The sequence below is a fragment of the Nelumbo lutea genome, chromosome 1 (genome assembly GCF_056320005.1).
Source record: "Nelumbo lutea isolate HS-2025 chromosome 1, American lotus-T2T, whole genome shotgun sequence".
NCBI classification, from domain to species: Eukaryota; Viridiplantae; Streptophyta; class Magnoliopsida; order Proteales; family Nelumbonaceae; genus Nelumbo; species Nelumbo lutea.
Genome location: NC_142684.1, coordinates 29,944,212 through 30,016,300, shown reverse-complemented (window position 1 = coordinate 30,016,300; position 72,089 = coordinate 29,944,212). Strand labels below are relative to the sequence as shown.

Genomic DNA, 72,089 nt, shown 5'->3' with positions numbered 1-72,089 from the left:
TTCAACTAGATTTCTAATTTTTGGTAGATATTATAAATCCTATTGACATTCTTTCCTAATGAAGTTGGAACCAAATGAAGTTGAGTAAGATGTTACCTTACTTTCTTCAATTAGCGGACGTGAATCACCATTTTCTTTGATAATGCCTTCGGGTGGATGCTTCTCTTTTTCTTGTCTTTGTCTTTTCCTTTAGTCACCTACCTATTTTGAAAAGATTTCAAAATTCTTTGTAACAAGTCTTCTCATTAAGTTCTAGTTGATTCAGCATATTTGTAAAGCGCATAACCATGTTAGTACCAAATTTGATTGATTCTTCTTTTGATACCTTATGTGACATGGTTGAGTCCTCAAAGTCAACTTCCAAGGCTTTCTAGATATCTTGATCAATTTCATATGCTAATATCCTATCAAACACATTTCTATCCATTTCATTATGCGACATGGTTGAGTCCTCAAAGTCAACTTCCAAGGCTTTCTAGATATCTTGATCTATTCCATTACGAGGAATCTTTCTTTATCAGTCTCTATTTTTTACTCTTTTCTGGATTTGTAGGGTGTAGTACTCTCTACAACTTTTCAAAGATCATATTGTAGGAAAATGAAATAGACTTTCATTGATTAATATTTATTCATTAATTTAATATATTTTCAGTAAAAAGTTGTCTACTCTTATATGTTTCTATTGTTTGATGTTTCACTTTCACTTAACAAAGCACGTGCACCACATGAATCCCCACTAGTTCTTCTATTAAGAAAAAAAAAATATATATATATATATATATATATAAAGTGCTTAGAGCCTATCAACACTATAAGAAGTATGACCTTTATCTACAGACAAATCCATGGCTAAAGGTCATAAAAACCATAGCTAGAGACCTATGTATGCATGGCTATAGCCTATAGCTATGGTTCAATTAATATGTGGCCATAGTCCATCTATAGCTACGATATCTATCTGTAGCTAAAGGATGGATGCAAACCATATAAGTATTTTATCGATTGACTAAAATGTAGCTACAAGATGCATATAGCTATGGTTTTTAAATTATCTGTAGCTATTTATCCAAATCTAAAACCATGGATTTTCACAAAACTGTAGCTATAGTTTTCTATAAAACCAATGCTAAATACATCAACCTATAACTACCTTTTTAACAAATCATGGCTAAAACTAAAATCTATAACCACAACTTCTTGCAAAACCGTAGCTAATTTCTTTAATCTATAGCTACGAGTTTGTGAAAAATCGTGGCTATATTCCAATTAAAGTGGTAAAAGAATAGCGACAATTGGGACTGCCACTTTAAAGTAATACATGTTTCATTCATACATCATATGGAAATTATATAATAATTTCTAGCAAATGGTTATATTCTTGAAATAAGAAATTACAAGCCATGTATAATTTGAATACATCCATTGTTTAAAATGTATTACAAATTTCAAAATTCCATTAATACATATAAAAGTCTACATGACCTTAGAAAAAGAGAGAGAATTTCTAAATATAAAAAAAAAAATTGTCCATTATCTTCAGCCACACTTTAAGAGTCGCTCATTGCATGTTTAACCTGCAAACAAAAACAAGAAAAAAATAGAACAATGATTGCTTTGATAATCTAATTAAATGTTCAATATACAATGAAAACGTGTGAAGGAAGCTAAGTAACAAAACCCAATATATAATGAAAAAATGCAAGATAAATATTGAATTGTTAATTAAATAGGTTTTCGACTTTGAAAATTTTGTGGACATGGAAATCCAGGTTGAGAATGAAGAAGAAAGGAGGGAAGGGAGGGGAGTCAGTGGTAAGTGGAACTAAAGAGGTTTTAGGGGAAATAACACTGAGATGAGGAAAGTCTCTCGGTATTTTTCTGTTTTTTTTTTTTTTATTTGAGAGGGGGATGGGTGGTGAAGAAGGCAATTAAATACTTAGAAAAAGAAATAGAAGGGAAGAATATAACAAAAGAAAGCAGTTTAGGGAAGGGTATGAGGTTTGGGGGGAAAAGGGAGGGAAGAAGATAATTTTAATGGAGTAAAGGGAGGTTCCTGAAGAATTTTCAAGAAGGGGGGTGTTAGCTTCTTAATTAAGTCTAAAACCTACTTTCATCTTGCGTCTCTTCAGGGTGAGAGGCTTTATGGAAAAGAGAGATTCTCTCTTCTTCATATTCCTATTTTTCTTCCTACATTTCCTTCATCTCAACCTATTAATATTATATTTCATCCTCCTAAACAAGCTAAGGAATAAGTTGGTAAAAGCTCTTTAGGCTCAATTAAATAACCACGTAAGGAGATCAATAGTAGATAAATATTACCATGCATTTGTGTCATATTTCTCGTCTTCTTTCTATAATTTTGTTTTATCTATTTCTTTTGCTTCAATGCCTCACAATCTTGAAAAGGCAATTCCATATATACTTCGTGTTAGAAGCGATAGAAGAATAATGTATAAAACTTACGCTCTTGAAAAGAACAAGACTTGGGATGATCATAGATTTATTATCCAAAATGAAACATATTGAATGTACTATCAGATACAAGGCTAATGAATGCATGGAAAAATCCAAGCTAAATTGGAAGCAAGGAGGTAGATGCAGACACATATATATCAATTATATGAAGGCATTTTCACTAGTGGATAAAATGAATATTCTATTCAAATTCTATATCTTAGCTAAAGATATTTATGACCAGCTACCACAACTAAATATCACGAAGTGATTCTCCATAGTGACCTACAATAAGAAATATGCATGTGTTGTTAGATAGGCTAGAGAAGGTATTTCTATTGAAAAAGACAATAGAAGGCTTGAAACAATGAATTGATTTCAATTGAAAGCTGAATAATTTTAGCTAAAGCTAGCTAGTAGAGGAACCTATTTATTAAGAAGAGTCAAGCCATTGTGGCAACGATTGTAGATGTATCCTATTTTGCTACTAATGTCATATGTGGGTAGGATAAGGTAGAGTTTTTTCTTAGGAGAATGACGATTCAGCCCAGTGTCAGAATTCATAGGCTCAAAGTACAGTTGGGTAAGTGTCAGCTTGAAATTGATGCCAATTCACAGGTGGGCATTGATGCATAAAGTAGTGGTAATGTGGGGGTAATTTACCTTTTGAAATGTTATAGATTTACAGTAGAAATCAGAATTCTATATTGGGCCTGTTCGTACTTCTCTGTTTTTTTTGGGGCCCGGGTTTCATGTATCTCCTTCCTCTTATTTATCTACTCTACCTAATCTTTCTGGCTCGATTTTGGTAGTGTGAGGCAAAATGTCAAATGTATATCGTCTCCGTGCCTGGTTTTCGGTGATATCTAGTTTTGTACTTCTCTTTTTTGGGGATTTCACACTTCTTTTCCTCCTCTAATTCGGGACTGAAATTTTAGTCCTTGTCATTGTTTCTTGTTCTCCTGTTTGCTTTTCTTATTTTTTTAATTCAGCTAATTAAACAAGGTATATAATGGACTATCACACCCAATGATCAGAAGTAAACATGTCGGCAATTTATGCTCCTAATATGTAACAGCAAGTGATGACATGTTCACTCCTAATTGGATGTCGTAGCCTATTCTACAATTCATTTATTTGTGTTGTATTTTATAGTTGTTATATCACCTGTTTTCCACTATGTGCGAACATTTATATGCATGGTATAAAGATGAATGACTAAAAACTACAAAAGATATTGGAGTGATGGGATTTTCGTTTGATACTATAAGTTGAAAAAACGAAGTTCATTAGCGATTCGATGGTTTGAATCCCCCTATTAATAATGTTGCCACAAATGAAGTACTAGATCTAGGTGTGCGAGTGTAGCTCGTGCCGTGCTTCAATCGTTGTTTCTCTTCCAGAAAAATTATGATTTAATTGGAACCATGCATACAGAGAAAAGCAAGATTTGTCATACCTCAAGAACGGATTCAAAAGTTCAAAATCAGTAGGAACTTTACTTCATGACCTATTCATCTGCTGATCTCTCCAATCTTCTAGTGAACGGGAGTTGTTAATTTCCGCAAAGTCGAGCCATACGAGCTTTGGAAGTTCAGTTAGCATGGCGCAATTGGTAATTATAAGCTTCTGAAGCCTAGGAAAGTCACCCTCCTGTACACCATTCCACGTCTTGAACTTGCACATGTCAACAAATTGTAGTGTCGTTAGAGATGGGAAACCCATTCCTGGGTGCTGTATTCCACAAAACCCATTATCCACCTTCTCCACATTCCCCATTTTATTTATACTGAGAGATTCGAGGGACGGGAGCTGTCCTAGCGGAGGAAGGACTGTGCAATTATTGAAGTTGCATAAGGAAACGTTCACCAGATTGGAGAAACTTGACCCGCCCAGCCATTGTGGAAACCTGTTGCCACTATACCCAGATATATGCAGCTTCTTGAGGTTTTCATGAGGTTTAAGGCTCCTTAGGACGTCTACAACGTCTAAATTGGGATTTAATAACTGTTGCGAGTTCCACTTCAATGTCAATTCCTCAAGATACTGTTTATTATTCAGTGCTGCTTCCGTAGCCTCTTGTGCATTACTGACACTCTCAAGCTTTAAAATACACAATGATCCTCGAAGATTCGTCATGTTTTTCATCCCTTCAATCTTTTGTCCATCCCCCGTTCCCATAAAGAAGTGAGAAAGCGTCTCCAAGCTGGTTAATTGACTAATTCCTTCTGGCATGGAACATATCTGAAGCTTTTCGTCTAGATGAAAGTGTCTTAGGCTAGATAATTTCTTCATCCTCGGCAAATAAGTAATGCTTCCACAATTTTTGAGCTTCAATCTATGTAATCTGGGAAGTCTAGAAATAGTTTTGCAGAGTTTCTTGATTGGAGTATTTGAGAGGTCAATGTGCCGGAGTTGCTTCGCACTACCAATAGACTGTGGCAATTCTTCGATCTGAGCACCACTTAAGTCTAACACGCGTAACTTTCTGAACTCTGTACCCAGAGAGTAAGGGATACTATGAATGTTATTATGATGACCACCACATTGCAGTAGGATTGTTCTTATTCTCTCGCAGAAACTGACCTCCTCAAGAACTTTTGGCGATGTACTTTTGCAAAGTATTGACAAATGGCGTACGCCTGAATCAACGACAAGCCTGTCCGAAGAGTCTGAGTCTTCAATTCTCAAACATTCCGTAAGAAAGAGCCAGTGTGCAAATTCATGGATTAGATCATGCATTCCATAGGCGCCATTGTTTGTGTTTTGAAAGAAGGACCTAGAAAACAAATCATTGAAGTAACCATTTCCTATATTTTCTATTATTCTCTCTCCTTGCGGCAAAATAAACCCTTCCGCCATCCATAAGTGGACTAGTTTATCCTTGTCAAACGCAGAACCTTTAGGAATTATGGAACCATATGTAAAGCATAGCTTTACCTGTGTAGAAAGGGCTAGATAGCTTTCCCACAGAGCCCTAAAAATCTCATTGTTGTCTTCAAGCAGGTCCCATAATTCACTGTTCAAGATATCTGTCCAGTCTTCCTCCTCGGTAATTTTGGAATTCAAGAAACGCCCGAGGACCTTCGCTACCAGGGGGAGACCAGCACACTTGGTTTCAACTTTCTTACGCAAGGTCGAGCCTATCTTTGCACATGTCCTTTCGTTTGCAAACGCCTCTTGAAACAATGACCAACAAGCATCATGAGGTAATGCTTTCAATAAAATGGTACTATTACCATCCGTGATCATCGTCGCTACTTTCTGACTCTGAGTGGTTACTAGAATTTTGGTTTCACTGGTTCCGTCTTTCAATGAAGCTATTAATGGATCCCAATCTTCAGGTTTTATATTCAACACATCGTCTAGAACAAGAAAAAACTTCTGATTTTTCATCACTTCCCTAAGTTTTAGTAGTAATGCCTGTGTATCCATTGTGGCATCAACTGAAAACTTAGTGGCAGTTACTTCTTTCTGGGAGCCATTATCAGACACTCCCGTCGAAACTGTAGAAGTGGCAGTCATTTCCCTTTGAGAAGAAGGGCAAAACTCTGTTGAGTGTAAGATCGATTTGATGTGTCTATCTAAATTAAAATCTTTGCCGACAGAAACCCATGCTTTACTTGTAAAATGGTGCTCTAGATTTTCGTCATTGTAGATGTGCTGGGAAAGGGTTGTCTTCCCTAGACCCACCATACCTACTAATGATATTACGGAAACATTTCCCTTACTTGAGTCGCCAGATAACAACCACTCTACTATGTCCCTTTTAACATCCTCTCTACAAGGAACAAGGGATTCACCAGTAAAGGAGCTTGTTTGTGACCTCCGGTTCGCTTTATGATGATCTCCGCTGTTTTCCGGCTGATTGTTTATTTGTTTTGAAATCTCATCTAGTTTCCTCACAATACGTTCTAGGGTTTCTCTGTAAGTAGGACCTTTGCGTACCTTTTCTACGGTGCTTTTGATTTTGCCGCTGAAAGAATTTTTGCATACATGTGACGACAATTCTTCAAGGAGGTCACTCGTGTCATAGGCTGCGCTCTTAAGGTCTCTCAGCCAAGATCTCCCCTCTTTTCGATATATTTGCCAGCCATCTATCTTTTCCGTCAAGCTCTGTATACGAGTCATCGTCTCCATCAGCGACTTGAGCATGTCCTTCTCGTTGTCATCTAATTTGATCTCACGATGCAGCAGGAAAGAGGCCAATCTTTCACATACCACATGTGTTATCGGAGCTAGAGTAGCCAGCACAAATGTTGATCTCAACACCCACCACCTACTTTCGGCACGCGCTTTGAATCTCTGATCAATAGAATGGAGATATGCCAAGAAAGAGTAAAGTGCCATGAACAGTAGAGTGGGTGACTACTCCAAGTTGTACCGAGTTGACATCGTTTTCTGTCCCTACCAATAATAATCAATCAGTCTTTCTTTTTTGTAAATTTCAAAATTAACGGAGTACGTTAACGGCAGCTCGACTCCAAAATTTATCAGTTTTGTTTTAACCGCCTTTTTGAGATTCCACTTTCCTAGTTTCTCCTCTCCATTTTCCTTCTACTTTCATAGTCCAGACCTTAACGCTAGCCCTCAGCCCCGCCAACTCCTACCGGGCCGATCCCTCGGAATCCGACAGTAGCCGATGCACCAGCCAGCCGCCGAGAACCTCCAAACCCCCAAACCAAAGCGGGGAAGAATTAGCGCAATCTTGCAACAATCGTCGAGACCTCGAACAACATCACCGTCGTCGAAGAGAGATCTCCCGGGACAAAGGCGGGTGCTCTGGCCACCACAGCCCCCGCTCGAGGATCGAGTGCCAATGCCACGCCTCTTCGAGACCTCTTGAACAACCAATGGGCTAGAAGGAATAGATGTGGCCCTACATCCGAATACTCAGGGGTCCGGGCTGACACCCAACGAGTCCGTGAAGATCGGGATGGGACATAGGCCCCCCCTCAACCTGCAAGCCCAATTCAGAGCTATCAAAGACGAGCTCCATCAAGTCAGAGAAAGCTGAGCTGAGGTCTCGACCAGCCAGAACAATCTATATAGAAGGATGGATGCCTTCACCTCGGACATCATCTCCAAGCCTCTCCCCCCGCACTTCAAAGTATCAGCATTGGAAATATGTGATGCGACGACTGACTCGGATGACCACATGGAAAGCTTCAAGAAGCTCATGCTTTTTTACGGATACTCTGACGCCCTGACGTGCCGAACTTTCCAAGTGACCTTCAATGGGGGCATCCCGATGCTGATTCTCTGGCCTCCGTCCTTACTCCATTGGTTAATGGGAGCAATTCGCCAACCTTTTCCTTCCTTGCCCATTTCATCAATATCAGGTGGTGCCAAAAGAGCGTCGCCTCTTTGATGTTCGTCAAGCAAAAGCACGGCGAGAGCCTATGGTCCTACATCGACTGCTTCAAGAAAGAAGAACTTGAAGTCTGAGACCTTGACCCTATGGTCTTCATGTACGCTTCCATCAATGGCCTCCTCCCTTGTTCAACCCTCAAATGCTTGGTTGCCAAGACCTCGCCGAAGTCCAAGGAAAAATTCCTCAAGAAGGCATAGAAGTACATCGTGACCGAGGAGGCCTCTGTCGGCGATCGTTAGGAGGGAGAGGCTGACCGCCCACACGGAGGCCCAGAGCAGAAGAGAAGGAACAAAGACCACCACCACCACCACAACAACAACAAGGACAAGAAGCCACTAGCCTCGGGCCTAGCTTATAGTCAATACACACCACTCAACTCCACCCGGACACGGATCCTAATGTAGGTCGGGAAGGAAGAATACGTGAAGTAGCCAGAGAAGATGAAGAGGAATCCCAAGAGGAGAAACTTGAACAAGTACTACAAGTACCACCATGGCACCGACCACAACACCGATGACTGCTACGAGTTAAAGAACAAGATAGAGTCCCTCATCTGCTGTCGCCACCTCAACCAGTACGCCAGAGACAAGGTCGGGGCCTCGTCCTCCTACCAGCAACAACAACAACAGTAGCACCAACAACTAGTCGACGTCATATTCGAGGGCTCGACCTTGGGTGGAGCCTCGGCCTCAGCCCACAAGGCTTACGCCAAGCAATTGAACATCCAAGTGTCGACTCCCAAAAAGTCGAAGCAACAAGAAGCCCTGACCTTCATGGATGAGGACTTAAAGGGGGTTACTGTCCCCCATGACGATGCACTCGTGATCTCGGTTGTCGTAGAGAACTTTATGGTGAAGAGGATACTAGTTGATAGAGGCTCTTTAGCCAATATCATCTTCTATGAGGCATTCAAGAAGATGAAGTTGGCACCCAAGCGCCTTCAGCCGGCCGATGTTCCACTCGTCGGCTTCTCCGACAATGTAGTTCGGCTGGAAGGAAGAATTACCCTACTTGTCACGGTAGGAACAGAGCCTCGATAAGTGACAAGGATGAATGAGTTCCTGGTCGTGAAGTTCAACTCCTCCTACAATGTCATCATCGGGAGGCCAACCCTCCACGCACTCAAGACAGCTATCTCCTCTTACCACCTCGCCCTCAAATTCCTCACTGAGCACAGCGTCGGAGTCATTTGGGGGGACCTACAAGCAGCATGCTAGTGCTATGTGGCAACACTAAAGGGAAAGAACAAAGAAACACTGCCACTTGAGGGCTTTGACTTCAGGGAGGAGCTAGCGAGTTGAGGCCAACTGGCCAAGGACCTTGTCTCGATCCCCCTAAACGAGGCCAAGCCCGAAAAGACAATTCACATCGGGTCTAACCTTCCCCCGAAGATCCTATCGAACTGGTAAGTTTCCTTAAAACCAATGCCAACGCCTTTGCTTGGTCTACTATTGACATGTCCGGAATTGACCCTTCGGTCATTACTCATAGGTTGAGCGTGGATGCGAGCTCTAGGCCAGTTCAACAAAGAAAAACACGGCGGAGCTGGTGCAAAAATGCGACAAGTGCCAAAAACACTCAAACATATGTCATCGGCCGGCCACAACCCTATCGGCTCTCAACAGCCCTTAGCCCTTCGCGAAGTGGAGCATGGGCCTCCTCTGGACATGAGTGCTGACTTGAAGTCTTCTCAATCAAAATTCAATCTTGATCATCACTCTAAGGGAAAAGTCAAAATTGTCCCTTTGTAAAGTGTGGACAATGGACTCAATTGGCACCACAGAACATGTAGGGTCTTTCATTTACCTACTCTAGACAGTGCTGACCTTGAATTCTTCTCAGAATTCAATCTTGATCATAACTCTAAGGGAAAATTCAAAATTGTCCCTTTTTGAAGTATGGGCAGTGGACTCAACAGGCACCACAAAACATGCAGGGTCTAGTTGGTTAGACTCATTTTTCATATTACTGACAAAGAGAGAACCTTTTTTTTCTTGTTTGGGGACAAACAGTGTCGCGCCATCATGTATATTGTCTGGTTAGTTAAGCTCGGTCTTCTTAAAAGACTTCATTTAAGAACCCTTGTACAGGTTAAAACGTTTAATCCTATCAATGAAAATCAACTTTTATGCATTGGTTTCTAATTAATACATTCTTAAGGAACTAAAACAATGCATCTATTGCTGCTAATAAAAATGAACTTGACCACTTTGCTATGGCTCATGGCAGGAGCTTTCCTTGACCAATATCCGAGCTTGGTTCGATGATCATAGACATACAAATCAATCAGATCTCAATGGATAGAAAGTTATGGTGGTGTCAACTATAATGTGAATTGGTTATGTGGTCAGATTTATTAGATCGTGTCAAGTTTTATACACAAACTCTAATTGAAAAATACCAGTAAATGACAGATTGGTTTTCTGGACTGGATTTAGATTCAGAAGTGACATCTTAGGAGGAACCAACCACAATTATTCATAACTTGCGGCCCTCTCTCTCTACCACATGCATCATGTGAAGTGTGATTTTTCTGTTAGTTGCATTAGTTTCAACATCCTCTTTCCTTCTGGGAACTTGCGCTGAACTGATCAGATGGAGAAAATGAATAAAGGTTAAGCTGGTCTCAGATTGTAATTGGCATACAAACATGAAACAGTTAAATGATCTGACGTGAAAACAGTCAGCAAAGAGAAACTTCAGAAGAAATCATACATCTGATATGGGTGAAGATGCATGGTGTTTGACACTGTTAATTTTGTCTAAATATTTAGCCAATTGGTTTGTGTTCAACCTTGATTGATTGGAGAGTGGTTTTCACCAAGAGTCACTCTGATGGTCCGAAAGGATATTATCTGTCGACCCCATCAGCCCATCTTTTCCTCGTCACCATAAAACCCTACCCATGGAAGATAAAAGCTGGCAAATTTTGAGACCAGAACCCTAGAGTGCTAGGAGGAAGACAGCATGCCCATAAAGTCAGAGTGAATGAGCCTACTGCAAACGTAGAAATGTTGCATTGCTTCAACTATGAGAATTAGGGGTGGGCCCTTTTTTTAATCGAACCGATATTTTTGGTTCATGGAAAATCGATAACCCACACCGAACCGAAACCAATCGGTTAACTGATTAACCGGTTCGGTTAACCGTTAGTTTATTTTATCACTTTTTTTATTTTTTAATTTTTAAAATATATATTATAAAAATATGTGTAAACATATATAATATATAAATATATATCTAAAGTATATATAACATATAGAAATATATGTATATCGGTCAGTTTGGTTAATTGTCGATTTTCTATATTGGTTAACTGAAATCAAACCAATACTTTTGGTTTTTAAAAATATCAAACCAATCGGTTCAATTAATCATTTTTTCAATTCGATTTCGGTCAGTTTATTGGTTTTTTGTTTTTTTTGTTTTTTTGCTCACCCCTAATGAGAATTACATTGTATTTATAGAATAAGTAGGATAACAAATTGAACCTTATCTCAACTCCCTAACACACCCTCAAACACAGATGGGGTTAAAAGATCTTCATGTGCTTGATCAAAGACTTTACAAGATTATGTGTCCAAATCTCTAAGCCTGTTGTGATGATAACGTTGTAAATTAATGATGGCACAGCCATGATGATGATGATGAAAATCTAATGCTATTTCAAGAGAGAACCTTCATGGGCTGATGGCAAAAATTTTCAATGGGCCAAATGGGCCAAACTGAAATAAAGCCAAAATAGGCTAAAATAGGCCAACAAAAGACCTCAATAGGTCAACCTAAATGCCTCCGTGGTTGATTTTTTTTAAAGCTAATATGATAATGAACCGCATGGGGGCCAATGCAAAGTAGGCCAACAAGAGCCAACAACAACCACCATGGGTCAATAAAGAGTTTTAATAGCCAAAATTGAAGATGGGCCACTATGGGCCAAACGAAAATGCTTCAGTGGGCTATTTGTTTTTTTTTTATGAAATGACAAAGTGGGCCTCAACGGGCCAGATTGGCAAATTATGTCAATGTGCACAAATGAAAAGGAATAGACGTCTAGACGACAAGGGATAAAACTATGGATCGATAAATGGTTGTGACACATCTTTAATTGTTAAGGACTCACCGGCATAAATTTCCACTACATAGAGTGTGAGTTGAGTTGAACACACTAAAATCCAAACTTTAACTGATAATATGACTAGTGCCATTCTAACAGTTGACATCATGCCATCAATGAAGGGAGAAACAGGGCAAACAAAATTGGAAACCAAACCCACTGATTCATGCTTGGCTACGCAGGAGATGGGATGTGAAGACCATAGTGAAGAAGGTAAACAACGTACGGGTTGCTAAATGGTGATACCATGAGAACAGGGGTATTGACTGAGAGAAATCTCTCTTCATGAAGATGATAGCAGCAACAAGGTTAATGAACAAGTGCGACGAGAGAGAACATGAGTGTGGTCCATGGTGATAAAGATGAATTGAAGCTACGAAAATGATAAGTGAGAGAATGATTACAAGAAAATTAAAGGAATTAAAACTAACATAAAATAAACACAGCTCTTTGTACTATTATAAAAATATTGATGCATTTTATATTCTTGGTGGTTCAACCATGACTTCCTGGTGGTAGCTATAGTGTTGCCCTACAATATAATACTGGGTCATCTAGTCCTGCATGTATTAAGAGCAGTGGCATCTACATACCACCATGCGATGGAGTTCCCAACCGAATTCAGAATGGAAGTTGTGCATGGAGACGAGTTGGAGTCTTGCAAATCTTATGTGGCAACCCTAAAAGGCAAAGGAAAGTAGAATGTGGTGGTAGACCTAGAGCCACTTCTGGAGACTAGAGAGGAAAGAGCTCACCCTGTAGAGGACATCATCCAAGTGTCGGTCTCAGATACTGATCCCAGAAGATGGTGTAGATTGGCTCATGGCTCAATGAACCATTGCGCTTCGAACTGGTAAGTTTTTTACTTTCAAATTTAGATATTTTTTCCCGGTTAGCTATCGATATTCCTGACATGAACCCCTCTTTTATTACTTATAAGCTTAATATTCACCCCCTGGTTAGACCATTTAGACATAGGATAAGGGACTTCACCTAGGAGAGGTGGAGAATAATTGACAAGGAGGTTAGGAAGCTCCTTGTAGCAGACTTCATTAAGGAGGTTGAACACCTGATCTAGATTGCGAATGCAATGCTCGTAAAGAAGGCTAATGGGAAATGGCGCATGTTTGTCAATTACACCGACCTAAATAGAGCCTACACAAAGGACAACTTCTTATTCCCTAAGATAGATCGGCTGGTAGACGTGACCTTGGGGTTCGAGTTGTTGAGCTTTATGGATGACTATTCTGGTTACAACTATATCCAAATGAATCATGTCGACCATGAAAAAACTGCTTTTATAACCAAAATAGGTTTACATTGTTATAAGATCATGCCCTTCGACCTAAAGAATGCTAGGGTGACCTACCAAGGAATTGTAAATAATTTTTTTCAATTTGATTGGTAATAAAATCAAAGTTTATGTTGATGATATGATAGCAAAAAGCAAGTCTTCAAAGTCTCTAATCATTGGTTTAACTGATGTGTTTGCTATACTAAGAAAATTTTATTTGAAGCTCAACCCGAATAAGTGTATCTTTGGTGTCAAATCGAGCAAATTCCTTGGTTACATAGTAAACTGACATGGCATCAAGGTTAACCTCGAGAAAATCCAGGCCGTCCTAGATATGTAACCTCCCATGTCTATAAAAGAGATCCAAAGGCTAATGGGTCAGATAGTCGCCCTGAACTGATTTATGTCCAATTCGGATGGGCAATGCCTTCCATTACTTAAGGATATTAAAAAGCCCAAGACTTCGAATGGACTGAAGAGTGTTAGCTTGCTTTCGACAAGCTCAAGAAATACCTTAGTTCCTTACCCTTGCTAACTAGGCCAGAACCTGGAGACGAGCTCAAGCTCTACCTCTCTATGAGTGGTGAGGTGGTCAGCTTGGTCCTAATCTAAAAAGTGGATAAGGTACAAAGACCAGTTTACTACGTAAGTAAAGTGCTACACGCTGTTGAGAGTAGATACCCTAACATTGAAAAATTAGCTTTCTCATTGGTTATAGAAGCCTACAAGTTGCACCCATGCTTCTAGTCTCATACGACAGTTGTCCTTACCAACAAGCCTCTACAACAAGTCTTATAGAAACCCGAGGTGTCATCCAGTGATCAAGGCATGGGTCTTGGCTGACTTCGTCACTGAGTGCATGTTCAGCACATCGATCCTTGGGATAAATATCCTTGGGTCCTCCATGTTCATGGTTCGTCGAATCAGAGAGGAAGTGGGGGCTAGATTGATTGTCCTTGGACCTAGTGAGGTCAAGTTAGAATACATTTTTTTATTCGAGTTCCATGCACCAAATAACAAAGCGAACTATGAAGCACTCATCGTGGGTTTATCTTTAGCCAAAGAGGTAGGCTCAAGGCACATCGTTATCTGTAGTAACTCTCAATTGGTAGTCAACCAAGTAAATGGGTAGTATGAAGCCCAAGAACCTTCTATGTTGGCATATTTGACCAAAGTAAGAGAGCTACTCCCGAATTTTTGTTTGTGGCACATCCATCAAATCCCGAGGTCCGAGAACGCCGAGGCCAACACACTTTCTAAACTAACCAGTGCAACGGACAGGATGTGAAGGACTGTATACATAGAAGACCTACCATGCCTGAGCACTGAGAAGGTGGCAAAGGAGGTCACTTTCATCCTAGTAGAAGAATTGAGCTGGATTGACCCACTTGTTGATTATCTATGCCACTGGACCCTACTAGCAAATCGCAATGTGACAAGGAGGGCAGAGCAATAGTCGGCCCACTATATACTCATAAGCTAGCTACTATACCAAAGATCGTTCATGCTCCCCTACCTGCAGTGCTTATGGCCTAGCGAGGCGAATCAAGTGCTACGGGAGATCGACGAAGGTCTTTTCGGCAGACACTTGGGGGGGGGGGTAGGGTGCTGGTCCAAAAGGCCCTACAATAACTATTTGCTGACAATGAAGGCCAACGATAAGGTACCTAACCAACTCGTGGCCATTCGCATAATGGGGGATTGATATACTTAGCCCCTTCCCATCGATAACTGAGCAGAGAAGGTTCTTGGTCATAGCAGTGGACTACTTCACCAAGTGGGTAGAGGCTGAGTTGTTGGTATCCATCACAATTCAAAATGTATAGGGCAGAGAAGGTTCCTTGTATATTGATCTTCGACAATGGAAAGTAGTTCGAAGATATCAAATTCCAAAATTGGTGTGCCAAGATGGGGATCCAATAGAATTTCATCGCGGTAACTCATCCTCAAGTGAACGGGCAGGCCGAAGTGACTAACCAAGATATTTCGTGATGTCTCAATGGTTGATTATCCCGAGCTAAGAGTTTGTAGGTGGATGAGTTACCTAATGTCTTATGGACATCGCACGATGGTTAGAACGATGATCGGTGACTCTGTTAAACTTGACATATGGTACCTAGGTTGCCATTCCCACTGAGACTAATGTACCTACATTGCATTCTAAAGCATGTGAAGAAGAAGTGAATGAAGATGAATTGTGAACAAACCTCAACTTGGTAGAGGAGGTTCAACACTTGGCGTATATTCAGACCATGGCATACCAACAAAGAGTGGCTTGGTACTATAATGCTTGAGTCAAGAGATGCCAATTCTAAGCTAACAACCTAGTACTTAAGAAGGTTATGGTACCTGAGCCCAGTTCAAGGAAACTAGGTCCTAACTAGGAAGGCCCTTACATGGTAAACAAGCTGATTGGATCCAAAAAAAGGTGAGAGTTGCAAAGATATTATGTCTAAGAGCATTGCAATTCCGACCTATGTATGCTCATGTGCAGAAAAAGGTGAGAGTTTCTAAGTGTGGGATGACACCTTGGCAAACAAGCTATTCAAAACTTGACCACCCACTTTGGCAACCCGGTCAAACTGACCCACGCTATGAGCACTTTGGCTAAAAACTAAGAAAGGGTAGCACTAAGGTACCCTTAAGCCAACCTATCCAAAACACGTTGGCAACATGTGATCGGCCTGCACCATACGCAGCTCGGCACATTGAAACACTTAGGCGACATAGCGAGTAAAGCCAAATTTATAATATGCGGATATGCTATAGAACTTTGTCTTGTAAGCACCCCAACACCTTAACAAACGTTTTTGACTTAGCCAAATTTCTAACTTAGAAAATTAAAAGTCAAAAGGGGGAATAACACATTGGCATAAACGGATTTTCATTAATAAATAGAATGAAAGTACATTGAAAAAAAGGAGAGAAAAGAAATATTATTGAGTACACAGGCTCAAAATACATCAAAGAAAAAAAACTCAAACTAAGGCTACTACTCCTCTTGACATCTTCTTCGTTGTCTCCACCATTAGTATCAATCTCATCGCCCTCCTCGTTTGTTTTGTCCTCCTCCGTATTGGGCTCAGTGTTGACCTCGTTGGCCACCTCATTAGAAATTGCCTTGAGGGACACTACACGGAAGTCAAATTTTGGGTGAAGCGACTTGAGAAAGTGGTGGCATATTTTGAAGCCCTTCTTAAGGGTAGTCACAACAAGCTCCTCTTGCTCCCATTCATACTTTGGCAAGTAGTGGAATTCATCAATAGCGACCTCCTTTTCTCGGCAAATGTCCTCGGAGTATTTACTTCACCTCTCTTTAGCTGACGGGCTTGTTGCTACACCTTGGCATTCATGTTGGTGACATTTCCCCTAGCTTCTTCCAACTAGCATGTCAGGCTACTAGACATGTTGATGAAATCACTAGCGATCTTCTTCAGCCTCGAGTTGAACACCCTTTAGCTAAGACAGAAGGGATGCCACGTCTAACTTCATTTGGTTGGTGTTTCACTCTGAGGGATGGCTTGGTGGAATAGAACTTGGGCCATAGAATTGGCCTACAAAAAATATTGAAGATAGAGCGTTTACTACAGAAAAGAGACATACGAACAAGCATATGAGGTAGAGACAATCATCAAAAGGATGTGACGAATCATCTTTAGACTAATCTCGGCAGTGCCTTTCTCGTTGTAAGGTTTAGAATCCTTAGGAAGAAGAATTCCTCTACTCACTTCAAGCACAACGCAAGGGTCCCATATCCAGTCTATGGTGGGACTTTCCAATTCAGAATGTAGATGGAGCCACGTGAACTAGAACTGTTGGGATGGAGTCATGAGTTGACCCTTGAGGTGTCTCAGGTGGGGTGAACTGGTCTGGCACATTATGCGAGGCAGGACCGACATACACCAGATCAGTGCCTCATCGTCAAGGTTAACTATGTCATGCTCCCTCTTAGCCAACCTCCCCTTTGCCTACGCATGTGAAGACTCAATAATCATTTTCCTTCTTTTTATAGGCCCTCTTGGTAACACTCTAGATTGAAAAGGCAGTAGACATGTCAGCCACAAAAACAAGGGACATCAATTAAGGAAGAAAAGCATGCAAAAACAATGAAAAATCTAAGTACAACAAGGGGGACCTACCTAAAGTTCTTAGACCAGCTCGGACAAGCATCGGTTCGACTAAGAATTCATTGGCTAGTGATTGCCTCACTACGAGGAGCTGAACCTTGTCTACTAGTGCCTCGTTGAACTCGACCTCCAGGACCTTTTTTATGTTTGCTCTTCAGGCCGCGTGATGAGTGCACAATTTACACATAATTTATGAGGTCTTATGCATGATTTTTATGCTAGTTTGTGTGAGTTTCACCCCAATTTAGTTTAATTACAAGAAATCTTCAAGGAAAACCAATTTATGAAAAAGAAAGAATAAAACAAGGAAAATGGAGCTAAATTGAAGGTAATTTAGACCAACTGGAACAAAAGCCCAGCTGAGAGGTCAAGAGAGGGTCATTCGACCCATGCAACCCATGTTGCACTCTTTGAAAAAGCCCCAAGAGAGAGCCTAGCCACAGCCTTCTGAGGGAGCCTATTCGGCCTAGCAAGGAGGAGACCCATTTGTAGCTCAAGAGTAGCCCAAGAGAAGATAGGGGCAGCAATTTCTAGAAAGTTCAAGAGAAGCTAGGGGCGGCAACTGTTAGAAAAGCCAAGATAAGCTAACACCAACAACTTCTAGAAGGTTCAAAAGAGGTTAAGGGTGGCAACTTCTAGAATTCTTGGAGAGTTGAAGGAAAAACTATATAAGGAGGTTTCTTGGAGGGAAAAGGGGGTTCGAATACCTGATTTCAAACTCTCCTTAACTTCTTGCAAAATTGAGTTTGAATTCTTGGAGGGAGAAGAGAAGAGAGAAGAAGAAAGGAGATTCAAGCAACTTCAAGAGGAGAATAAGCTGAATTCGAAAGGAGAAGAGGCCATTGAAGATGTTTTTCTTCTTTGATTTTTGCACATTTGGTAATTGAAATTAGCTAGGTTTCAATTTGTTTTCTCCATTAATTTTTCTTTCTTGTTGTAATTGAAGCATGAATTCTATAATTTCAGATATGTAATTAGCTTTCTATGTAAATTCGAATAGAGTAGATGCAATCTTGATGTTTCTTGATTAGGAATTTGACTATAGAACTGTTAGCCGAACTGCTATTTTGCAATTTCAGATCTTGATTTGATAATGTTTGAATTGCTTGAGAAAGAATTCAGGCAACAATAATTCTGTTTGGTCGAATTGTTCTTGGTTCTTGGAAGTTCTAGAGTGCTTGAGAAAGACTCTAGAATTTTGGATCTGCTAATCAAAAACCGAATTGAGTGCAAGGTTAGAGAATAACTTGCACAATTTGGTTGGTGTTCATTTAGCTGAAATGATGTTCATTCAACTGAAATGATGCCCTAGAATTGGTAGATCTTAATGCATACATGGGGATTAGATTCTTGATAGAGACATAAGAATCATCTCTCATGCATAGGTTGAACATGCGCTTAAAAGAGGTTGTTCATTGCCTTGGGGTTTTACCAAACCAAGGCTGAATCCTAATCTACTCGAATGACCTAGAGAACTAATTGTTGAATCAATTTTTGTGCATATTTAGCTTATCTTCTCAACATGCATGCAAGGTGTTTGATCTGATTTCTTAGAGATAGTTTGTTAGTTAGTATTTCAAATTTGAATTAAATATACATTTCGGCTAATCAGATAATAGAAGGCTGATATATTACTAGTAGTTGCTACATAAGTCATTGTGGGAAACGATACTCCATTCATCACTCTATTACTTGTGCAGCTAGTGCACTTGCTAGTGTAAAAAATACACATCAAGTTTTTGGCGCCGTTGCCGGGGACTTATTGCAACAATATTAGAAACTATTAGCCAATGTTAATCTGATTTCTAACTCTGTGCATTGTAGATCAGATTTGTGTGCATTAACCCTTATTACTGATCTAGGTAGTTCAGATTTGCTTCTTATAGCCGATTGTCTCCAACACAAGTTGTTGTTCTAGTTCAGTAGTGTAGCTGATTTCAGTAGTTCTATACATTACAATTCAATTCTGCACACACACCAACCTACAGTACTGATTTAGGTAATCTCTTTCTTCTTGTCAAATGCTTTTAGTTCTGTATTAGGTAATCTGATTTTTTTTTCTGCTATATATTAGGTTCAGATCTGTAGATAGAGTAACTTCCCTTGCTGATAGAAGTAGTTTTCTTGCTTATTGTTAATTGCCTTTATCTTAGTTTGTTGATCTAGTTTCAGTAGTATAGCTAGTTTCAGTAGTTTCATATTTCTTTTTCCTTGCCGAATGCATCTAGTCTAGGTTGTTGTCCTTGTTTCTGTAGAATGTAGCTTCTTGATTCTATATGTTACTTTGCTGATTTGGTAGATTTCAGATTTGTATTTGGTAAGAAGAATTCTATGGCTTGCTAGTATAGATTCCAATACTGTTCTAGTATTGCTAGTTTAACTGATTTTTTATTTTGTATATCTCATAAAAATAGTGGAGTTTAGATCTATACACATTAGCTATCATTGCTAAGTTCAGAAATCAGATCTGAGCACACAGAAAAAAAATAATAATAGTTGTTCTAGTTTCAGTAGTGTAGCTGGTTTTAGTTCTATATATCTTATAAAAATCTTATAATTCAGACATGTGTACATTGACTTTCATTGTTGAATTCAAACATCTTTCATCTTGCCGATTGTCCCTATCTTAGGCTGCTATTCTTGTTTCAATAGGGTGCAATCTGCTTGAGTTGATAGGCCACTTCTCTGATTTCAAGCTTGTATATCAGGTTTCAGATCTGTTCATATTAGATTTCAGTAGTGTTCTTTTTCTTGAGATTTTTCTTTTTAGGTAGATTGTTGTTCTTTGCGTTTTGTAGATAATAGCTCCCTTAGTATGTAACAATCCCTCTTTCTTAGGTTGCTGATCACTTGATAGCTTACATTGCTGTTATAGATTTTAGTAGGTTGTTGTTATTTTCAAATCTGATTTGAAAGATTTCTGAGTTGATAGACTTCTATAGGTTGCTTTCCTTTTTAGCTAGCATCCAGCCTTTGTGCTTTGTAGATTGCTAATTGTTCTTCTTACCGACTGGTTTTGATTTAGGTTGCTGTTATAGATTTCAATAGTGTCAAGTTCTCTTGATTTATTACTTCCCTGATTTCAGTCTTGTATACCAGATTTCAGATCTGTTTATATTAGCTTTCATCTTGCTGATTATTCTTGTTCTTGAAGCTTTTCTTGTTAGATAGCATTCAGACTTCTTTGCCCTATAAATTTCTGCTATATTAGTATTTAACAGTACCTCTTTCTGAGGGTTGCTGATTATTTGATTATTTACATTTTTGATTGGTGTACATTAGTCTTTTTATTGCTTTGACTTGTACAGTTTATGACAAGCAGACCTGAATCGGAGGAAATCCCTTATGATCCGGAGATTGAAAGAACCGTCCACATCCACCTTAGAACTACTAGATAAGTTAGAGCTGAAATTGAAGAGATGGCCGAACCAAGGACTATGATGGACTATGCCAAACCAACCCTTACCAGGGCTGCTTCAAGCATTGTAAGACCAACCATTGTTTCTAAGAACTTTGAGATCAAACCAGCCATAACTCAGATGATCCAAAACATAGTTCAGTTTTGTGGCATGGCTCATGAAGATCTGAATTCTCACATAGCCAATTTTTTGGAGATTTGTGACACTTTCAAGCATAATGGGGTGAATGATGATGCTGTTAGGCTGAGGTTATTCCCATTTTCATTGAAAGACAAGGCCAAGGCTTGGCTGAATTCATTGCCGGCTAGATCTATAGCCTCTTGGGATGAGATTGTTAGTTGATTCCTCTCCAAGTGATTCCCTCCATCCAAGACAACAAAGATGAGAAATGACATCACCACTTTCTTCCAACAAGATGGAGAATCTCTATATGAGTCATGGGAGTGTTATAAGGAGCTGTTAAGGAAGTATATGACTGCAAATGCAAACCTTCTACAATGGTCTAACTGAAACCAACAAGACCATCCTAGATGCGGCAGCCGGGGGCTCCATCAACAATAAGACCCCTGAAGTGGCCCATGCACTTATAGAGGAGATGGCAGCCAATAATTACCAATGGCATTTAGAGAGAGCACAAGTGAGAAAGCACCATGGTCTTCACAATGTGGACACATATATAGCTCTATCTGTGCAAATAGGTGCACTTAGTAAGAAAATTGATGAGATGCAGATGGCGGCCTTGCATGTGCAGTCCATGGCTTGTGATAAGTGTGGAGTAGGCCATATCAGCACTGAATTCCAAGTTGGCAATCAGTTTATACAGTCCATAGAACAGGTAGACTTCATTGGTAACTTCCCAAGGTAGCAAGGTACTCAGCACCATCATGCCTTCAACCCCGGATGGAGAGGCCACTCGAATCAGTAATGGCCGAATTAGCATGTATCGAAGCCCTTCCACCAAAACTTCCATCAACCGGAACAAAAATCTAACCTGGAGGAGCTGATGACCAAGTTCATAACTAGTGCTAAAACAAGATTTCAGAATAACGAAGCATCGATAAAGAACTTGGAGAATCAAGTTGGGCAATTGGCACAAATGATTTCAGCAAGGGTACCGAGCACTCTACCAAGCAACACCGTGGTGAACCCAAGAGAACAAGAGGCAGTTGAGAGACATTCCAATTTAGTTGCTTAGTCATAAACTGTCTTACTTTCTGCTTTTCTTAGTCATGTCAGTTTAGTTTAATTGAGTTTTTGTTTCTTAGGTTATTAATTGAATAAAGTTGTTGATCTCTCTTTCTAGTTTGATGTGATTTTTAGTAGAGAGGCTTCCCATCAAAAAAGCCTTTGCAGAATTCAAAATGATCTTTAGAGAAGTGCTCTAAACCCCTCCTATTATTTGATATTGCTCTTCATATAATTCCCCTCATTGTTGGATTTATTGTTACTCCCTAACACTAGGAACATTGAGGACAATGTTCATCTTAAGTGTGGGGGTGTTGGGCTGTAGCCATGCATCTCAATCATCCCAACACATACATGCAGGCAATGACATGACCAATTAGACTGTAAATCCCTTAAGATCATTGTTGTTTATTAGGTGAATTCAAAAAGGAAATACAATGAGTTGAGGGAGACCACTGTATGTGCCAGTTTTTATTCTTGTGAATGATCCAACTTAGCACAATGCATAAGGTTAAGGGATCTGAATTTGACTTTCATCATGACCAGCACTAACTACCTTCATGTGTATGAGGCACTTGATTGAATTATTAATGGTCATTCGAGCTAGTTCACATCTGAACTATTAATGCATGAGGTTCAACTACTGCAAAAGAAAAAGGACAAAGTCCAATTGACTCCGCTATTCCGAGCTGAATAGTAAAACTAGCAACTTGGAATATGAGTATTGTTATCTGCCTCAAGCCTGTGACCAGTGTGAGATGGAGCATAAAATGCACTCACATCAAAAGAAAAAAAAAAGAAAAAGAAGAAAGAAGAAAGTACCCCGTGTGAGATGGAGCATAAAATGCACTCACACAAAAAAAATTGGGGAAAGAAAAGGAAAAAAATTTCGTGACGACTGAGGTTCAAAGGGACAAAATGCGATTGAACACTCAATGAAGTGCAGTGACAAATATGAGACCTAGCTCAAAGTGATGGTTAATTTTGACGGTCAAGGAGTTGATCTACATATTGAATGGGAGTGAAAGTTGGAACTTGGAGAATCTCATATTCTCCCCTTCCTTGGCCCTTATGTATGTGCTAAGAATGGTAGTTCATAGGAATGGAGCAAAACACTTACACAAGTTTCTCGACTACTCAATGCATTCCCCTCCTAAAAATTCATCTGGTAAATGGTGAGAATAAGGGGGGATGATTAGTTTATGACTGATGTCTTTACTTGAGGACAAGCAAAAGCTTAAATGTGGGGGTATTTGTGAGTTTCACCCCAATTTAGCTTAATTTCAGGAAATCTTCAAGGAAAACCAATTCTGGAGAAAGAAAGCATAAAACAAGGAAAAATGAGCTAAATTTAAGGTAATTCAGCCCAGCTGGAACAACAGCCAAGCTGAGAGGTCAAGAGAGGGTCATTCGGCCCATGCAACCCATGCTGCACTCTTTGGAAGAGCCCAAAGAAAGAGCCTAGCCGCAGCCTTCCAAGGGATCCTATTCGGCCCAGCAATGAGGAGGCCCATTTGCAGCTCAAGAGTAGCCCAAGAGAAGATAGGGGCAGCAACTTCTAGAAAGTTCAAGAGAAGCTAGGGGCGGCAACTTTTGGAAGAGCCAAGAGAAGCTAACACCAACAACTTCTAGAAGGTTCAAAAGAGGTTAAGGGCGACAGCTTCTAGAATTCTTGGAGAGCTGAAGGAAAAACTATATAAGGAGGTTTTTTGGAGGGAAAAGGGGTTTGAATACCTGATTTCAATCTCTCCTTAACTTCTTGCAAAATTGAGTTTGAATTCTTGGAGGGAGAAGAGAAGAGAGGATCAGAAAGGAGATTCAAGCAACTTCAAGAGGAGAAGAAGCTGAATTCGAAAGGAGAAGAGGCCATTGGAGATCTAGGTGTTTTTCTTCTTTGATTTCTGCACATTTGGTAATTGAAATCAGCTAGGTTTCAATTTGTTTTCTCCATTAATTTTGCTTTCTTGCTATAATTGAAGCATGAATCTGTAATTTCAGATATGTAATTATCTTTCTATGTAAATTCGAATAGAGTAGATGCAATCTTGATGTTTCTTTTTGATTAGGAGTTTGACTGTAGAACTGCTAGCTGAACTGTTGTTTTGCAATTTCAAATCTGTAATTTTAGATCTTGATTTTATAATGTCTGAATTGCTTAAGAAAGAATTCAGGCAACATTAATTCTGTTTGGCCGAATTGTTCTTGGTTCTTTGAAGTTCTAGAGTGCTTGAGAAAGACTCTAGAATTTTGGATCTGCTAATCAATAACCGAATTGAATGCAAGGTTAGAGATAACTTGCACAATTCGGTTGGTGTTCATTCAGCTGAAATGATGCCCTAGAATTGCTAGATCTTAATGCATGCATGGGGATTAGATTCTTGATAGAGATATAAGAATTATCCCTCATGCATAGGTTGAACATGCGCTTGAGAGAGGTTGTTCACTGCCTTGGGGTTTCACCAAACCAAGGTTGAATCCTAATTTACTCGAATGACCTACAAAACTAATTGTTGAATCAATTTTTGTGCATATTTAACTTGTCTTCTCAACTTGCATGCAAGGTGTTTAATTCAATTCCTTAGAGATAGTTTGTTAGATAGGATTTCAGATTTGAATTAGATATACATTTCGGCTATTCAGATAATAGAAGGCTGATATATTACTAGTAGTTGCTACATAAGTCCTCGTGGGAAATGATACTCTATTCATTATTCTATTACTTGTGCGGCTAGTGTAGCAAATACACATCACCGTGCCCATTGGCTAGTCATTCTCCTAGGACAAGAAGAAATATCTCGTCTTCCAGCGTGTCACCTTAGAAGGAAAACCGCCTAGAGGTTTGTAGCCAGGTTGAAAGCTCAAATAAAAGCAATAGTGCTCCTTGGGCATTCTTTTTATGTGACGGAGGCCCAAGAAAATATCCATATTCAAAGGGAAGCCAAAATGATGGCAAAATGATATGGTTCCAACTATAGTCCTAATAGAGTTAGGGTGAAGCTGACCTAAAGTGATTCCATAAAACCTAAGGACCTCATAGATGAAAGGGTGGAGAGGAAAACAAAGTCCGGCCTCTAGGGATTCTTCGAAGACACTGACTTCAGTTGACCTATGACTCTAAAGATATTGTTGCTCATCAGGTTGGATACAATTGTAAGTGCTTGGAATGCGATAAGTGGTGATCAGATCTATTATTTCCTCACTACTCAGTTCGATGGGTCCAAACTCTGACCTAGCAACTGATCGATGATGAGAGGTTGGGGCCCCTCTCTTGGATCCTCGCCGCTCTTGAGTCAAGGACCTCTCCCTAGATTGGGTGGCCTTGTGATACTCCCTCTCCAATTCACTAGAAGACATGAGTGGTAAAGAGAAAAAAAAAGGAGAAAGAGGACTGACTAACAAGATTAGAACGAAATTGGACTAACCTCGCTAAGATCAACCTCGACCGATTTCACCTAACTCTTTGACCTCTTTCTCTATTTCTCCATAAAACTCCAAGAAACAATGCAAATGGGACCCCTTGGGGGCCTCAATATATAGACAAGTGATCCAAGTGACCAATGGTTGAAATGTGTTCGATCCGACAATTCATGCAAGCACACTGCTTCAAGTTCTGAGGGTGGTTTGAATTCAAACTTTGTGCACCCTATGTCAAGTTCAAATTTGCCACGCTGAGCTTGCACACCATGTTTAAAGTTCAAATTTGCCACACAATGGCTATTCGCTTTGTTTAAAATTCAAATCCACTGCACGATGTTCACATGCCCAATACAACCTATCAAACCAGTTTGGGCGAGCAAATCTGACCGATGACGATGAACCAATCGAAGCCGGTCACTACAAGTTAGAGACCTTTAGTGAACTACTCCCTTTACTAAATTGACTTCTACTCGGGAGTGGGGGGGGCAATTGATGATGGATGATTTAACCCTCTAGTGGCATCATGCCACATGACACTCTTGAACCATTGCATGACACCTCAGCACCACATAGGCAGTGACATGCCTTTGCCTAAGTTGGTCAAGTTCACCTCAGAGCCACCTCTAGCGTACCTTGGCTGATCTTATTGGGGGCTTACATATGCACCTTGGCAAAACAAACCAATGACCTCAACAAGAATAGCGATCTCCCTCAGGACTTATTGATCTAATTGGGGATAACATGGCGACCTACATGACATGACAAACGACTTCCACTATGTGCGACTTATAGGTTCTAAGTCCTTTGAGATCATAATTCCTGGCCGATGAGGCTGATTTCCGTGCTGCTCGCTTCAGAGATAACCAAATAAACCTTATAACTATCATCGGAAACCACCTCTGAGTGTGATAGGCCGATAAGACATGTCCTTTTGAAGATCTCAAACACACTACGTGAGGCTCACGACTACCTGCGCCTATATAAAGGTGCCCCCTTCAACCAGAGAAGGTACACACGATTTATCTTTCGAAACTCTCTTGCTCTCTCACTTTCTAGCATCCTCATTTACTCTTCACTAACTTAAGCATCAGAGTGCCCCCCCCCCCCAGGTACTCTAATTGTCTTCTTGCAGCTCAGCCAGTCAACCTCATTAGACAAGCGTCCGAGCTATCATCTAGTAGGGAGCACCAGATCATGCATCATCAAAACTATAATAAAATAACTTTTATACCCTTTCTCAAGCAAAGAAATAGAGAGCAATTTTAGTCCAAAAAGCTTTCACTCTACATCCACACATTTATTTATAGTATAGATTTATTTGCATGTGATATCATGTGAAAACGAATGTTAACGGATTATTGATGGAAGGGAAAATTTTGTCTAATGACTTACTCAACAAGATAGGATCATAATTTAGATATGGGCATATTGTATTGTAATACTGAGGGTTCCCCGAAATTCCTTTTAAGACTTTTTCAGAAACTCTCATTTTTAGTAGTTAATAACAGTTAAATTGGCTCCCTATAAAAATGTACTCAAAAAAAATTGTGAGGGTTTTAAAGCAAAGAAAAAGTGAGATAGAAACTGTCCAATATAATCCATTTAGAGAATGTAAAAGATATATTTCCATGTATATATGTATACATCTATACTATATTATAAAGTGATTAGGTTCCACATTAGCACCCCTCTCCTTCTCCCATTCTCCCTTCCCTCTTCTCTTCTTAAACCTCTCTCCTTTCTCTCCCATTCACTCTCTATTTCCTCCCTTTCTTCAACCTAGACCTCCTATTAAACCACATGGCAAGGCTCAATCTACCACTAACCCAAATCATGTTAAAGTCGGAAGCTTCCTCCTTAGATCTCTCTCTCTCTCTCTCTCTCTCTCTCTCTCTCTCTCTCTCTCTCTCTCTCTCTCTCTCTCGTTTATCATTCCCAACTACCTCCTTAACCCACGTCATTATCCTCTCCTTAATCTTTTCTAAGAAAGAAGACATGTTGGGAATTCAGTTATTTTCTTTAAAAGGCATGTTGAACCTAGAATATTTGGTTTTCAACAAATGGATAGGTGTTCCACCAATCAATCAATTAATTATATTATAGTTAAAATGAAAATAATAAAAAGTAAACAATTACAATTAAGTACAAAAATACTAAATATAAAAACAAAAATGAATAATTATAATAAAAGTAATAAAAATTGTTTCTCTTAACAAACACTAAAGCTAATAATTTTAAATTAACTAGAATATAGAAACAAAAATGAATAATTATAATAAAAGCAGAAGCAGATGATGGAGCTCATAAGGGAACCTCGAAGTGAATTAATTTCCTAGAGTGTTTTAGGGATCTTGCAAGCAAAATTAGAATGCCAGGGAAAGGTGATGTTAGTAATGGATCAGATCCTCTACCAATCAACTAATATGAAAACAAGGGAACACAGATAGGTCTGAAAATTGGATAAAATTAGATCAAGTGAAATAGAGAGTTGAATGATATATAGTAAAAAAAAAAAAAGTTGAAAACTACAACTTATCTTGAAATTTATGTCTAAATTCAGTCTTTATTTAATGGTTACATAGAATTCAAATTTTTCAGATACAGATACAGATACAATTTATTTTTAATGGTTACAGATGCGATCACAATTGTAGATGTATTGGCCATCTGTCAACTTTCAATTTATCAAAAACTTCTTTCAATGTATTTTTCTACTGAGCCCTCCAAAATTAGTATAGTCATTAGCGAAGTTAACAGATACATTGGATTTTGAGTAATTATATCTGCAATTGTTTAGAATAATAATTGTCTCTTACCGATCCATCATATTCAATTACATTTCATTCTACTTATAAAGTAATCATCTCTTACCTATAGCACTTTGCAACTGTTTTTGAACAATTGTATTTTACCTCTAAAAATCATAATAACTGCCACTGATGAGTAGAGCATATTTAGTAATGGTGACCAGCAAACGGAAACGGAAAACAGGGCAAATGGCAAGGTCTTTACTTTCGGTGAAACAAAGTTGGGATTACCTATCAACAAAAGATGTTCCAACACCCTCCCAACATGATTTGACATAACGGGTCCTACTTTTACATCGAATCCCAGTCTCGTACTGACATGTATGGTATCAGATCATGTTGGAATATATTTTATTGGCAGGTGATCCCAACTCGGTGAAACAATGGGGGAAGAGGGTGGAATTTCGGAGAGAAGAAAATGAAAAAGCAAAAGGGGGTTTTGTGAGGTTACCACATTTCCCTGCCCTAAGTCTAACTTGTAAACTTAAATAAAACTAAAAATAGAAACTAACGCGCTTTTGTTGGGCCTATTACTAGCTTCAATGTGGCACAAAGCTATGCACTCTGGGCAGGAATTCTTGCCCAGATAGTGAGCAGCTAAAGGTTTTCCTGGGTGACAACAATCCGATATCCTAGGTTAAAGGCCCAAGTTAGTGACCGGTTCATCATAACAACCCAATCCAATGGATTATAGTGACAATGATGCCCTTGATGAAGAACTTCCTCGACTTTGCAATGAACCTTGATATATGTTTGATCCATCAATTGGAAAAACTACTTTTTCTTAAATCCAAATCCTATGACACACCATGAATTTAAAGCCCTTTGAGAGAGGTAGCACCAAGAAGCCTAATCGATACTTGATAGACAATAAGGGAAAAAGATGATGCTGGTGAGAAGATTATGACATCTTAGCCTTCCAAGATCACTTCTTTACACACAAATCCGGTGGGTTGTGGCCTCTCAGCATTTCAATTCAGTATGTCACACTTTTCCAAGTGTCAGATCTCAACATTCGACAATTTTGGTGGTCTTGAAGACTCTTTCTCGGGCTGGTTGGAAATTTTATGATCGATCAGGAAGTTAGGGTTGAAGAGACTGTACCACAGATCAAATCACGAACAGATTTTTTTCACACCCCCACCCCCTCCTTTGGAGATTGAGATTCTTTGAAAACCGACTGGCTCTAGTGATCTGGTGGTGGTGATCTGACTCCAAAATTCCGGAGAATGGCGGTTGGAGAGATTAGTGATTCTCGGGAAGGAAAAGGGGGAGAGAGAGGAAATATGGGTTAATACTCCTTCATCATGGTTTTCAAAATTGGATCGGACCGAAAAAATTAGGAACTGGTCAGGTGACTGGTTCCATTTTATCTCATGCAAAACAGTTATTTCACCAAAAACCGTTGATTTGATCAGTAAACCGCTGACTCAGACGACCAAACTGTTTGAATCGTCTAGCAATTTGGCCATTATTTATTTATTTTTTTTTAACAAAATGGACCATATATTCGATTTAAACGGTTAGACTATTTAATCTGAGAGCCGGACCCTTGACTGGCTCATTATTTGATTCGGTTTGAAAAACCTTATCCTCCGTAATGAGTTTGATGGATATGTGATAATGGACTTTTGTTAATAGGTCACCATATGGGTACGGAGCTCTATTTATTATAATGCTTTGGGCTTTAATGTTCCAAAACTTTCTTGTAATTTTCTTTTGCCTACTTTTCCTTTCATCAATTACTAATTTAATACTTAATTAATGTACACACCTTTAATTGCTATTCTCAAATGTTCTTAAATGCTATTATTCTAAAAGACTTCAATTTTTTAATTGTTTGTAAATAATTTTGCTTAAATGGATAATTGACTTCAGTTAGTCCAAGTTATATAAATCCAATGTCTTTTTTTGGGTTATGCCAATGTCTCACACGTTTAGTTATCTTTTTTAAATAAAAGCCATAGTGTCACGGGGCTAATCGACGGGCCCCGTGCGGCGCTCGATGGGGTCAAGAAAGCCTACAAATGCAAGCAACAACACACAAAAGGAAACAAAAATGCACACAAATTAGACAAAAGGCAACTTGTAATGCATTAATCAGTGGTATGCACAAACACATAGTACAGTGTCGAGGGGATCTCATGCTTAACCTTTACACGCTTATGAGCTCACTCGACTACCTACCTCCCCTCAAAGAGTACGTTAAGCTTTTGGGGGAGTGACAGAATGATACATCAAAATATTGAATATTCATACTACTATTTACATAATTGCATTGGCATACCCCCCTTTACAAAAAGAGTACAAGGACCCAACCCAAGACACTTAGATGGCGTGCTGATGGCATGTTGATGGCGCTGATGGTGGCTGATCCATCACAGTCTCCCCCACTCAATTCAATCTTCATCCTCGAAGATTCTTCCTTAGGTACTCGTCCAGCTTCACTACAAATGGAAGGAGGTCTTCTGCAAACTCCTAGGTGACTTCTTCTGTAGGTCCATTCCACTTCACCAGGTACTCCCATTCTGATGTTTGGGAGGATTGGGACAACCTATGGTTGAGGATGGAGTCAAGGGATCGGTTCTTGGGTAGTTGGTAGGATGGATGTGGGCGTTGGCTTTGGTTTCAGGAGGTATCTTGGCTGTCGGCATGGTAGGGTTTAAGTTGGCTTACATGAAAGACAGGGTGTAATTTTAGCCAAGGAGGTAGTTTGAGTATGTAGACTGATGCTCCTACTTTGGCTAGGATTTCACAGGGTCCCTCATATTTTCTCACAAGCCCGAGGTGTACTCTTAAAGAACCTAAGGCAATGGGTATGGAGTTTTACTAAAGCTAGGTCACCTACTTGGAGTTCTCGGGTCATCTACCAAAATCGGCCCATTTCTTCATTCTTTTGGAGGCTTTCTCTAGTGAGGCTCGTGTGATGTCAAGGCATTCTTTCAATTCCCTGGTGAAAGTGAAGGCTCGAGGGCTTCTCCCTTGATGGTCGTTGACGATGCTGTGCAGACATCTTGGTAGTTGGCCGGTGATGACTTCAAAAGGACTCTGATTGGTGGAGGAGTTCTTCTGTGTGTTGACGGAGAACTGTGCAATGTCTAGCAATCGAACCCAATTCTTCTGTGTAGTTGATACAAAATGGCGGAGGTACTCTTCAAGGAGGGAGTTCATTCTCTCTGTCTGCCCATCTGACTCTGGATGGCTGTTGTTGGAGAAGTTTAAGTTCGAACCAAGAAGCTTGAATAGCTGTCCAGAAAACACCAGTGAATCGGGGATCCCGATCACTAACAATGTTTTGTGGGACTCCCCAATATTTCACCATGTGCTTGAAGAAAAGGTATGTCGTGTCTTCAGCTGAAATGTGCTTTGGTGCTGGGATGAAAGTGGCATACTTGGAAAATCTATCCACAACAACAATAATGGATGCATAATCTCCCACCTTAGGAAGACCGCTGATGAAGTCCATGGAAACATTCTCCCAAGGTTGTGAAGGCGTTGGAAGAGGCTATAGGAGTCCAAGAGGTTTGGCACACTCAAGCTTGTCTTGCTGGCAAATCAGGCATGTCCTTGTGTATTCTCGAACATCTTGCTCCATGTGAGGCCAATAGTAGGCATGTTGTAGAAGTGCCAAGGTATGCTACCACCCAGGGTGTCCTGCCCATAAGTTGTCGTGACATTCACGTAGGAGAGTCTTCCTCAAGTCTTCAACTCTCGATACAAATATTCGCCTTCCCTTTGTCAAAAGAAGGCCTTCTTCAACCCAAAATTGCCTAGTCTTCCCTTCACAAGTAGTTGTCAATAAGCTCTGAGCAATGGGGTCCTTTTGGAGTCCTTCCTTTATGCGCTCAATGAGGTCCAGTCTGATCTAGCTTTTAGAGGGACCTTCACCTGTGGATAATGCTGCAAGCTCGGCCTTCTTGCTAAGTGCATCAGCAACCCTGTTCATCGGCCCTGGCTTGTATTCTAGAGTCATGTCAAACTCCGCTAAGAAACCTTGCCATCGAGCTTGCTTAGGGCTCAACTTCTTCTGTGACTGAAAGTAACTAGTAGCTATGCTGTCAGTCTTGACCATGAACTTGGAGCCAAGTAGGTAGTGTCGCCATGTGCGGAGGCAGTGGACGATGGCTGCCATCTCCTTTTCTTGCACAGTGTACCTCCTCTATGTATCATTCAATTTGCAGCTCTCATAGGCGATGGGATGTCCTTCTTGCATCAAGACCCCACCAATGGAAAAGTCAGAAGCATCTATGTGTAGCTCATACGACTTGCTTGGGTCAGGCAAGTCGAGGACAGGTTCTGCTGAGACAGCTCTCTTCAAATCATCAAAAGTTGTTTGGCAGCATTCATTCTAGGTCCACATGCTAGTCTTCTTCAGTAAGTTGGTGAGGGCAGTGGCTCGTGCTAAGAATTCAGAGATGAATCTTCAATAGTAGTTCATGAGGCCAAGGAAGGAGCGAAGTTCGGTGACCCTGGTGGGAGGTGCCCAATCTTGAATGGCCCTGACTTTAGCTGGATCCATGCTGATTGTGCCTACTCGAATTATATGGCCAAGAAAGGACACCTCTTCTATGACGAAAGAGCATTTCTCCTTTTTAACAAATATGTCGTTGTCTCGCAAGACCTGGAAAACAGTATGAAGGTGGTCAACATGTTCCTCCAAGGTTCTACTGTAAATTACAATATCATCAATATACACAACAACAAATTGGTCTAGGTAGGGATGAAATATTTTGTTCATAAATGTACAAAAGGTGGCTAGAGCATTAGTGAGCCCAAAGGGCATGACAAGAAACTCAAATGACCCATATCGGGTAACACAAGTTGTTTTGTGTTCATCCCCTTCGGCTATACGCACTTGATAGTACCCCAACCTCAGGTCTAGCTTGGTGAAATACTTGGCCCTGCTGAGCTAGTCAAAGAGGTCGGCCACCCAAGGTATGGGATATTTGTTCTTGACGGTGAGCTTGTTGAGAGCTCGGTAGTCAATACAGAGTCGAAGAGATCCATTGTGCTTCTTTTGAAATAAGATTGGTGCTCCAAAAGGGGCCTTAGAAGGCTGAATCAACCCAACATCCAACAACTCATTCAACTGCTTTCGTAGCTCGGCCAGCTCGGGAGGAGACATTCTGTATGGCGGGCGCGCTGGTGGTTTAGTTCCAGGCTCCAACTCAATCTTGTGATCAACTTCTCTCCTTGGGGGAAGCTTCTTCGGCAATGTGGGAGGCATGACATCCTAGAATTCTTCTAGTGCCATTGTAATTGCTGGCGGGATATTCCCGATTGGTGGGTCAGGCAGGTCGGAGTCCACCAATGTGGCTAGGTAAGTGGTCTCTCCTTTCCGCACTCCATCCTTGAGTTGCAATGCTGAGAGCATCTTGGGGGTGGACTTGGTCTCTGGCACAACTAGAAATGCAAGGAGCCTGATCTTTGAATATGCACACTGAGTTGAGGAAGGGCATGGGCACTGCCTTTACTTGAGTTAAGAAGTCCATGCCGAGAACAACCTGAAAATCATCCATGGGCATGACTGAGAGGTCTATCATCCCTTCCCAGTCACCAAGTTGCAAGACCACCCCATGAGCTACACCTTGTATGGGTTTGGCATTAAAGTTCATAGCCTTCAACCATCCGACTTCCTTGGTAGGTGCAAGTTCTACTTAGGATGCCTCCTCCATAGAGATAAAGTTGTGTGTAGCACCTGTATCCACCATGGCTCTTGTGGGCTTACCATTCAAGCGAATGTCTACATACATCAGTCCCTTCGGCTTGAACTCCGGTGCTTCATGCGGGCTCGCCTTCTTCTTCATTGCATTGAGTCTTCGTAGAGCCCCCATTCTTGTCTCCTTTGGTTCCTTCTCCTCGTTGTGCTCATCCTCACTAAGCTTTGCAAGCAAGGCATTGAGCTTCCCTCGACTAGGACAATCCTTGGTCCAATGTTTTCCCTCACAGATGAAGCATGGTGTTGGAGGTGTTCTCTTCACAAACTGGCTGCCCCTGTATCCAGAGTCCCCTTCAGGTCTCCTGTAGAACTTAAAAGTGTTGGGTTTACTTGGCCTGGAGTCTCCCTTGGGCCCGTAGTAAGGCTTCCTATCACCTCCTATCTTCCCTAGGCCCTAATGTGAGTTGGGCTTGGGGCCGTCTTTGCTTGGTCGCATGTTGTCTACCAGTTGTTTAGCAACGGCCATGGCTGTGGCGAGGTCTTTCACACCTCGTCTCTAGAGTTCAAGCTCGGTCCATTGTTGTAGGCCATCCATAAAGTTGAAGAGCAAGTCCTTGTCTAACATGTCCGTGATCTCGAGCGATAGTGCGGAGAACTCCTTCATGTACTCATGCAATGAGCCTGTGTGCTTTAGGTTCTTGAGCTTCTGACGGGCTTGGTACTCCACGTTCTCTGGATAGAACTGGCGTTTTATCTCACTCTTGAACACGGACCAGGTACCAATGGAGCATAATCCTTGCTCCGCATCAGCACATCTCCTGTGCCACCATAACATAGCAACATCAGTAAGATACATAACAACAGTACGCACCTTGGCCGCCTCCTCAACGAGTTTGGCGGCGGTGAAATATTGTTCCATTTTCCACAGGAAGTTGTCGAGTTCCCGGGCATCGCGGGTTCTTGCATATGAGGTAGGCTCATGGACTTTGATCTTTGGAGGGGCTGGAGCAGCAGGTGCACTGGCTGTACTAGCCATCAACCTCTTCAAAAGGGTCACCTCCCCCTTTAAGTCGTCGAGTTGAATCTGTAGGCCCTTCACTAGGTCTTCTAGTGGGTTGTTTGGACTGTTGGAGCTGTCACCAGACTGGTCCTCCAATCTTTCCACAACCGTTTCTATGGTCTCAAGGTTGAGTTGAAGCTCGTCCACACGGTCACGAGTTTCACCGACCACTGCTTCACAGTGCATGATGCGCTTGTCCATGGTTGCAAGCTTGTCAACTGACTTGTCATGCTTGCTAGGCTTTGAGCTGACGCCTTTGTCTTTGGGAGAGCTACCTCTAGGCTCGTCCTCATCATAGACCCGTAAGATCCCTTCCTCAACCTCCTCTTGCATATCACGCTTCTTCATCGGGTTGGTGTTGTTGCGGGGCACAACAAGGACTCGTTGGGCTTGACAGCCACCAGTGTCAACGAGGCTTTGATACCAACTATCATGGGCCTAATCGATGGGGCCCCATGCAGTGCTCGATGGGGTCGAGAAGGCCTACAAATGCAAGCAACAACACACAAAAGGAAACAAGAATGCACACAAATTAGACAAAAGGCAACTTGTATTGCATTAATCAGTGGTAAGCACAAGCACACAGTACAGTGTCGAGAGGATCTCATGCTTAACCTTTACACGCTTATGAGCTCACTTGACTACTTACCTCCCCTCAAAGAGTACGTTAAGATTTTGGGGGAGTGACAGAATGATACATCAAAATACTGAATATTCATAGTACTATTTACATAATTACCATTGGCATACCCCCCTTTACAAAAAGAGTACAAGGACCCAACCCAAGACACTTAGATGGCATGCTAATGGCGCTGATGGTGGCTGATCCGTCACAATAGGGCTAATTCATTCAACTTATTTCATTGGGGAGTCCTATAAAGAGGTAAACCTTGCAGTAGTTGAGCATATAAAATCTAATAAATCTGACCAAGTATAAGTTCTAGGGGTTTGGCTTCGGTCAAAGCTTGATGAGTTCGAACACCGTTTAAACATCATGAGAGAATGACATGCATCCATAAGTGTGTGTGCATTCCACATTCATGTGGGGATGGTAAACAGGCATTTATCATGAACGCCATTAGTCAAACCCTCATTCAAAGTATTTTTGTGAAAAAACCTTTCATTCTCTTCTTTCCCGCGTCTCTCCATTCTCCATCCAAACCTTTCGTTCTGCTATCCTCTCCAATCGGCGAAAACAAACTTCTTCCGGCGACCGGCGTCAAAGATTTAGTGCTTTTCTCCCTGTGGTGGTTCATTTGCAACTGAAACCCCGAAAGACAAAAGGCATCAACGGCTTCATCTGCAACTTTGTGCTTCTATGGCTTCATCTGCAACGACTTTGTCGATATAGCTTCTTCTGATTCAAATATTACTCTTTTAAGCTATTCCTAACGTGTATTGGTGCAAAGCCATGTCATCGACGTTTACGGTTTAGATTGGTTGTTATAACCTGGGGCTCCAAAATCCATTCCCAAACTTCTTAATTTGAAGCTACAGAGCCGAAAGCCATCCACAAAAAAGAGAATTCACCGGCCATCGCCGAGTCCCTATGCTAGTCCTAAGGTAACTCCTCTTCTAGATTCTCCATCGTCTTTTACTCCTTCTCCATACATTGTTAATCACAAAAGACATGGGCCTCGACTTCTCAAGACTGGTTATCAGGATGATGCCTCAGTGAAATAAGCTACAGAGGAAGTGAAGGTTGATGCAAATGAGCGAAACATCGATAGCGAGGTTGTAGGTTCAAAGGAGGATGTTACTGTTCCTCCAATGGTCTCCAATCCTTGTGATGATGCGGTTGTGAATGGTTTCCACGATGATAAGCCGGGGAGCTGTAATTCGAATGATGGGTTTGATGGGAAAGGATCAAAGGTGGATGCTGCAGTTGATTTGGAGATTGAAGAAGGGGAGGATTTGTTTGATCCTCAGGAGTCCATGAGTTTAATCAACAATAACCTAGAAATGATTTTACATAAGAGAAAAAAATTAACCCAAAAATGATTTTATTATTATTCTGTTAGTAAAATGTAGTCGTTGTAGATGAAGTCGTTGATGCCTTAAAACCACCGTAGGGAGAAAAATAATTGAACCACCGTAGGGAGAAAAGCACAAAATAAAATGAAGCCGTAGAAGCACAAAGTAAAGTAATTGAACCACCACAGGGAGAAAAGCACAAAGTAAAATGAAGCCGTAGAAGCACAAAGTAATTGAACCACCACAGATGAAGTTGCAGAAGCACAAAGTTGCAGATGAAGCCGTTGATGCTTTTTGCCTTTTGGGATTTCAGTTGCAAATGAACCACCACAGGGAGAAAAGCACTAAACCTCTGTCGTCGGTCGCCGGAAGAAGCTTGCCTTTGCCGGTTGAAGAGGATAGCAGAACGAAAGGTTTTTTCACAAAAATACTTTGAGGGTTTGGCTAATGACATTCATGGTAAACACCCATTTACCATCCCCGCACGAATGAGAAATGAACATGCGCTTATGGATGCGTGTCATTCTCTCGTGATGTTCGAACGGTGTTCGAACCCATCAACCTTTGACTAAAGCCGAACCCAAGTTCTAGAAAGAGATAAACCTTTTTTTTTGTTTTTTTTCTAAAAAATCCATGATGCAGAAAATATATGATATATTTTTTTATAAAACTTTTTTATTAATATATTAATAGTTTTATTATCATAACGAGTGTCTAAGTAAAACCTGCAATCAACAATATCAATTCAAAGTTGCCAATAGAAGCTTAACAATACACTTAGCACCACCTTCAATTAAGTTTAACAAATATGTGACTTATTATGAATGAATACATTAGTGCCCTATGCACATGATACCCATATGTACTATTGTGGTGTAGTCCATCCATGGAGATATGATAAACCAAGGCAATATCAGCACATGAGGCTGAGCGATCTATTTACAAGCGAACACATCTGTGTAGGGAATCAGTTCACATTTCCGCCTCACAATGCCTCAAGCACATTTCTGCCATGTATTAGGAACATCTTCCGACAATGTCACAGGGATAATAAAGTATAAATTGCCCAACCTGCTGCTGTATATGATTTACCTGCCGGACGGAGTCATGTGGGCTCCATGATCATGAAACACTGACGTGTTCATTTGTGAGTGGTTATTTAACCCATTTTAGAAGTCTTTTTCGCTACAGATCCTGATGCCATATGAATGTTTATCAAACATCAACATTTACTAGTAGGCCCACCGCCACGTTGTGGACCACGAACTTGTCCTGATTCCGACCTCTACGCTTCGCCAAGCACACGAAACACGTGTGATCATGTCAGCCACGAACCCACCCAACGCCTTCAAAATAGAATATTCACACTGAGCAACGACTCCACAGTCCACAATATCGATAAATAGATAGATACCTTCATATGCAGACTCCATCTGTAGACGTTCATCTCGCATAAAAGAACTATTTCGCATGCCCTTCTTGCATCAGATTTCAATCAAACGTTTTCGAAACGATCTACAGATGTAGATTTTCATAGCGGATTGGAAATAGAAAACTGACAACGGTAAACCGTAAACCATAAAGGTCCTTCAGAGATTCAGGTGTTCACTTGTTTGTTTCTTCTCCCGGCAAAAGCCAATGAAATAATTTTTAAAAGAATCAATAAAAAATGAAAGACTGAATAAATGAGGGAAGAAAAGAACATGCCATTAAAGCCCAGTGGATGTTCCTCGAGGTCAGTAATGGCCTCCCTGGGCTCTCTCTCATTTCTCTTCTCCAATTCCAAATCCCATTCCTACCTTCACTCAAACCCTAATGCGAACCGTAGACTACGCCTCTCTCGAACCCATATCCTCAATTTCTCTGCGAATTCGGATCAGAAGAATGGGCTCAGCGATTCGCCAGTCTCTGAGAAGAAATCCTTAGCGGTGGCCACGGGAGATCTCTTCCTTGGGCTAGCGTCGAGGTTTATAAGGAGGAGTAACTCTAATGGAGATGGAGATTCTGTTTCGGTCCCAGTTACGATGTTCAGAGACGCCGAGAATTCGGAACAGGAGGCGTACTTGTCGGGGCGGAGGGGGAGAATTGCGACGGTTGTGGAGGACACAATTGAACCGGCGATCATTTGGGAGCAGCGGGTGAAGGACGTGAAGGCGGAGAGGGATCGTAGACAGATTACAAGCCCTGGGTTTAGCTTCTCTGCTGCTGGACTTCTCTTCCCTTATCATCTAGGTGTTGCTCAGTTCCTTATAGAGAAAGGATATATAAAGGTAGGCTGTTTCATCTGGAAATTCTATATTTGTGCCCTTTGATTTAGTACTATTTATTTCATTTGAAGATTTTGTTTTTGGAAAGGTAGTTTCGTTTGATGAATTGGATGGTGTAATTTGAAATTATCACCTTACCAAAAAAAGAAATGAAACTATCAGGTCTAATTTTATGCCTTTTTTTGGGGACAAATGAGTAGTATCAAGTGAATATATTTTGAAATACATCAAATGTATAGCCATATCCACGTTTGTAGACTGGGGGGAATTGCCATTTCGTGTTAAAATGTGATATCTTTATCTATAATTACCCCTTACAGTGTTATGCTACTGAGTTTTGGTTAGATTATTGCTATTTTACATTTTCTGATCTTGTAACCCTATTGGGTTAACTTGTAATCCTTGTTTCTGAATGAAAATCATTCTGTTATTTATCCAAAACAAGGAAGTCCTTACAGGGTGGTATTCAACTGTTCAATAGTTAATACCCAGATGTTAGGTTTCTAAGAGATGTTCAGTATCAAGTTATCAATAAATAAATCCTTTGAGTCAACACTCAACAGGAAAGGAAATTTGTCTTTCTGTGTCTTTTCAGCAGTGTTGCATGGATATGAACACATTAATCAAAATCCAGCATGTGTCTGAGACTCTGACATAGCAAGAAAGAAAAGCAAGGATTTGTAGACATTTTTTTTTTCCAATTGTAGCATTACATATCTATACAAAAAGTTCAGAATTTATCTTTGCTATTTTCTAGAAAAAATGGAATTGATTGTGTTTATTGGCTATTCATTTGTGCCATATATGCAACAACATAAAGGAAAATGCTATGTTGGAGTGTCCATGAAGAATCCATTGAGTGTTGGAATCCAACACATGTGACATGGACACTCGTCCACTTATTACAGTCCTTGGTTGATGTAACACCTTTTCCGCAAATGATTTTTTAACTTTTGTTACATGCAATTACATTGTTCATTACTCATACAGGAAATTTATTATCCTGCTCCTTAGAATCTATTTTCTTTCTTTATGATTCAGGAAACCACACCATTAGCTGGTTCCTCAGCTGGTGCTATTGTCTGTGTGGTGATTGCCTCTGGAAGCAGCATGCAAGAGGCCCTAAAAGCTACCAAATTACTGGCTGAAGATTGCCGTCTTAGAGGAACTGCATTTCGCCTTGGGGTATAAGGATAATCTAATAGTACAATAGTACTGTTATGTTCTTGTTCATGCTACATTTTTATTTGTATTGCGTATCATCTTTCCTCCTTTCTGGAGAAAGGGATGTGTTTCCACCATTAGTTAAACAAGATATCTTTACCTGTGAGTCTGTGACTGACACATAATCCTCAACATTCACATTATATTGTACAACTGTTGAAAATTTGTATGTTCTGAGAAAAGCACTCTTTTGGTCAAATTGGTCAATTAGGTGTAGCCTGTACAAATGGATGTATTTAATCTTCACCTTGTTAAAGCCTTAAATTTGCACCCAGTAAGAACAGTGACTTGTTGCCACTGGTGCATATGTTGGTCATTGCTTTATCTTAATCAACCACCTAGATTAAATCTATGTTATGCTGGTACAACAGAAGTGCAACTTGGATGTAGCATTGTATTCAAGTGAAGTGTTCGACTTTGACATGGGTGTTGCTTGCCTCTGTGGTGTTCTGGTAGCATAGCTTTCTGAAAATGAGTTAGTAGCGTTATTAAAGTAACTGATTCTATTAATGTATAATCTGGCAGTGTTGGAAACCATGGACTGTTGTTTCAGCATGGATAAATAGAACTAGTGGCTTCAAATTATCTCTTCGTCATTTCAGTTTGCTTTTTGATATGACAAAAAAATTAAGGCTGTTCCTTCGAATAATACATACTTTAGTTGGGTAGTGTCCTCTGAATAACCTACCCGATGGCTGTAGAATTGGCTATAGTAGCAGTGGTCATTGAAAAAGAAGACTGGAAGAGAGTATTGCTTTGGACCTTGTAAGCTACTTTCTTAACTATCAATAAATTTGTACTTATAGGAGTATGTACACACTAATATTATTGCTTGCAAGAAATGACTTCCATTTGATGTTCAAAATTTTCAAAACCTTATAGCTTCTATTATATTTTGATCTTAAAGATGCTCAGCTTTCAATTTAGAAGCCTAATAGTGAACAAAGAGCTTTAAAGATGTATCTGTATGTTAGTCGAAAAAATTTTGATTAATTTTTTGCATAACACAATTAACTTAATTAGACTAATAACTAGTTTTTTTTAGTATTTTGGCAAGTCTCATTCAAGATATCACATAGATATTCCTTTATTTACATCTTTGGTACGGGTCAGAGAAAACCTTTTGATTTTGATGTAGGAGCGTGAAAACCAGAGAACCAAAAAACAAAAAACCACCTAGAGATATTACAACTATGCCTACTACATAATATGTCTTTGAACCCCTTGCTTGGCTAGGGCATCATCCAAACAATTTGCAGATATTCTAACCAACAACTTGAGTATTCATATCTCTTAAGAGCTATTTAAAGCATCTGAAATCATTCCTTAGGTGCCAAATCACCCCTACCCTCTTTTTTAACCATCCCACAACAACCTTCGAGTCCCCTTCAACGATCAATCTTCTAATACCCAATTCTTTGGCTTTTTCAACCCCATAAACTGCTGCTAAGGATTCTGCTGTAACTGCATCTCCTTATCCAACTGGATCTGAAAACATTGCATGTATATTTCCTTCTTCATCCCCAATGACCCTTCCAATTCCTGAGGGCTCCGGGTTGCCCACACTACTACACCAAAATTCAACTTCATCCAGCCAGTAATCGGGGGTGACCAGGCCATCAATTCTCTTTGTCTTCTAGAGGATGAACCAGATATTTCTCCCCAAGATCTGAAAAATTCTTCTACCTTGAAGTCTGAGAAGAGTTTCAAGGTCTTGACCCAATGAGCCACTGTTGAGGTTATGATTTCTATCATAGTCTCCTTGTTCTAAAAAATTCTTGAATTTCTTTCTTCCCATACTGTCCAAATCACCGCTTCCCTAGTACATCTCCACAATATTCTTCCCCTCCTTGTAGTGGTGTTCCACTTACAACTAAAAAGTGAAAGAAACCAATCCCAAATAGAGCCAGCAAAGGGACAGGAGATTTTTCAACCAAGTATAATTTAGTTGCAGAATTTTGAATAGAAAACTCTAGTGTATATTCCTCTTTAGTTTGGAGAAACTATAAGGAGTAAATAAATGGACCACTTTATCTATAACAACCATGTAGGAATCATAGTTAGCCAAGTTTCACGGACAAGGTTGTAAGTGATACCCCCCTCCCCTCCCCCCCCACCCTTCCCTTCTCACACACCACATAGAATCGAGATTTTAAAATTAATAAGATATAGGGAACCATTCTTGGCCAAGTTTTGTGAGTGAGGTTATAGATGGTTTTCTCCCTTATATATCATTAAATTAATATTGTCTAAGGAGCCATAATCAGCCAATTTTCATGAAAATGTTTTTAAAACCAACTTAGAAATAAAGCCACTTTTTTATCTGAGTGGTTGGTTAGTGGTTCAACTTCCCGAGTCAAAGGGGTCATCCTGTGATGTCAAAAATTAAATAAGAATATAAGAATATAGAAAGAATAAAAAATTATAGAAAAATTTAGCATGTCTATAATATTATCAAATTTCTCATATTAAACAAAAGTAAGTATGACAACTGAGAAAATTTGACAAAAATACAAAAAGAATAAAGCAAGGGAATAAATGTCTGACCTGTTGACTGGGTCAAATAGATAGCAGTTCAACCAACTTGGTTGCCAATTCATTGACCAGGTAAACAATATTTTTTCCTTCTATTGAGCAGTTTAGGGGTGAAATGGACCTGGAAATTTTGCTGGGTGACAGCATGACTGGTTGATTGGTGTGTAGATGGCTGCCTGCTCTATATAGGATTATTTATTTATTTATTTTATGTAGAGACAAGTAAGAAAAGAAAAAGTAGAGAGCGTAAGATAGATAGAAAACAAGGGAAACATAATTCTCCTTGTAAGGGAGGTTGTATGGATGTAATAGTGAAGAGATTAAAGGAAATTATCTTTATCCCTACCTTCACAGTCTTAGGCTGGAAATCTTTGTTCCTCTTCTTTAGTTCTCCACACCTCCCCTTTTTTTTCCTTTTATTTTTTCTTCTTTGGTTTTTCAAACTTTAGTTAATAGAATGGCATTAGCCCCACCTAGGATAGGGGCTTTATAGAAGATAGAGGTGCTTATATAACTACTCACCCCCTTTCTCCTTGGGTGCTATGTGTTACCCCACTGGCTTAAGGAAGGTGGGGCTGGACTTGAAGATCTCTAGGTGGGCCTCTCTTAATTAACATGAACCCAACTGTTTTTAAAACATATGGCCTGTCACCCAATAAAGTGGGCTTTACTGCAGGTCAGTTTATCTCAACTAAAAATTTAATAAGCTGTGATTGAGGGTTCAACCTTATTTTGAACTAATTTAGGGCCTGCTGCCTACTTTTTTTTTTTTTTTTGAAGAGTAAGAAAACAGGATACAGGTTAAGAGGTGACAAGATGGCACCTCACCAAAATAAAACAGCTAATGACCAAAAAATACAATCTAATCGCTGATACAATTCTGTATTTCAAGAACATTCCAAAAGATCTCCCCCAAATCTGATCTTCTATTCTGTTCAAAACCAGGGATCACCAACTGAACTAGTAAAAAATAATCTGATCGCCTTTGAACTGACTCCTGTTTCTCTCATTCAAAACGGCCTTGCACACAGTTAGGGGGATATATCTCCAGACCTTTGTCAGAACCACAGCAATCTGTCAACCTTTTACCTTTATTCCTATATACCCCAGGGTCCCATAACAAGACCACACCCCCTAAAAACCCTTAGCATCCAATTCCAACCATTCCCTGCTGCCTCTTTCCCAAATCTCCTACTTCAGGTTCAAATTGAGGAAATCCAGATTTGTTTCCTGTAACAGAGCTGCCTCTGGACTGTATTGCCTGACTCCAAACCTAGTCGCTATTCTTCATTTTCTCCCTCAAGCCCCTAACCTTCCAACTCAAACCCTCATCCTTAACCCCCTACCTGGCCCCTGATGCAATTTGAGCTTTGTCTCCTTACAGATCCTCTCCCAACTCCTCCTCACCCGTTCTGCATCTCAACTTCTGTTCTTTGCTAGAATTTCTGCTCTCTTATTCTTTTCTTCCCTCCTGACCTTCTCAAACTGCTCAATAGCCTTCTTCTGAAATCTTCCCCTCCCTAGAAAAACAGACCTAGAGATTTGCCCACTTCCACCTCCTTCTCAACCATTGTGTTAATCTCTAAACTACCCTTGCAAAGCCCTTCTAAGTCCCCTTGTCCCCTTTCTCCCCCCTTCTCTGTTCCTTCTCTCTCCGCCCTCTCTTTCTTTGGACACCCTTTCCTCCTCTCCTCCTCTCCTCCCTTCTCTCCTTCCGTTTCCATTACAGGTCCCCCAACCTTTCTTTTCCTGTTAAACACTATTACTTCCTTGTCTCCCCTTCCCACTTCCTCCGTGGCCTTCCTCTTCCTACTGCTAGCCCCTCCTCCTCTGAACTTGTTTCTATCATGCTCCACTGCATTCTCAACCAAGAGCATATGGGTATTAGGAGCACCTACCCCTTTCTCAAGCTTCTCATCCACAGGCCTTTTCACACTCGCTGCATCGTCATCAACATTCACCGATCCTGTGCCTTCATCCACTGGCTATGATTTTACTGAGAACGTTGGCACTCCCTCTTCCGGAGAAGAACTGGACAGCAATGACCTTTCTCAGACTTTTTTGTCCTTGTAGAACTTCTTCCCTACCACTTAGGCTTTAATTAAACAATTTAATCCTACTTGTATGATTGGTCCTAAATGAATGGCTTAGAAGAAACTAAATTATAGGCTATTATTGGAAGTAATCTAACGGCCTACTCCCAATCCAGCAACTTTGAGGCCTCAACACTGTAAAATTATCAGAAAGAAGTAAAGATGCCCATAATTATCACTATCATAGTGGTACAGTGGGTGAATTTTCTGGTTTTATTTGAGGATATCTCCACAGATGTTTTGATTAGAAATTGGAAGGAAGTGGCTAATTCAGCCCCCTCAAAACCATGATCATCCCCTCTTGGTCTCCACCAGCTAATGGATTCACTAAGTTGAACTTTGATGGAAGTAGTGAAGGAAGCCTGGATCCTTCAGGCATAGGAGTTTTCGGGGATGAGGAAGGGAAAATGATTGCTTTATTTTCAGGTTCTATTGGGATAGATGACTCACTCAGGGCAGAGGTATTGGCGGCAATGGAAGGTATACAAAGAGCAAAGGAGCTGAATATTAGAAAACTGATTATTGAAGGTGATTCAAAATTGGTGATAGGCTGGTTGCAAAAGAAGGAAAATGGATTTTGGAATTATGTTAATGAAAAAAAAGGAAGTTTAAGCGGCTGACCTAGGATATCAAAATGAAACTGCAGTGAATGAAGAGAAGTGCTAATTTCTTTGCTGATACACTTTCTAAGCAAGGGGTGGGAAGGGATCGTTTTTTTGGGCATTGTTGTAATCCTGAGTGCTCTCTATTGGGAGGGTTAAGAATAGAGCTTACTTCTCCCCTTTCCTGTTTCGTACCTTTGCTAATGGTCATTAATAAAATGTTTTCTATTATTGATAAAATGACTGTAAAACTAGAGATCAGGAAACTACGAAAGAAAAGCAAGAAATCATACAGAGGAGACAAGATATAATGTGGTTTTGGGATTTTAGTAAAATTTACTGGATGGACCTCTGTAAAATTTCTCTATATGCTTAATTGGAATTACAACCCTATTTCAATATCAATAGAGAATATGTGCATGTGTGGAATATAAAATACCCTAAGTATTCCTGTTACAGAAAATTGTTTGGACAAAATTTTCCTTTGGCTGATTTATAAAAAAAAAGAAAAAAAAAGCCTTTGGCTGTATTACATGTAAAAATTAGGTGGATCCCATGATACCCAGACATGGATGCTAAGACTCCATTTCCTAAAATAAAGGATATGGATACAGGATGAGTATACTATATAATATGCTTATGCCATGCTTCTGTCTAGTTTTTTAAGCTAGATGTCATTTCTCAAAACTTATGTCCTGCCAAATTTAATTACGTTTCTAAAAGCATACCATGTTATATATTTCAAAAGTGTTAATGCTATAGAGTATTTCTAGAAGAGTTTATGCAGTTTTGGTGTTGTATTGGGTATGCATTGTGTTGAAAACCAGTATGGTAGGCATTTGCAGGTATCAAGGAATCATAGTGGCAGATCTATGGTTGAAAATTATTTTGGCTGTGTATGTGTGTGGATCTCAGTTCATAGCTCCTGTGATACATAACCAATATAGTTACCTTTTTATCTAAAAGAAAAAAAAAACAATTTTTGTACAAAGGAATTCCAATACTGTTGCCTGAAAATAAATCAGGTATCTAATTTGATCCATGCTTCTACGTGCAGGCTGTTCTTAGGGGTGTTCTTGATGAGTTTTTGCCAGATGATGTTCATACTAGGTCCAATGGGAGGGTCCGTGGTAAGTTCCTTTTACTTTATCTTTTCTGATTATTTCCTTTTTCTTATAATCATTGACATTACTCATAAATATAATTTCTATTATATCTGACATTATTTAGTAATGAAAAGTGTTTCTTAGTTTACATGATATAGACTTCACTTTTATCTTGCCTCATCTCTATCATTACGTCTTCTGAATCTGAGGGAGGTATATTCAAGCACCATTCTTCTCTCAGACATGTTTGTTCTTTGTCACACTAATCTTGGATATAGTACAGATGAAGATCTCTCTCTCTCTCTCTCTCTTATTTGGAGCACTTGTTATCCTGTAAAACAAGAATATGCATGGGAAAAAGGATAAGTAGTCCTCAAAGAGGATAAAGGGCTGTCTATTCAAATTACAAAAAGAGACATAATTTGAGATTCCAAAAAAAAAAAGATCTATTCCCTAAGATAGTATCTAATATTCCCAACATTAACCCCATTTCTCTTTACTGTAAGTAGTCGATCAAGACTACAATCAGTCTTGAATTCGAAAGAAAAAGGAGAGATTTCAGAAGAAAAGAAGAAGAAGAGAGGGAGAAAAGAAGAAGCACACAAAGGGATTTAGAAAAGAGAGAGAGGGTTGATCAATAGATCTGCCAACCCACTCTTAATATTTATATATGTTGACTAATTGTAAAAGGGCTGAATTGCCCTTATTGCTTACATGGAAAATAAACTAATAAACTGAAATAACTACCAATAACTACCAATAACAACAAACAAAACATATGCTATGCTGCCATATGAACACAGTGGGGTCCACATTAGTCATGCTTAGTTCTGTCATGCTGTACCGGATTATGAGCTATATTAATAGCAACCTGATTATCACAATACAACATTAAGGGCTTCTCATAAGCAATACCCAACTCCTCAAATAATGACTTCAGCCATAGGATTTCAGCCACACCATTAGCCATAGATCTATATTCAGCTTCAACACTAGAATGAGAAATAACACTTTGTTTCTTATTCCTCCAGGAGACAAGGTTACCTCCTACAAAGGCACAATATCCAAAGGTAGACCTTCTGTCATCAACACTCCCAGCCCAACCCAATCAGCATCTGTATAGACCTCTATCTTCACGCTACAAAGGCACAATATCCAAAGGTAGACCTAACACTCCCAGCCCAATCCAATCAGCATCTGTATAGACCTCTATCTTCACGTGATCATTATTCTTGAATAATATACCTCTACCTGGACATCTCTTCAAGTATGCTAATATTCTCTCAACTGCAAGGAGGCGAGTAGTTCTAGGAGAGTGCATATATTGACTGACAACGCTGACTGCATAACTGATGTCCGGTCATGTGAGACAAAGATAGAGGAGTTTTCCAACCAACGGTTGGAACATAGCTTTGTCTTCAAGAGGCTCTCCACCCTCTGCACTGATCTTGTGATTCTTCTGTTCAATAGGTGTATCTGCATGCTTAACACCCAACTTTCTAGTTTCTTCTAATAGATCTAGAACATACTTCCTTTGAGAAATAAAAATCCCATGTTTAGATCTAAGAAGTATCGTAGCTCTCCTAGATCTTTCACCTCAAACTCTTAATGAAGGAGTTGTTTAAGAGACTCAATCTCACTGTTATCATTCCTTGTCACTACAATATCATCCACATATACAGCAAGCAAAGTCAAGGAAGAGTCCATTCTTTTAATGAACAATGTATGGTCTGACTGGGCCTGTGCATAGTTGAATTTTTCAAGGGCTTGTCTAAATCTATCAAACCAGGCTCTAGGGGACTGCTTTAGTCCATACAAGGCTTTATTCAACCGGCAAACCCTCTTACCTATCTCTGCATCATAAAATCCAGGAGGTAACTACATGTAAACTTCTTCCTATAAGTCTCCATTGAGAAAGGCATTTTTAACATCCATCTGGAATAAGGGCCAAGAATAACTGGCTGCAAGGGATAACATAACTCGAATAGTGGTCATCTTTGCTATTGGAGCAAAAGTCTCCAAGTAGTCTATACCATAAGTCTGAGTAAATCCCTTTGCAACTAACCGGGCCTTATACATTTCAATGGAACCATCAACATTATGTTTCACAGTAATTACCCATCTACATCCAACCAGTTTCTCTCCTTTAGGATGGTTAACTAGCTCCCAAGTATTATTCCTCAGAAGGGCATCCATTTCAACCTTCATTGCATCCTTTCCACTCAGGAAATGACAAGGCTTCCTGCACTGTTTTGGGAATAGGAATATCAGCAATGGATGTGAGAAAGGACCTGTAAGAGGGGGACAGGCGATCATAGGGCAGAAACTGGGAAATGTAGTGAGCTGTGGATGTGGTGCAATGCCGTTTGCCTTTACAGACTGCAATGGGGAGGTCAAGGTCATCCAAAGGAGGTAAAGTAGCAACAGTGGAAGGTATCTCAGGGGGACCTGGATCTGAAAAGGGATTGTGGTACCTGGATCTGGATTTGCAGAAGGAAATGGGGCTAGCCTGGACTGCTGATGATCGAAATCAACCTGCCTCCACCGCCTGCGATAGCCTCTCAAATCCTGACACCTCTGACAACCCTCCCCATTATATCCCTCATCACTCAATGGAACAGGTAAAGGAACTTCTGATGAGTTAACCCCACTCTCACTACTCTCCCCCTAAGGAGAAACCCTAGGGTAATAGGGTACCTCCTCAAAGAAAGTAACATCCATCGAGACAAATCTCCTCCCAAAAGTAGGTTCATAGCAGCAATAATCCTTTCGAGTTTGTGCATAACCGAGAAAATGCATTTGGAAGCCTTAGGATCAAATTTGGAACGATGAGGTCCAAGAATCTGAACAAAGCAAGTGCAACCAAAGGTTTTAAGGGGAACAGTAAACAATTCTGTATCGGGGTATAGAAGGGTAAAGGGAGGCTTCATGTCAAGAACCCGTGAAGGAACTCGATTAATGAGATACACTGTTGTAAGAATAGCATCGCCCCAGAAACGAATAGGCACATTGGAGTTAAACATAATGCTTCTAGCCACCTCCAATATGTGCCTATTCTTCCTCTCAGCAACCCCATTCTGTTGTGGTGTATAAGGACAAGTACTCTGGTGAATAATCCCATGATCAAGCAGATAAGAGGATAATGGCTTGGTAAAGTATTCTTTCGCATTATCGGATCTGAAGATTTTGATTTTGACCCCAAGCTGGGTTAAAATCATCTGACGAAAGATCTGGGTCAGAGCAGGAACCTCATCTCGAGAACGCATAAGGTAAACCCAAGAAAAACGAGTATAGTCAGTTTTAATTGCTAATGAGAGTGTGGAGAACTTTAAGAGGGATAAGAAGAAGGGAGTGGTCTGTAAGTTGGACTTGGAAAAGGCTTATGACTTGGTGGACTGGGACTTCTTGAGGAAAGTTTTGACTAAATTTGGGTTTGGGGCTAGATGGTGTAGTGGATCATGGGTTGTGTCCGGAATTGTCATTATTCAGTGCTAGTGAATGGGACAGTGGTAGATTTCTTTCCAGCCAGTAGGGGTATAAGACAAAGAGACCCCCTTTCTCCTTTCTCCTTTCTTGTTCATTCTAATTGTGGAGGTTTTGGGGAAATTGATTCACAGAGCAAAATCTAGGGGGCTCGTTAGAGGCTGGAGAGTTGGGAGGGTGGAAACCCCTCTCACTCACTTGTAGTTTGCTGATGACACAATTTTGTTTTGTGAAGGCGGTAATGTGAGCTTTATCAGGAACTTGAAGTCGGTGATACAACTGTTTGAGCAAATGTCCAACTTGAAGGTTAACCTTGGGAAAAGCTGTGTAGTGGGGGTGAATTTGGAGGAGAGAGAGATCAGGGAGAGTGCTGAAGTGTTGGGGTGTGAAGTCTCGGGGTGGCCTTTGAACTACTTAGGGTTGCCTTTAAGTGATAATCCCATGAGAGAGAGCTTTTGGAACCCGGTGGTGGAAAGATTTGAAAAGAGACTGGTTTCCTGGAAAAAGAACTACCACTCTCTTGGTGGGAGAATTACACTTATTAAGGCCACGCTTGCTAACTTACCCATCTTTTTCCTGTCGGTGTTTAAAATCCCAGTGAAGGTTGCTAACAGAGTGGAGAAGCTAATGAGAGATTTCCTGTGGGAGTCAGGAGAGGAGAAGAGTGATCATAGAGTTAGCTAAGAGATAGTTTGTAGACTTGTGGTGGTTTGGGGCTTGGGAGTATTAGGAGAAGGAATATGACTCTGTTGGGAAAGTGGTTGTGGAGATTCCCTATGGAGAAGGAGAAGCTATGGGCTAGAATAATGGCAAGTATGCATGGGCTGGAGCATAATGGATGGGACGTTGGAATCGGAGCTAGGACCACAAGCAATTCTCCTTGGAAAGCCATTCATGACCTACTACTAGTTTTCTCCCCTAATATCAGGTATGATTTGAATTCCGGTAACTCCATAAAATTTTGGGAACAAACCTGGGTGGGGAGTGCCCCTCTAAAAGATTAGTTTCCTTCTTTGTATGCTCTTTCTGATTTGAAAAATGAGCCAATCTCGTCTTTCACCACCCCGTCCTCTTCCACTTGTGGGATTGGGTGGAACTTGGGTCTAAGAAGGGATTTGAGGGACTCAGACTTCGACAGTATTTCGAGCCTTATTGCACTTCTTGATAACGTTGTCTTAGACCCCACTAGGGCAGATTCTAGAATTTGGACACCTACCCCCAACGACATCTTTTCTTGTGCTTCTTTCTTCAAAGTCTTAAGTCAGTCCACCACTCCTACCTTCCCCCCTTTTCCTATTGATGAGGTATGGTGCAGAGCAATACCTCCTAGAGTTGGTAGTTTTTGTTGGAAAGCCTATCAAGAAAGAATCAACACTGGTGATCTACTCCAAAAGAAGAGACCCAATACTTGTTAGTCACCTCAATGGTGTGTTCTTTGTAAAGTGGATGGGGAGACTGGTTTTCACCTACTGGTGTCTTGCCATTATGCGAGGTCAATTTGGGAATGGGCTTTCTCCCTATTTGGATGTAGCTGGAATCCCCCATCAGACTTGCAGGGCCTTTTTTCCCCTTCTTTTTTCAGGTGGCGGATAAAAAGGGGAAGGACAATGTGGAGAGGACTAAGGGCTGCAGTATGCTGGACACTTTGAGAAGAAAGAAACTCCAGGGTATTCTGAGAAGCTCATAGAGGAGCAGCAGATCTGAGGGCTATCATACATTATTAGGGCGGTATAGTGGCTGAAATCTTTGGAGCTTTTCACAGATTACACTGTGGATGACATGTTGAGGAAGTGGGGTGAAATTGCAATATGCACACAAACCAAGTCAGTAATGAGTGTGGCTTGGACCCCTCCACCTGGTGGATTCGTGAAACTAAATTTTGATGGGTGTAGTAGGGGAAATCTGGGACAATCGGGGATTGTGGATGTTTTTAGGGATGAAAATGGGGTCATTTCTGCCATGTTCTCAGGCCCAATTGGAGTGGGTGACTCCCTTAGAGCTAAGATCTTTGCAGTTATGGAAGGAGTCCAGAAAGTTAAGGAGTTGAACATCAGGAAACTCATAATTGAAGGGGATTCATAGGTGGTGATAGGGTGGCTGATTAAAGATCACAATGGCTTATGGAAGTACAATAATGAGAGGTGGAAATTCAAGTGGCTGGTGCGGGAGATGGAAGTTAAGACACGTTGGATTAAAAGATCGGCTAAATCCCTAGCTGACGGTTTAGCTAAACAAGGGGCAGAAAGGGATTCACTGTTTTGGGCTAAGCTGTAACTATAGTGTTTTTTTTTCTTTCTTTTTTTCCTTTTCTTGAGGTTCTTTGCTGCTCTTGGAAGATAAGCGTGTTTGTCTTCCTCTTGTAAATCTTATATTGATGATTTAATGAAAGTGTTATTGATCAAAAAAAAAAGAAAAAAAAGAAAAACGGGTATAGTCATCAACAAACAACAAGAAATATCTATATCCCCCCGTAGAAGGGATGTGGTACGGGCCCCAAACATCGGTGTGCACAACATCAAAAGAATTACTACTTTTTTTATTACTCAAGGAATAAGATGTTCTACAATGCTTTGTAAGCTCAGAACTCTCACATCTCAAATTTGACATTTGAACAGACTCAAACAAATTTGGAAATAAACTCTTCAAAGATCGAAAGGATAAATGACCTAACCGATTATGCCAAAGCATAACCTGACTAACAGACTGTGAAACAAAAGACTTCCTATCTTCACGATCTTCCCAATGAGAACTCTCTCCAAGTAGATAAATCCCATTCGTCTCACGGCCAATCCCAATCACCTTCCTTGTCTCCAAGTCCTGAAAAATACATCGGTCAGGGAAAAAAGTTACTGAACAATTTTGATGTTTTGTAATACTACTGACTAAAAGCAAGCTAGTATCAATCTTAGGAACATGCAGAACTAATGATAAGGAAATGGTATTAGATAACTTGATGTCTCCCTTGCCAGAAATGGGAACAAGGGAACCATCAGCAATGGACACTTTATCTCTACCAGAAGATAAGTGATAGGTAGTGAACTGTGATGGTAAGCTAGTCATATGGTCAGATGCACCTGAGTTTATTACCCAACAATGTTCAGTGTTACCTAGAGTTGAAGCATGGTAAGTTGAGGCCCGAGTACCTGAATGAGCAAAGGCTGATGTGGAAGGAGTTGATGATGGCTGAACTGATTGAGTTGAATTCCCAACCTCCTTTTCCAACTGAGTTAGGGCAGCCCGAACAGCAGCTAAGGTGTCTAGGGGCGTGCCTTTTGTGCCCGATGAGGATGCATAATCGGTATTAACAGCCATATGGGCATTACCCCTTTTGTTCCTTAGTTTTGCTGGAACTAGATGAGGGTGCAACTTCCAACATGTGTCTTTAGTATGCTTAGGTTTCTTGCAATGTTCACACACTAGGTCCCGCTTATCTTCTTTATATCCCTCTCCATATCACCCTCAGACTTAGGTTTAACTGTTGCCAAGGCTGGTGGGAAGGGCTGATGCTGCATCATAACCTTTCTCGTAGTCTCTTCACTATGTACAAAGGAGTAGGCTTGAGATAAGGTCACATTGTCCCTTGTTAGTATTTGTTGTCTCACAATATCATAGTCAGGATTTAGACCAGCTAGGAATTCAAAAACCCTATTAGTTTCAACTTGCTTTCTATGAGTTTGTGCATCCTTCTGACTTTCCCACTCAAGTGTTTCTATGAGTCAATTTCATGCCACAAAGATTTCAAAGTAGAGAAGTAAACCGAGACTGGTTTCTCTCCTTGCTTAAGGTTATTAACCTCACACTTCAATTCATAGGCCCTAGCAACATTAAGGGGTTGGGAATAAGTCTCTTTCATGACATCCCAGATTTCCTTGGCTGTTTTTTCACACAAATAGTTCTGGCTGATATGTGGCTGCATAGAGTTGCACAGCCATGTCATAACCAAATAGTTCTCCTGAACTCATTTGGTATACGTTTGGTCCTCCTTAGTTGGTTCTTTCACATCTTCCAACAAGTAGCTGAGTTTTCCTCTACCCCCAATGGCCATCATGGCCGATTGAGCCCATTCTAAGTAGTTGGATCCATGAAACTTCACAATTGTAATCTGAAAGGCATTCTCAAACATGTTACCAGAATTGCTAGTCCCAAAAACACATTCCCCCTAATTCTTGAACTCCATTCTTGGTCAAGAATTAACAATAAAAATCTTTTGAAGCTAATGTAATAGAAAATAGCACCTAAACAACTGATAACAGCCGGCCTAGGTCTTCCAAAGAATAAGGAAAAACAAAATTCTGTATGAAACCAGTTCAAAAACTGATCTGAAACCAACAGTTCTGAATTTTAGGGTTTTCTCTCAAAACCCTAGAAAGAAAAAAGGTTTTCCAGCCGCACCTCTCAGAATAGACCAAGATGATTCTTTCAAGGTTATTCTCAAGCAAAAAAAAAAACTTACTTTATAAAAGAAAATCTCTGGTTGCCACCTTCTGTCTGATGCAGAACCCTAATCTTAGGGATCCGAAGCCTTTTCTAATTCTTCCTGACTACTAGAACTCTCCCAGCCTTCTACAATCTTCTTAGTAGTTGCCGCACACTACCAGTAGCCTCCAAGAATCAGCTGATCCTCTTTCTTTGTTGAAAAACTTCTAAACCTAGGAAATCCCCATGTAGTCAATCTAATTAGACTAACATAAGACCTCCTTCTCTGCAACCAGTTTTAGGTTTTGAACAAAAATTCTGATCGCCACCTTCAGTCTTGATAAAGAAACTGATCTTGGACTCTTTATCTTCCTCTGATTCTTCCTAATTATCAAGAACACAATCCACTCTTTGGACAGCTGCTACAGTCTCTGATAACCTCCAAGAATCAGCAGAAAAGGGATCCTCTTAATCTTCCAGCCCTAGGCAACTCTCATGTGGTTGGTTGAGTAGAAGATCAAGACTGTAATCAGTCTTGAATCCTAAAAGGTTTTAGGTTTGTAAAACAGAAAAGAAGATGAGAGAAAAGGGAGAGAATAGAAGAGAAGCAAGAGAACACAAGTTTCTGAAAGGAGGGACAGATTCTAACAGATCTGCCGCCGCCACTCTCTTAATATTTATAGGTTTATGTTTAGTACATGATGAAAGGACACATCTGCCCTTGGTACTTACATAATAAAGAAAGTAAATAAAACTGAAATAAATAACAGCTGAATTAGCAAACTGACTCAAACTGACACTACTATAATTGAAACAAATACTGTTGTCCTACGAACACAGTGGGGACCACTGCAGTGGGGCCAACATCAGTGTTCTCTACACTCCCCCTCAAGTTGGGAGTAGATATCTATCATGCCCAACTTGGATAGGTCTGTCTCTAACTTCTTCCTCGGTACAGCCTTGGTGAGGATATCTGCGAGCTGCATATTGGATGTGATGTACGGAAGACAAACTTCTTGTGATATAACTCTTTCTCGCACAAAATGTCGATCAACTTCGATATGTTTAGTTCTGTCATGCTGCACTAGGTTGTGGGCTATATTAATAGCTGCCTGATTATCACAATACAACATTAAGGGCTTTTCATAGTCAATACCCAACTCTTCAAGTAGTGACCTCAGCCATAAGATTTCAGCCACTCCATTAGCCATTGACCTGTATTCCGCTTCAGCACTGGAGCGGGAAACAACACTCTGCTTCTTACTCCTCCAAGAGACAAGGTTACCTCCCACAAGGGCACAATATCCAAAGGTAGACCTTCTGTCATCAACATTTCCAGCCCAATCGGCATCTGTATAGACTTCCACCCTCATGTGATTATTGTTCTTGAGTAATATACCTCTACCCGGGCATCTTTTCAAGTATGCTAATATTCGTTCTGCCGCAAGAAGATGAGAAGTTCTAGGGGAGTGCATGTACTGGCTGACAACACTAACTGCATAGCTGATATCCGGCCGAGTGAGACAAAGATATAGAAGCTTTCCAACCAACCGTTGGAACATAACTTTGTCCTCAAGAGGGTCCCCACCCTCTGCACTAATCTTGTGATTTTGTTTGATGGGTGTATCGGCCGGCTTAACACCCAGTTTTCCAGTTTCCGCCAACAGATCTAGAACATATTTTCTTTGAGAGATAAAAATCCCCTGCTTGGATCTAGCAACCTCAATACCCAAAAAATACCGTAGTGCACCAAGATCTTTTACCTCAAACTCTTGATGAAGGAGCTGCTTGAGAGACTCAATCTCATGACTATCATTTCCTGTCACCACAATATCATCTACATATACTGCTAGTAGTGTCAGAGAGGACTCCATCCTTTTGATGAATAGTGTATGATCTGACTTGGCCTGTACATAACCAAACCTTCCAAGGGCTAATCTGAACCTATCAAACCAGGCTCTAAGTGACTGCTTCAAACCATACAATGCCTTGTTCAGTCGGCAAACCTTCTTACCTGTCTCTGTATCATAGAATCCAGGAGGCAACTGCATGTAAACCTCTTCTTATAAGTCTCCATTCAGAAAGGCATTTTTAACATCCATCTGAAACAGGGGCCAAGAATGATTTGCTGCAAGGGATAACAAAACTCGAATGGTGGTCATCTTGGCTACTGGGGCAAAGGTCTCCAAGTAGTCTATACCATAAGTCTGAGTGAATCCCTTTGCAACCAACCGGGCTTTGTATCTTTCAATAGAGCCATCAACATTATGCTTCACAGTGAATACCCATCTGCATCCCACCGGTTTCTTTCCTTTTGGTGGGTCAACCAGTGTCCAGGTATTATTCTTCAATAGGGCATCCATTTCGACTTGCATTGCATCTTTCCATTTTGGAACCGATAAGGCTTCTTGCACTGTTCTTGGAATAGGGACATCGGCAATGGAAGTGAGATAGGACCGGTAAGATGGTGATAGACGACCATCGGATAGGAACTGTGAGATGCTGTGAGCTGTAGAAGTGGTGCAATGTCGTTTCCCTTTGCGAATGGCAATAGGGAGATCAAGGTCATCCACAGGAGGGGAAGTGGCAACAGAGAGAGGTATCTCAGTAGGCTCTGGATCTGGAGCCGCAGAAGGAACTGGATCTGGCCGGGACTGCCGAAGACTAGGATCAACCTGCCTGCATCGCCTGTGATAGACTCTCAACTCCAGCTCCCTCTGACCACCCTCACCACTACAACCTTCATTACCCAGTGGAATAGGTAAAGGAACAACCCCACTTCCACTCTCACTGCTCAAAACAGCCCCACTTCCACTCTCATTGCTCTCCCCCTGAGGAAAGAAACTCAAAACAGCCCCACTTTTACTGCTCTCCCCCTGAGGAGAAACCCTAGGATAGTAGGGTGTCTCCTCAAAGAAGGTGACATCCATAGAGACAAACCGTTTCCCTGAAACCGGATCATAGCAGCAATAACCCTTTTGAGTTTGTGCATAACCAAGGAAAATGCATTTGGAGGCCTTAGGGTCAAACTTGGAATGATGGGGCCCGAGAAGCTGGACGAAACAGGTACAACCAAAGGTTTTAAGGGGAACAATGAACAACTCCTTGTCTGGGTAAAGAAGGGAAAAGGGGTTCTCATATCAAGGACCCGGGAAGGAACTCGATTAATGAGATAAACTGCCGTGAGGATAGCATCACCCCAGAAGCGAATAGGTACATTGGAGGTAAACATAATGCTTCTAGCCACCTCCAAGATATGCCTATTCTTCCTTTCGGCAACGCCGTTCTGCTGTGGTGTATAAGGGCAAGTGCTCTGGTGAATAACTCCATGGCTACGAAGGTAGGAGGTCAATGGTTGAGCAAAGTATTCCTTTGCATTATCAGATCTGAGGACTTTGATTTTAGTTCCAAACTGAGTGAGAATCATCTGATGGAAGTTTTGGGTCAGAGCAGGAACCTCATCCCGAGAACGCATAAGATATACCCAAGAAAACCGGGTATGGTCATCAACAAACAGTAGAAAATATCTGTACCCACCCATAGAAGAGATATGATATGGCCCCCAAACATCAATATGCACAATATCAAAAGGGAAATTACTCCTTTTATTACTTAAAGAATACGAGGTTCTACAACGTTTGGCAAGCTCACAGCTCTCACACCTCAACTCTGATAGCTCAACAGACTCAAATAAAGCAGGAATCAGACTCTTCAAAGACTTAAAAGACAAATGACCTAATCAGTTATGCCAAAGCATAACCGAACTCACAAACTGGGAAACAAAAGACTTCTTATCCACTGACTCTTCCCGTCGGGTACTCTCCCCAAGTAGATAGATCCCGTTCGTCTCACGACCAGTTCCAATCACCTTCCTCGTCTCCAAATCCTGAAAAACACATCGGTTAGGGAAAAAGGTTACTGAACAGTTCATGTGTTTGGTAATACTACTAACTGAAAGGAGGTTGGTATCAAGCTTAGGAACATGCAAAACAGAAGATAAAGAGATAGTGTCCGATAACTTGACGTCCCCCTTGCCTGAAATGGGAACAAGAGAGCCATCAGCAATGGATACTCTATCTCGGCCAGAGGACAAGTGATAAGAAGTAAACAAAGATGGCAAGCTAGTCATATGGTCAGATGCACCTGAATCTATTACCCAGTAGTGATCAGTATTACCTGGAGCTGAAGCATGGTAAGCTGAGGCTCGAGTACCTGAATGTGCAAATGCAGATGTAGCAAGAGCTGATGGGGACTGGGATGGCTGAGATGAACTTCCAACTTTCTTTTCCAACTGTATGAGGGCAGCCCGAACAGCAGCTAAAGTCTCCAGGGATGTACTTGATGAGGATGTTGAATCAGTGTTCACTGCCATATGAGCATTACCCTTCTTATTTCTCAGTTTTGTTGGGACCAAGTGAGGATGTAGCTTCCAACAAGTATCTTTTGTGTGCTTGGGTTTCTTGCAATGTTCACATACCAGATCCCGTTTATCTTCCTTCTTCCGGTCCCTTTCTGAGTCACCCCCTGGCTTGGGTTTAATAGCTGTCAAGGCTGGGAAAGAAGGCTGAGGCTGCATCATAACTTTCCTCCTGGTCTCTTCACTATGCACCAAGGAGTATGCTTGAGAAAGGGTCACACTATCTCTTGTCAATATCTGTTGTCGCACAATGTCATATTCTGAATTCAAACCAACCAAAAACTCAAATACCCTATTCATCTCAACTTGTTTTCTGTGAGTCTGTGCATCTTTGGGACTCTCCCACTCAAGGGTCTCCAGTTGGTCAATCTCATGCCACAAGGATTTCAAGGTAGAGAAATAGACAGAAACTGGCTTCTCTCCTTGTTTAAGGCTGTTCACCTCACACTTCAGTTCATAGGCTCTGGCAACATTGAGGGGTTGGGAATAGGTTTCTTTCACAACATCCCATATTTCTTTGGTTGTCTTTGCCCACAAGTAATTTCGGCTGATATGTGGCTGCATGGAATTACACAACCATGCCATAACTAAATAGTTCTCTTGAACCCACTTGGTGTATATTGGGTCCTCCTTGGAGGGTTCTTTCACATCTCCCAAGAGGTAACCCAGTTTTCCCCCTCCTCCAATAGCCATCATGGCTGATTGTGCCCACTCCAAATAATTTGACCCATCAAATCTCATAGTTGTAATCTGAAACCCGGTTTCAGATACATTTCCATAACTGTGGTTTCCAAAACTACTATCTCCCTGACCCTTGAACTCCATCTTTGATCAAGATTCAGTGGCTACAAACTGTTAGAGCAATTATACCAGAAAAACAGAGTCAAGGAAGTAAGTCTGAAAGCTGATCCGAAACTGATCTGATCTGATCAGAAATACCAACACAAAACCGATCTGAAACTGATCTGAAACTGGTCTGATCCGATCAGGAATACCAACACAAAACTGATCTGAAATCAATCGCCTATCAATCTGAGATGCTGTTCTCTGAAACCACTACTGTGAGAGCAAAAAATAGGGTTTCAACTGTAGGTTTGAAGAAAATTAGTGATCTGAAATCACTAAAGTGCTCAGCTGCACTCTCCAAGCAGTCCGCACCAGTTGGACTTGTCGTAGGGAACTATGAAACCCTAAAAACTAATCCCCTTTGAAGAGGAGGGTTCGGCCCAACAATCAAACCCTAGACACAAACTTAATCACAGTTCGGCAAGCCAAACCCTAGAGCAAACTTGAACACAGTTCGGCCCCTCTTTCTAGATAGGTCCAACCTATCTCGGCTGATTGCAATCTCTAAAAACCAGTAAAGAAACAAGCTTACTGATTACCTGCCTTCGGTGTACTATCTTCTAGGGTTACCTGAACCCTAGCCTTCGCTACCTCTTCCTGATTACCAACTCTCTGCAGGCTGCGGCAAGTCTTCAACTGCTGCGAACCTCTCCTGGTAATCTCCAAGATTCAGCCGCCGGAAAACTTCTTCAAGGCTTCCAGCCCTAGCTAGTTCTCATGTGATTGGCTGGATTAGATACACATGAGAAGCCCTAGATAGGCTCTGATACCAAGTAGAAGATCAAGACTGTAATCAGTCTTGAATCCTAAAAGGTTTTAGGTTTGTAAAGCAGAAAAGAAGATGAGAGAAAAGGGAGAGAATAGAAGAGAAGCAAGAGAACACAAGTTGCTGAAAGGAGGGACAGATTCTAACAGATCTGCCGCCGCCACTCTCTTAATATTTATAGGTTTATGTTTAGTACATGATGAAAGGACACATCTGCCCTTGGTACTTACATAATAAAGTAAATAAAACTGAAATAAATAACAGCTGAATTAGCAAACTGACTCAAACTGACACTACTATAACTGAAACAAATACTGCTGTCCTACGAACACAGTGGGGACCACTGCAGTGGGGCCCACATCAGTGTTCTCTACAGGTTGGATCAGACTCACATGAGAAGCCCTAATCCTTGCTCTAATACCAAGTAGTCGATCAAGACTACAATCAGTCTTGAATTCGAAAGAAAAATGAGAGATTTCAGAAGAAAAGAAGAAGCACACAAAGGGATTTAGAAAAGAGAGAGAGGGTTGATCAATAGATCTGCCGACCCACTCTTAATATTTATATATGTTGACTAATTGTAAAAGGGCTGAATTGCCCTTATTGCTTACATGGCAAATAAACTAATAAACTGAAATAACTACCAATAACAACAAACAAAACATATGCTATTCTGCCATAGGAACACAGTGGGGACCACAGCAGTGGGGTCCACATCAGTGTTCTCTACACTGTACACGGTATTTTTTCATACAAAGGGCATATTGTATATTCTTTTTCCTTTATTAATGAAATAGTTACCTTGTCTTTTTTCATACAAAGGGCATATTGTATATTCTGTTTCCTTTATTAATGAAATAGTTACCTTGTCTCTTTCAAAAAGGGGGTTGTTGGATGTATGGCTCTTGGGTCCGTACTGTTTACTTCATTGTGAAGGACTGTATGATAGAACATGATCATAAGGTACTTATGTGACACCTTTAGAACAAGGTTTTAAAAGTCTAAAGGTGTAGTTGAGGCGTAATGGCCCAAAATGGTGAGGTGTAAGCCTCAAGGCGTAAGCCTCAAAGCTTAAGAATAAAATTAATTAACTTAGTTAATTTGATCTATGGAAAAAAATCAATAAAAAGAAAATAAATCCATTAGGAAAAGAAATGAGAAAAATAACAAACCTGGAATATTAGATTTATAATAATAAGAAAATTCACTTGATATATCCAAGAGAAACTAAGAGCTTCATTCGCCCTTTTTGCATTGAACTCTCCTAAAACACTACGAGAAACTAATAGAACTTGATTTCCCCTATTGGTTTTTCATTTTACTTTTTATTTATTTGGCTCAAAATTATTGAAGTGTTTCTTCCATATATTTTGAACTATAAAATATATATATATATATATATATATATATACGCTAAAGAATCATTGATACTTGAGGTTTACACCTTTTAACGCCTCAAGCTATGCCTCCCGCCTCGAGGTTTGAGGCATACGCCTCATCCTGACAAAGGCTTAAGCCTTGAGATAAAATCTGTGCGCCTTGCCTCAAGGAAGAAGCCTTTTAAAACAGTGCTTTACAATACTGGATATACCTACAAGCAATTTCCATTAGGCGTGCAAGGAAAACGTTTTTTAAGTAGTCCAGTTGCTTATTTGTGGACATATTGTGATGATTGAATATTTAGATAAGCTATTTGTATGGTGTTGGTGATTGCTATAGCATTTAGATAATATTGCATTATTGCCTCCCGCCAAAAAAAAAAAGAAAAACCGATAATATCATATGACATAGAAAATGTACTGTAAGAGATATAATGTCTTATAACCTGTACCATTTACTTTTCCTTTAATTATATTAAGTACATTTTACAAAACAATTTAGCGTGTGAGTTGTTATACTTGTATTGTGGTACTGTACCATAGGTTATACTTAAACCAAATTATAACATCTACTTGTTCAAAGATATGTGCACTTGATTGAATTATCTTATCTGTTCTCTTTAAAAGTCTCAAGTCTTTGGGTGTTTGGCATTGTTGTTTGTAAATAAACTAAAGGTACTTCATTCTAGTTAGTAGTTTAACGCTAACCACGAGTCAATGATATTGCTTAAACCATATGGGAGCAGTTACCGAATGCCTGAATATAGAATATATCTCCTATTTATAATCAGTAGAATAATGGAGACTATTTGTATCTGAGAATAGTTGTTGTTTTTCTTTTCTTTTTCCTTTTTTTTTTTTGAAGAAGGTAAGGTATTATATTGCAAAAGAAAGGAGCTGTACATTGGGAATATTCAAGAGACCTGAGAAATCAGTGAAAGAAAGGTCCAGCTTGCAAAAAAGATAAAATCTGGACACCATTGAAAGCCCTTTTACACTTAACCAAGCACACAGAAAGCCTATAATTTTGATGTTTTTATTGACTTTTTATGTAAATTTCCTTATCATTTTTTTTTCTGTAGTTGCTGTAACCCAGATACTTTGGAGGCCAAGGGGCTTACTCGTGGATCAATTTGATTCCAGAGAGGATCTCATTAATGCAGTTGTAACATCCTCCTTCATCCCAGGGTATGTAATGCTTGACTTTATCTTCTGCAATTCTATATGCTACATAGTTGATGAAGTTGAGCTAATGACTGCAGGTATCTTGCACCAAGGCCTGCAACTATGTTTCGTAATCGACTTTGCATTGATGGGGGTTTGACCTTATTTATGCCACCAACATCTGCATCCCAAACGGTATTTCTTGAGATAATTTTGAATTATTTGGCATTATTATTTGATTCTTAGTTTCTTATTAGTAGTACAAAATGGGAAATCCTTCTATATCCTATTGTCCTAGAAGAAACAAGAAATTGGAATATCTTGCTAAGTGTCTTGAAATCCGAATGATGACATCCAAATTTTCAAAATATGAGGTCCTATCTTAAAGCACTTCCTTGTGTTAAGTCCAAGCAAATGATTGCTTCCACATTCATCACTAAGTAATGTGCAAGACCCAAATTGTTCTTGGAAGCTTCTCAATCACTTGTCAACATTCTGAATGGAATTCAATTATCAAAAAAAAAAAAAACATTCTGAATGGATTTTAAATGGATTTGAATGCTACTAAGTCATTCATTTACTGCTCAAATTGCCAGTTACCACCTTCAAAACATGTAATGAGCAATTTTACCAGTACACCTCAAAACTAATGTATCTAGAAATGGCAAAACTTGGAGTTAACAAAAATTATTGGCACTTCACACTTTTGGACAAGGTATCATGAGAAATGAAACATCTGATAAGATGCCCCAAACATTACACAAACAAATGAAAACTAACTCACTAGTCCCTCTAGCCCTTTCAACTTGCAATAGATCACTTCTAATAGGTGCTGTCAATGGTCTTCTTTTTTTTTATCAACAACTGTAAACTTTCATTAAGATTAGGAAAATGGAATGGTACAAAGAGTAAATGTATATATAAAGACAGTGAGAGATAAAAGAGCTTATCTTTCCTCTTGACAACACCCCTTTCTTATTGTGCCCATAATAGATCTTGTCGACCCACCCCTTGTTTGGCTAATGTATCTGCAAAGGAGTTGGCACTACACTTGCACCAACTGAAGGAGAATTCCATGTACCTTGTTAACCACCTGAACTTTTTCTTCTCACTATTATAGATCCACATCTTCATTTCCTCACTTCAAAGCCAGTTTACCACCAATTGTGAGTCCCCTTCCACTATTAATTTCCTTACATTCAAAGTCCTCCCTTTGCACTCCTTCCATCATTGCTAGAACCTTAACTCTGAGAGAATCTCCCTCCCCAATCAGCCCTGAATACAGGGCAATAACTCTGCCCTTTTCATCCCTAAATACACCACCGATTCCTGATGGTCCTGGGTTTCCCATGCTTCCACTATCAAAATTGAGCTTGATAAACCCTGGTGACCAAAGATAAATAGTACCAGTCTTGTTTGGAGTAGAAGTTGCCACTTCCTTCCAATTTCTAAAGATGTCATCTGTAGTAACACTAGAGAAGATGTTTAAAGACTTTATCCAATGGGAAACTCTGATCATTATTATTTCAATCAATCCTTCCTTGCTTCTTTCTTTTTCCATGAAAAATCTTGAATTCCTTTCTTCCCATATCGTCCATAACATTGTCACATTAGTGCATCTCCACATTTATCTTCCCCTCTTATTTGGGCATGGAAAGAAAGTTGGAACAAACAGGCTTTGCACATCAACTGGAGAATTTGTCTTACATCCAAAGAAAGAGAGGAACCATTCCCAAATAGATGCAGTAAAATTACAAGAAATGAGTAAGTGGTAAACAGTCTCACCATTAGCTTTGCAGAAGACAAACTAGTGTGGGGATAAACTCCAATTTTTGTGCTTTCTTTGAAACAAATCACAAGTATTAATCTTTTCATGGATCACTTCCCAATAAAATGCACCAATCCTAGTAGGAATAGGTTTGCACTAGATCTCCTTAGTTGGGAAATAAGGCAAAGAACTAATGGAGGGAGAGCTCTAAAGAATGAAGCAGGAGTCAAAGGGAGTACAAGTCCATATTCGACCATCCAGTTTAGAAGGATCAAGGGATACTTCCTCCAATAATTGGAGCAAGCTCATCACACGTTGAAGCTTAGAGTCTCTTATACCCCTCCTGAATCCTAAGTCCCAGCTTATGCCATTGCTAGAATTTGAAGAAACAAGGAACTTGGATATAGGTTCATTTTCAAAGAAAGTTAGGGCATAAAGAGAAGAGAATTGTTCTTTTAGAGGAGAAGATCCCAACCATTTGTGTTCCCTAAGTTTAATACCATTGCCACTCGAAAGATTATATCTAATAAAAGGAAGGAAAAGTGGTAGGATTTTATTGAGATGCTCGGTTTGCCCTTGCCAATGCTTCTGCATCCCTAAATTTAATATCCCAACCATGTATACTCGCGATGACTTTTGCCCATAACTTGTCTCTCTTGAGGCATTCTCCACAACAACTTCCCTAGCAAAGCAGTGTTTCTCCTTTGTATATTCCCTATTTCCAATCCCCCTTTATTTTTATCTCTTCAAGCCATCCCATCCTCTTGAGGCATTCTCCTTTGTTTCTCAACTCCCAACAATTTGCTCCATACAGCATAGTTGGCCTTACAATTTTTTCCACTCATTTCTGCCAAACTCATTTTTTGCACCCTCATACATATCCGTAATTAGGTCTATATACCTATTTAGGACCCTCTTTTCTTTCAAGACCTACCATCTAATCTCTCTAGCGACTCTATCATATGCTTTCTCTAGATAAATGAACACCATATGAAAATTTTCTATGGTTATCTCAAAAGAAAGATAGATTTCATGGTTGATCTCCTTAGTATAAGCACAAATTGGTTCTCTGATTCATTTACTTGTTTCGTGCCTTAACATTTGATCTTGGTCAATAATATGCATACCTATTTCATGGGTTTGAAACCAATGGAAGTGAACTGCATTAAGTAGCTTCAAAGATGAATTATTAAGTTTTGAAAACAACGATATTGGTTGTATGGTTCTTGTTATGATTCGGCCTACCTTGGAGTTCTGTTTGTCTGAGATCAGTCACGTAGAGAGAGGTAGAAAGGTGGAAGAAAGAGAGAGAGAGAAAAGAAGAAAATCTAGTTCGAGCTGGAAGTCAAAGAACATAACTCCCATTCGGCCAGACATGTGCTTTTATTATTAAAATTAATGGAAAAGACATATGTGCCCTTATTTAAGTAAGGAGCACTGGTTCTAACACAATATTACAGATCAACAACCTTAATCTAAGTATAAAGACAGAAATACCCCTATGCTATATACTCACCAGCTTGTTACATATGTAGTCCACTCTTCCCCGACTCAAACCTTTTGTAAATAAGTCTGCCCACTGGTTTCCTGTATTAACATATGAGGTGTCTAGCTCTCCATTTAGCACCTTCTCCCTCACAAAGTGACAATCAACCTCAATGTGCTTAGTTCTTTCATGAAACACCGGATTAGAAGAAATATGAACTGCAACCTAATTGTCACAATAGAGCTTCATTGGAGTATTGATGTTGTACCCTACTTCCTGTAGAAGGTTCCTTAGCCACACTAATTCACAAGCAGTATGCGCCATAGCCCTATATTCTGCTTCTGCACAACTTGCCATGACTGTCTGCTTCTTACTTTTCCATGTCACGAGGTTACCTCCCAGGAAAGTGCAATAGCCTGTGGTAGACCGCCTATCAGACATAAAACCAGCCCAGTCAGCATCAGAATACCCTTCTATTTCAAGTTTTCCACCACTTTTGTATATCAAATCGCGACCTGCAGCCCCTTTTAAATACCTCACAATTCTCAGAATTGCATTTCAATGAGGAATTAGAGGTTTCTGCATGAACTGACTCACCACACTAACCGCAAATGAGATGCCTGGCCTAGTAATGGTTAGGTAGTTCAGTTTACCTACAAGTCGTCCGTATCTGCCAGGGTCTTCAAACACTTCACCCATATCACTGCTTAGCCTAGTATTTGTGTCCATAGGTGTTTCAGTTGGTTTAGCACCCAACAAGTCTGTTTCTTCCAGCAAAATCAAGCACACATTTCCTCTAGCACAGATTAATACCGTACTCAGATCTTGCTACCTCTATCCCCAAGAAATGTTTTAGTTTACCAAGATCCTTTGTCTAAAAATGATCTTGTAGATAAGTCTTCAGCCTGTCAATACCCATGTTATCATTCCCGGTAATAACAATATCATCTACATACACCACCAACAATATTTTTCCTCCTAGAGAGTCATGACTGAATACAGAATGATCAACTTGGCACTGTTTCATACCAAACTTCTTTACTACCTCACTGAACCTACCAAACCATGCCCGAGGAGACTGTTTAAGCCCATATATAGCCTTCCTTAGTCTGCACACCTTACCATCCTCCCCCTGAGCAACAAACCCTGGAGGTTGCTCCATGTAGACCTCCTCCTGAATCTCTGCCCCCAGTATGACCACCACCACAATTATAAGTAGGCCCACCATTGCCACTTCGGCCATACACCGGACCACTACTACCACCACGGCTAGACTGAGCTCCCCGAGCTCCACCTCTAGTACCATGGCCTCTCAACACAGCAAAGGCAGATCTATCTGAGATATTAGAGTTCTCAGTAGATCTGATAGAAGTCCTCCGGAGTCGAGCAAATACCTCTTCTAAAGAGGGGAGAGCTAATCTTCCTAGTATCTGAGCCCGTACTGGTTCATATTCAGATTTCAGTTCCACCAAAAATCTAGTCACATCAAGTTCTCTTTGTTGTTGCTGAATCTTGACATCAGAAGTGAGAGAGTGATAGACATTCAACTCATTACGTATGTTTCTCATACTGGCATAGTACTTCTCAAGACTCTGATTGCCCTGTTGCAGATTAAAGTACTCTTGATACAGCTGATACACTCTGGTTGTATTGTCCTGACCCAAATACAATTTCTTCGCATGGTCCCACACATCTTTGGTAGTGTCAAGAAACATGAAGTTTACACTAATCCTGGGATCCATACTATTCCATAACCATGTGATGATTTGAGCATCCTCTTGCTCCTAGACTTCATACTCGTGAGAGTCAATGGAGGGTTTCTCCTCTCTTATATGTTTTACCTTCTTCTTTGCCTTCAGAAAGACTTCGACGGATTTAGCCCAAGGCACATAATTCTCTCCATCTAGTTTAATGGAGGTCATTTAAACATTCAGATAGTCTTTAGGCACCATCACATTAGGTTTACAATCATTGTTATCTCCTATTCTGTTATCACTGATTCTGCACACTTGCTGAATTCTATTACCACTGAATTCTGCACACTGCACACGACTAGATCACACTCGTCACACTGATTTCAGCACTTGTTGCTGAAAAGTGTACTCTTTACACCACAAACCCTACTCCTACGGCTACCTGAAATCTCACCACTATATGATCACAACTCTTCATTCGAAATACACAAAAACAGCATAAACCCTAGCACACTACTGTCTGAAACCCCAGCATATGATCTGAAACATACTTCCTATTTGATCCACAACAGAAATCATGCACAGAAATCTCTTACCTTATCACTGAAGGAACATCCACACGAGTAGAAAATCAGTCCACACAAGACAGCCACTGCACCACACAGATCGGCCCTCTTCTCTTCATCGATTAGGGGAGGGCGATCTTAAAAACCACAGCAACCGACCACACAAGACACGACTAGAAGCATAGAAACCTCCAAGGGGAGAGGGCGATCACTCCTTTTCAGCCCTTTCCCTTATCTCCAGTTGAATGCAGGAAAATCAAGAGAAACCCTAGATAGGGTGCGCAGAGAATAGAAATCTAGGCAGACAGAAATCTAGGCAGATTCGAGTGGCTCTGATACCATGTTATGATTCGGCCTGCCTTGGAGTTCTGTTTGTCTGAGATCAATCACGTAGAGAGAGGTAGAAAGGTGGAAGAAAGAGAGAGAGAGAAAAGAAGAAAATCTGGTTCGAACCGGAAGTCAAAGAACATAACTCCCATTCGGCCAGACATGTTCTTTTATTATTAAAATTAATGGAAAAGACATATGTGCCCTTATTTAAGTAAGGAGCACTGGTTCTAACACAATATTACAGATCAGCAACCTTAATCTAAGTATAAAGACAGAAATACCCCTACGCTAACAGTTCTGATACGTGCCTTAGGAGAACTCACCCCTAAAAGCTAACTGTTAGAGGGAAGGAACCCAAGCACATATATACCACACAACAGTATCCCATACTACCGATGTGGGATATCTCACATTAGCATCCCATACTACCAATGTGGGACAAATGGATCGTAACAGGTTCTGAATCCAATGCATTCTTGATGGACTGTTCTTGATGAAGTACATAGAACTTGGATGGGAACTGAAGATAGACTGTTGGAGAAAAACATGATGGTTTATGAAAAGGATGAGACTATTTTTAAATATTAGTGAAGTTTCTTCTTTGACAGTGCTAAAATGAAAAATATTTTAAAGTTTGATGTGTAGTTTTTGCACTTAAAATTTATCCAGTTGTGGCAGGTTTTTCATGGTTATTTTGATTTGCAGGTTCGTGTTTGTGCTTTCCCAGCTGATAGATTGGGATTGAAAAGAATTGGGATTAGTCCAGATTGCAACCCAGAGAATAGGGCTAGCCCCAGAGAGGTGATTCCTTAATAATTCAAACCATTGTTTACATTCTCATATTTTAGAAAGAAGCACCAAAAGCATTACTTATTTTATACTTTTCAGCTTTTTAAGTGGGCATTGGAGCCAGCAGAAGATTATGTTCTTGACAGGCTATTTGAGCTTGGATATCTGGATGCGGCTGTATGGGCAGAGCAGAATCCAGTGGATAAAATAGTGGAACATGAAAACAACCCCAACTAAATCTTGGATTCTTCTGTACCTCAGCATTCCTGGTCAATGAGGACCTGGAAGAAGATAGGATCTGATCTCTGGGTGACTAATGCAATTCCTGGATCCTGGTATTTCACATTGAAGTAGAGGGAGTACAGGGAGAATTCTGATCCATATTGCAAGATTATGCCAATGGCGTCTACTGACCTTTGGAGCCTGTTCTTGGATTGGCTTTTAGATCTTCAGCAGAAAAAGAGTCAACCCTGGAAATACATCATGGAGCTATAGATGGTTGGCCATATTAAGCAGTAAAAGAAAGAAGAGAAATGAAATAGGACTGAGAAAATGAGATTATAAAATTAAATTTTGTAAAAAAAAAAACTTCAACATTCATTTTTCTTTCTTTCTTTCTTTCTTTCTTTTTTCTTCTTCTTGGCTTGATGCCGGTCAATGTAGATGGATGGGGAGGGGATGCAATCAAGGGCTAAGATAGTATTGTGCCTGGGTTGGAAATTGCAACTATGGCTTAATGTATTTATCCCAAGTAGGACATCTTTTATAATACAGGGGGAAAAAAGACAACATTTATACTTAATTTGCACAATATTTGTTCTCTCCAACCTTCTCATATATTGACTTTTATCCCGATAGTCATAATGTTTCACATTTCGTGTTAAATTGGGTTAATAAATTTTGAAAATAATTTATATTAAATATGACATCCATTGAATGGATTTTAATTTATAGATTTCCCCAGCTGCAAACCAGATGGAAATATAGACTTGTGGACAGTTCATCTCTCTCCAAGCTGTTAACCGCAGAAGTAGAACCATTAAGCTGTGAAGGAAGTAGAACTACTGTACCCCCCATTTAAGGTGTGGGTTTACCATTTGGTCAAATAAAAATGGTCAGCTTAGGGTGGGTTATGGATATCCATTTGGGTCAACTACATAAAAGAAGTTATGTTCTCTCTCTCTCTCTCTGTGAAAGAGGTCCTCTGTTAGAACTTTTCTAGCATAAATTTCTCTTCTCTCTTCAATAAACTTCTATTCCTATATTGTTCAATTCCTAACTATTTGTAATTTAGCCTCTGGGTATGTTTGGATTTTGGACAAAGAAAATTTTCCAAAATGGCTATTGTTTAATTCTTTTCGTTCGTACTATTTTTCTTAATAGAGAGTGAATCTGTTTCTGTTATTGATCAAAAGAATTAAAATTTGGATTTTGTGTGTTCAAACATAATATAAAGATTATCTACAGCACCTATTAGGAAAAGTAACCTGTTACAATTCGAAGAGGCTAGATCTAGGGCTGGGTAGAAGTAATAAGAAAGGATTCAAGTGCCAGATAAATAAGGCACTCAACACTTCAACAGAACGAAATGGCAAAACATGACTTGTGTAACGGGGCCCTTCCGACGAGGCTTAGATGAAGATGATGATTGAATGGATATTGAATCCCTTGTTGAGATGTGGGAATTTATTTACACTGAAAAACTACATTACCATTCCAAACTACTTAGCTATGGTAAGACTGATCTCATTGGTTAAACGACTCAAAGTTGAATAATGCTTTAATTAAATCACTGTTTTCAAAATCGGATCGGACCGGATGGTCGGACCGGAAAAACTGGGAACCAGTCACCTGACCGGTTCAGTTTTCCTCCAAAACCGCTTTTTCTCTCAAAACCGTTGATTTTGGTCAGCAAACCGTTGAATCGGCCGATTAACTGTTCGAACGGTTTTGAACATTTTCTAATTTTATTTATTTATTTGTCAGAATGGGCAGGCCATTCGGGTCAAACGATCAGACAGTTCGAACCGGTAACTGAACCCCTGACAGGTTCGTTTTTAAAAACCATGTACCAAATATCCTAAACTAAAAAGAGAAAATATAATAACAGTTGAGAGTGAAATTAAGGCTGCTTTTGGGAGTACTTTTTGGCCTACATGGGCTTCTGAAAAACAAACTTTTTAAAATGGGTTCTTTTTTGAAAAATGTCTTTAATGTTTGGTTAATAACTAGCGTCCTTTCTTATTCAAAATAGCTTCTTGCAAATGTGAAATG

General features: G+C 40.2%; 2 protein-coding genes across 2 annotated transcripts; one reads left to right on the top strand and one right to left on the bottom strand.

The window, feature by feature from the left end:
* Positions 1 to 1,341: 1,341 nt before the first annotated feature.
* Positions 1,342 to 6,871, bottom strand: LOC148874129 (putative disease resistance protein RGA3). The gene is made up of 2 exons (XM_088986830.1): positions 3,914 to 6,871; positions 1,342 to 1,574 (listed from the first exon to the last, which is right to left on the bottom strand). Exon 1 carries the CDS (start codon positions 6,802 to 6,804, stop codon positions 3,958 to 3,960), a length of 2,847 nt encoding a protein of 948 aa, XP_088842956.1. The 5' UTR covers positions 6,805 to 6,871; the 3' UTR covers positions 1,342 to 1,574; positions 3,914 to 3,957.
* A 30,818-nt stretch (positions 6,872 to 37,689) lies between these two features.
* On the top strand, positions 37,690 to 70,617 carry LOC148874128 (Acyl transferase/acyl hydrolase/lysophospholipase superfamily protein). The gene is made up of 7 exons (XM_088966172.1): positions 37,690 to 39,154; positions 40,193 to 40,336; positions 46,663 to 46,735; positions 63,101 to 63,206; positions 63,281 to 63,377; positions 69,732 to 69,827; positions 69,915 to 70,617. Exons 1-7 carry the CDS (start codon positions 38,570 to 38,572, stop codon positions 70,050 to 70,052), a joined length of 1,239 nt encoding a protein of 412 aa, XP_088822298.1. The 5' UTR covers positions 37,690 to 38,569; the 3' UTR covers positions 70,053 to 70,617.
* Positions 70,618 to 72,089: the final 1,472 nt, after the last annotated feature.

Excerpts from the sequence above, each read along its gene's own strand:
- LOC148874128 (XM_088966172.1), top strand. The coding sequence starts at position 38,570 with ATGAGGGAAGAAAAGAACATGCCATTAAAGCCCAGTGGATGTTCCTCG. Across the intron at positions 63,378-69,731 it reads CAACATCTGCATCCCAAACG|GTTCGTGTTTGTGCTTTCCC; the intron begins GTATTTCTTGAG and ends TTTGATTTGCAG. Across the intron at positions 69,828-69,914 it reads ATAGGGCTAGCCCCAGAGAG|CTTTTTAAGTGGGCATTGGA; the intron begins GTGATTCCTTAA and ends TATACTTTTCAG.
- LOC148874129 (XM_088986830.1), bottom strand. The coding sequence starts at position 6,804 with ATGGCACTTTACTCTTTCTTGGCATATCTCCATTCTATTGATCAGAGA.